Here is a 72,089-nt window from a genome sequence, read left to right as displayed (position 1 = left end):
GACCTACAGCCCATTGAGTATTTGAAGCAATAGAAAGAAAGATATCCGTATGCCAGTTTGGAGACTGCATGAGATAAATATTGAGCAAGCAGATTGGATTTGCCTGATGAATTTCAGTATTCCTCACATACCATGATTCTTTTCTTGGTGGACACAATGATACTGATGTTCTCCAATCAATAGCAGATTCCCAGGGTTATTGTGTACTCCTGAAATGGCATTATCTGGGGCTCCACACACAAAATGCTGGTGGGACGCAGCAGGCCAGGCAGCATCTATAGAAAGAAGCACTGTCGACGTTTCAGGCCGAGACCCTTCGTTAGGATAATCTGGGGCTGCTGGATATGCTCCTGTGCCTTTCTCAATTCCTCTGATAGATAGATGGGGGTGATGTATATTGACACAGAGCAGGCTAAAAGTAATAAGATCATATTTCAAAAGGTCTCAATTTGCAGATAAGGTAGCCCGATTCAGTAAAAGCTGCAGAGAGTTGCAAACTGAGCCTGATTCATCAAGGGAACTAGCCTCCCAGCATAAAGGACATCCTCTAATGGCAATGTCTCAAGAAGGCAGCATCCATGATTAAGGATCCACTCCACCCAGGACACGTTCTCTTCTCATTGCTACCATCAAAAGGGAGGTATAGGAGCCTGAAGATACACACTCAGTATTTTAGGAACATTTTCCCCTCCACCATCAGATTTATGCACATTACCTCACTAATCTGTTCTTTTTGTGCTAATTCTTTTACATAGTACACATATTTCTTATTATAATTTTAAAGTTTTTAAAAAATATTTTGCACTTAACTGTTGCTGCAAAACAATAAATTTCATTATATATCAGTATTATTAAACCTGACTCTAAATTCCAGTGGCAAGTTTTCACATATTGTCTGAACCATTGTGCAGAGCCTGAATTTCACAATGGCAATAGAGGGAATTTAAATTCAGTTAATTAAACAGTAGCAAACATGAAACCACTGGATTATCATAAAACCTTAAGTGTTTCACTAATTACTCCAATTCATCCGGCCAAAATATGAATTCATTCTTGGTATGGTTGACTCTTAACTCCCCTCGACAATGATCCAACAAACCAGAGCTTAAGGAAAATTAGAGAAGCATTAATGGTAGCATGCAAACTGAAAAAAAATCAGCTGTTTTTCCATTGAACTCTTCATAACCCAAGTTTTGATCCAATGTACTTTATAATTGTTCCACATTCCATTCCCACTATGATCAGAGAGAAAGAATTCAAGCACTCAAATACTTAGTGATAAAACATCCACAGGCACTATGGACAGTCTAATTTCAATCATTCTTGGTGCTATGTTATACTTCATTTTTTTTTAAATAACATTGTTATGTACATCACTTGAATGAGGCAACCACTCCTTTTTAGAGTTGTTTGTTTTTAAACCCAGTTGTATCTTGGGTTATCATTTTAAATAACTCAGGACATTTTTTTTTAGAATGTGCTCATTGTTTTTAGTAATTGAATTGCCAGTATGCACTGAACAAGATACCACTGCAATCTCATTGCCCTCAACAATGACAATAAAGCTCTAACAGAATGTCACAGAAATTCAGACAGAAGAAGAAACCGATTAGAAGTAGTTGAGTACAGAGATTGCATACTGCAAAGCAGGTCAGTGCAAGTCTTTTTTCCCCCCAAGTTTAAGAATGAGAAAGTTGTAACTGAGTTTAAACTTTTTAACTAATGATGACCGCCTAACCACACTGTTTCAGGATGAAGGCTTGCTCCACTGGGTAAAAAGGGCCAATGAAGTGATGGGCAGGGTGGGGGGGGGGGGGGGAAATCTGCCACTTCCCATTCGTTGGGAGCACTAGCTTTTTTAGAGTGCAAAGTTGTTAAACCACATTTGAAACTTGATCAATCATTTGTCCAGTGATTTAACCAGTTTGTATGGCACTTCTTCAAGTCTATGACATTTTAAATTTTCTTTCATGGAAATATAGGGTTTATCCTCCATACCCAAGTACAAATTTTAATAACTTTCCTGCCCAAGAATACCAAATCAGTAATTATTTCAAGTGCAGTTGTTATTATGTAGGCATATATCTCCAACACATCTGAATACTATAAACTAAATCAGCTAAAGTTTGTTCTCATGTCCCGAGAAAGAAACTCATTTGTTCAGACTTACAAATTCACTAATTTGATTGCAATAGACTCTTCTGTAAGATTTTATTTTAGTTTACTTTATTATGAAGTGACTGCTTGTAACATTTATGTATGAACATTAATATTGACTGTTGTGAAGGTCCTTGACCTCAACTTCTTTAATAAAAAGCTTAGAATGCAATTTTCCACCAATATTCTGTCTCACATATTTATCAAAATAAATTTGTAGACCCTGAAAAGTAATATTTATCTTGTGTTAGACTATTATTCAGTAACATTGGTGAAATGGATTGAGTACAAAGTACAAGTACTTACTGATCCAAATAAATGCTTGAAGGAATAGTTTATTCAGTAAGAAGACATCAATGTAACAGTGAAAAAAAATCAATATGCAAACAAAACAATAATAATATGCAAACAGCTAAAACAGTTCTCCTGAATCTGCATCATACAACTTTTAGTACAACCAGAACTATACAACATTCCATTTTTATGGAATTTTCTTGATTCAGCTTGTATAGATGGAAATTCTTGTACAATCTTCAGCTTACTCTGACCTTCGCAACCTCTCCAAAGTAATCCACCAATCTTATTTACAAGCCAGTAACCTCCCTGTAAAATACATGAATTCAACATTAAAGGAACTTTTGCAATTAAAAAACTTAATGTACAGCTGAAAGAATAACTTTGCTAAAATCCGCATTATTCAATTAGTTGTAAACAATATAGATAACAATATAGAAAACAATACAAAATGGTCCTACACTCAAAACCATATGGAAAAAAAACCGTTGTAATTGTGGACCCCTCATTAAAATTAAAAACTATGAAAACACATTGTAAAGAAACATTGTTAAAAGAAGCAGCTGCTTAAAATCTGGTAAATTTGAATGATCCATCTTAAAAATGGAGAAAATTGAAGATAATGAATGTAAACTACTGATGGGGCACAAAGTAAAAAGTGAAAAAGAAAGCAGTCTTAATTATATTAACTTACTGAAAACCTGCTTTCTCGGTTCCAAGATTTCTAGCCAGTTGAAACTGGCAGCTCATTGTAAAAATTATATTTAATTTTACATATAAAAATCATGGATGAGAAAAAAAACTACACATGATTTCATGCTAATTCTATAGTTTCATTTCAAACAGAATGTCAATTCTACACTCTGTTGACAATCTACCTCAAATCTACATATGCCAAAATAAAAGTTAAACTTTACTACATTTGTTATTGCTTATATATAAACAAATACCGTTTGAAAAGTTGCAATCACCTGAACATATAAAATCTTTATCAGAAAGTAACAGCAGAAAGGAAAATACTTACCCCACAGGATTCATTCAGTCCGAAGCCACTAACATATCCTTGTTGATTAATCAAAGCCAGTTTGACACAAAGTACAATGCTGCTGTATTCTTGCATTTTCCAACATATTTTCCTTTAACGATTTACTCCTCAGCCAGTAGCATAGCAAACAGAAAATGTTCTCTCCAAGGACAATGGTTTTCAGAAATTGTCAGCTCTTTTCTTATTAATCTGCAATTGGATGAAGTACCAAAACAAAATTTTAAAGCTTGCATTTTACAATCTCATCTCATTGCAAAGGGCCACACTGCATCACAGAAAAATAAACAAAGACAAACAGCAATTGTAAAATTATTAAAGTCTTACTAATGTTTGAGGCAAACAATGACCAGGACAGAAGAATTCTTCAAATAACCCATTATCTCTTAATATATACCCATTAACTAAACAAAAAAAACTGAACAGGTCTTGACTGTTAGTTTAATATATTTAGACACTAACCAACAATTCCAAGCTTTCAGAAACACATAGCTGCAGTGCAGAAAATAGCCATTCTGCCTATAGACATCCAAACAGGCTCTACTTACAAGTAACTGCTAAACCTGGCCCTTTCATAACCATACAAATCACTTATTAAACACAAGATAATGCAAATGCTGGAAATCCAGAGCAACAGACAAAATGCTGAAGCTTTGCAAAATACTTTAAAATGAAAATGACACAGACTTGCTAATTTATGGTTGATGTAATCCAATAATATAGCAAAACCACTCCTTTAGGAATCATAATCTGAATGCTTTTCTGCATTGCTCAGCATTTGTGCAACTTAAAAATACTGATCTGCTAACAACATAGCAGTAGTACATTAAAACAATTTGAATGCAGACCTCCAACAAAAAAAATCAATATTCCAAATCTGCTAAGGCAAAGTAGATGTTTTCCATCCTTCACAAACTCAGTGACTCTGCATATAGCTTTAGATCACCTAGACAACACAAACACCCACATCAGGATACTGTTCATTGACTACAGCTCTGCATTTAACACAATCATTCCAAAGTGCTGATCAATAAGCTATAGAACCTGGGCCCCTGTACCTCCCTCTGCAATTAGACCTTTGACTTCCTAACCAGAAGACCACAATTTGTGCGGATAGATGATATATTTCCTTCCTGCTGACGATCAATACTGGTGCACCACAAGTGTATGTGCTTTGCCCACTGCTCTCCTGCCCCTATACCCATGACTGTGGGGCTAGGTATAGCTCAAATGGCACCTATAAATTTGCTGATGATACAACCACTGTTGGTAGAATCTCAGCTGACGACGAGAGGGCGCACAGGAGCGAGATACACCAGTTTATTGAACTCTTGCACTCGTCGTCAGTGAGACAAAAGAGCCAATTGTTGTCTTCAGGAAGGGCAACACAAGGGAAGAGGAACCAATCCTCAGAGAGATCAGGAGGAGGGAGAGTGAGAGCAATTTCAAGTTTCTGGGTGTCAAAATTTGAGGATCTAACCTGGTCCCAACATATTGATGCAGATGTAAAGACAGCAAGACGGTGGCTATAGTTCATTAGGAGTTTGAAGAGATCTGATTTGTCACCTAAAACACTTGAAAACTTCTATAGGTTGTACCATGGAGAGTATTCTGAGTGGTTGCATCACTGTCTAGTATTGTGGGGGGGCTACAGCACAGGACCAAAAAAGAAACCACTACAGAAAGTTGTAAAATTAGTCAGCTCCATCTTGGGTACAAACCTCTGTAGTATCCAAAACGTTTTCAAGGAGCGATGCCTCAGAAAGGCAGAGTCCATTTTTAAGGACCCCCATCACCCAGGATATGCCTTCCTCTCATTGTTTCCATCAGGAAGGAAGTACAGAAGCCTGAAGGCACACACTCAGCAATTCAGGAACAGTTTCTTCACCTCTGCCATCATTCCTAAATGAACACTACCTCGCTCTTTTTAAAATATATTATTTTTGTTTTGTACTATTTTGAATATTTAATATACGTATACTCTTACTGCGATTGATTTACTGATTTATTTTTTTCTGTATCATCAGCGTACTGCTGCTGCTAAGTTAACAAATTTTGCGACACATGTCATTGATAATAAACCTGATTCTGATTTCACAAGTAGTGGTGTAGACTAAGCCTTCTTGGAACTGCTCCCCAGACAACATAATTCCTTAAACAAGAATATTAATACTGACACTTCGTTTCACCGGTACGCTAGATAAACAAAGCACAACTCCTCATCTTTATATTCAATTCCCCTAGCAATAAACAAATAATATTATTTTATCTTTCCTAATTATTTACAATAAATGCATATTGGTCTTTCGTGAATTATTCCCAACCCCGATCCCAGCACACCTAGACCTTTCTGTATCGTACTATTTAGGTAATAGTTTTATTTTTTTTTTAAACTTGACAGTGCGGGCAATTTTAAGTTTCTCACTTCTCTTTTTTTGTTTGAATAATTCTTTATATATAGAAAAAAAATCTATACCCACTACCAAAGCTGAAGCTGTTTGATAAAGGAAAAAAAGGGGAAAAAAACCTCATCAGATAGTGAAATATGCTATTAATCAGCATCTGTACTTTAAAGGGAATTCAAAGGTTTTAAAAATAATTCAAAAACAGTTCCCACAAATTTTGAAAATCTTGGTTAGATTCAGAAATTGAACAATGGATCTTTTCTAAATTTAAGCACGCCATAACATCCCGTAATCACTGAGCGTGATTAGGCGGAGTAGCATCCTTCCATTTAAGCAAGAGTGCCCTCCTAGCCATAAGAGAGATAAAAGCCAGAATGTGCAGGTCAGATGTCTTCAAAAATGGTATCTTTCCCTCCGACAATACCAAATAAGGCGGTCAAAGGATTAGGCTTAAAATTTACTTTAAAAAAAAATACAGAATAAGTTTGGAATACTTCCTTCCAATATTTTTCAAGACTTGGACATGTCCAAAACATATGAATAAATGAAGCTTCTGCATTGTTACACCTATCACGTAGGGAGATATATCCATATAAAAATGAGATAGCTTTACCTTGGTCATATAAGCCCTATGGACGACTTTAAATTGCAGGAGGGAATGACGGGCACATAAAGATGAAGTATTAACCAGTTTAAAAACTTCGTTCCAAGTTTCTTCAGAAATTGAAGTCTGCAAATCTTGTTCCCAAAGATTTTTGATTTTGTCTAAAGAATCATTTCTCATTCCCATCAACATATCATAAATACTGGATATTGAATCATTATAAAAAGGCTTCAAATTAAGAATTTCATCTAATAAGTTCTTATCAGGACTTTTAGGAGATGTATATAATTGAGATTGCAAAAAGTCTCTAATTTGTAATTATCACAAAAAGTGTTTATTTTTTCACTTTTTACTTCATTTGCCAGCTTTTTGCCTTCTTATGTATACTAACCATGTCCCTTTGTGCTCTCCTTACATCCTTGTCACAAATTATTTTTCTACCTAATTATGGTATTGGCAAATTTAGTAACCAAGTCACTTACACAAATTGTAAAAAGTTGAGGCTGCAGAACAACCTGTGGATATACTGGGCTTACAAAGGGATATGGGTTCCTTTATCACAGAACTGCTGTAAGTTAAAGCAGATTAAATAGCAATGCATTGCTTTAAAAATACTAACATGTTAACTGCAGGATGATTGGCATCAGCTTGAATAACTTCAGGTATGCTTACTTTCTTCATAATATTGTGATTTTGTTACCCTTTAAGCTGCATTCTTAAATTTGAAAGTAAGTACTGTGGCGTAATTTTGTGCAACCAAAACAGTCAGTAGAAATTCAAAAGATGAGCATTTATTAAAAATTTAATCTTATCTTCAAAAATCATCTTGCAGATAGTCAGATGAATTGGACTTAATCTGTTGTCAGCAATACCTGAAGCCATAACTACAATTAGAAATCACACCTGAGCTATTCAATTGTAGGTACAATTTACAGCAACAAATAACTAAATACCCTCAGTATTATTACAAATGTCCTACAGGATACACTTTAATCATCACAACTAACTGCACCATCAGCACTGCTTCACAGCTCAACTAATCCAAAACATTTGACTATGCTCCTATCTTGTATCTTCTGCAAAATCAAACTCATCCAAAGAGTTGGTCAGCTATGCCCAATGGCCCCCTCCGGCAGCTCTTCCATTTTGAACTTCTCCGTCTCAGGGTCAAATCCAACTATTATATCTAAACTTCCTGCAGGCAATATCCATCAATTATTGCCTTCACATAGATATCTACACAATATTATGAATACTCCAGATCTTCACAGGATAAGACATTAATACATGCTCCTTCTTTCAACTCTGATCACCAGCTCCTCTTTATCAATACAAAATTCCAGCAATTTTTCAATTTAATACGAGTATACCTAGGAAGATAAAATTCTGACCAACATCTTCTAGATATGTGCATAGATCTTTAAGTTGCAGATCTTTCATTGGGAACGTGATCAGTAAGATATACTATGTTGGGGTTTATATGAAGGCACAAATTCAAGAACAGCGAGGCTCCATTGAGCATTAATAAGACATTAGCTAGGCCAATTTTTCAGAGTGAGAACATTAATTTAGCCAAGATTCCGGCTTTCAGCTGAAGGTTCAACTGGGAAACGGCTCTTAAGTAAAAGCAGTTAAGAAGACATTTGACAGAAGTGTGCGAGATCATAATGGATTTAGCTATGCCAATGTAAGGAAGCAGATTCCATTAAAAATTGGGGCTGAAAACAGATTCAATATAATGGGTAAAAGATACATAGGGAGTGGAAGGGAATGCAAAGAAAGGCTCTAGAGAAAGGGGAATGGGATTGAATATATGGATGGCACACACACACATATATATATAGAGAGAGAGAGAGATAGATATAGATATAGATATAAAATAGATAGTTAAGCATTTTTAACTCAGGTCTATCAGTCTCCCTCTATGCCATTAAAAATTCTTTGGTTTTTTGCAATTTTATGGACAGAATGCTTTTCCTAAGGCAAGTCTCTCATCACGTTTCACATCAGCCCCCTCTGCTTTAATATGATGTACCATTATATGCAGATATGACTCACTTTCAATCATAGAACACAATAGCACAGAAGCAGATTCTCTGGCCCATCTAGACAATGCTGAACCATTAATCTGCCTAGTCCCATCCACCTGCACCCAGACAATAGCCCTCCCATCCTATCCAAATTTCTCTTAAATGCTGAAATGGTCCCCACATCCATCACTTGCACTGGCAGCTCACTCCACACTCTCATCATTCTCCGAGTGAAGAAGTTCCTCCTCAAGTTCCTCTTAAACATTTCAGCTTTCACCCATAACCTGTGACCTTTAGTTGTCGTTTCTCCCAACCTCAGAGGCAAATAACCCTGCCTGCATTTATCCTATCTCTACTCATCATTTTTAAACCTCTATCAAATCTTCCCCCAACATTCTATTTCCCATGGAAAAAAGTCCTAATCAGATTATCAAGTCCCAGCAATATCCTTGTACATTTGCTGCACTCTTTCAATCTTATTTATACCTTTGCTCTGAGCAGGTGCCCAAAACTCCAAATTAGGCCTCACCAACATCTTATACTATTTCAACATAACATCTCAACTCCCGTACTCAATACATTAACTTATGAAGGTCAATGTGACAAAAGCTTTCTTTATGAACCTACCTACCTGTGAATTATGGATCTATGTTCCCAGATTTCTCGGTCCTACCACATTCCTCAACTGTCCTACTGCTCACCATGCAAAACCTACCCTGGTTGGTCCTCTGGAAGTGGAACGTTAAATTCCATCTGCCATTCTTTAGCTCATTTTCCCAGCAAACTTTGATAGTTTTCCTCATTGTCCACTCGACCTAATCTTCGTGTCATCCACAAATCTGTTGATCCAGTTAAACATGCCGCCATGTGGAACTGGATGGTAAACAACAACAGAGCCAGCACTGATCTCTGTGGCACACCACTAGACACACTTCAAGAACTTGTTAATCAACTTGATAACCTCGCTTGGGTAGAAATTTCATTTCTATTTAGAATATTGAAAGTCTGAGGATAGCCTTAATGAAAATCAGACTAAAACTAGATCATGGAAGTCTAAAATACAAAAAAAAATTCTTAAAATACTTTGGTCAGGCTGCATTTGAGGGAAGAGAAACTTTGTTCACTTAACCTTTAGGGTTGCAGATCCTTTGACAATATACATTTTGATTGAAATAAACTACACAAAGTTCCACAGTACAGGATGTATGTAACAAGCAGTCAGAATTGGTTAACACCTTAAAGACAATGCCTCAGCTGAAAAAAAACAGAAATCCCTCTTTTGATCTCAAATTTGTCATGCACATACCAACAAATGGAAAGCAACCAGACTTGACAGCAACATGTACCCTTCCAAAAAAATGAAATGCCAGTCGCTGTTCCTACTCTGCAATAAATCCGATTAGCAAGCCACAGAGCAAATATAACTAAAGCTAGACATCCAAGTTTTAAAGAAAAAATATGGGACAGAGTACCATGGGGCAGAAAATCTCTCCAAATATAATCTACTTGTATTAAACAATTCAACATTATGGTGTAAGGCTACAGAACTTTATATAGGTAGAAGGTGCAATGATAGATAAGGAAAACTTCCAAACAGACTATAATGTGATGCTAACAAACACCAACTATAGAGCAGTCTGTTTAAAAATTATCACTTGGATGTGTATCTGTTTTTGTACTATATTTGCATAGCTACAATGTACATTACTGTGTATATACAAGTCTTAAGTGCATAAGGTTTTTGCACAATACTGTATTTGTCAGCGTGAAGCAAAAAGCCAGTTCTTAAAGTCTGATGGGAGCAAATGATATTGGGAATGGTGAGGGTGGAGTGCAGTAGGAGGGGCAAGGGATACATGGCAAAGGAGGAGTGCTGGGGCAAGGGGTAGTGTGACTGCAGCCACATCCAGCCATGAAACATCAGGCAAGATCATCTGATTCCAAACAATTGGGTTATTTATCAATACAGAATGTCTTGATATGAAATTTGTTTTTTTCAGCAATACAGTGCAATACATAAAATTACTGTAAAACTCTTAGGTACACTGGACTAGTCTATATATGTATATATATGTGTGTGTGTGTGTGTGTGTGTGTGTGTGTGTGTGTGTGTGTGTGTGTGTGTGTGTGTGTGTGTGTGTGTGTGTGTGTGTGTGTGTGTATATGTGTGTATATATATACATTACATTTGCATTACACATGAGCTTCCAGTGCATTTTCAAAATCATTCCTCTGGTATCCTTAAGGTTGTTATAGCCAGGGAAGGGGTAATAATGGGGATAACCTCCCACTATCTATTAAATGCTCCCAAAAGCGTGCGCCTCAAAGAGCCTCTGCCAATCAAGTCCAGCTCCTGGCTTTCATGTGCGGCTTAACAACCAAGCCCAAAAGAACTATTTCTATTGACAGGAGAAGGGGCAAAGGCAGGTTACTGGCCCCTTAAAACCAGTCACTTCGGGCAGATGAGCTCATCAGCAACTGTTGGTAGCTCATCTAGAAGGAAAATTATAATCTCAAACCGTTACCTTGTGGCTATACCAGCTCATGGGAAACACTGAGTGTAAACACCAGGGGGAAGGGAAATCTGGAGCTGGAGTCCCTAAGGCAGCCCTACATAGAATTCAACATTGATTGGCAACTCCTGCGATGCAGTTGGCACCAATCTTTACCCTTCCTTTGGGTTCATCGGATATGTGGAGAGGGGGGAACTACATGGGCAACAGCTTGGTCTCCGTATTGTACTGCCTTGGGTTGTGTATCTAGATAACTAGGACACAGTATCCATGGTTGACCCTGACCAATGGAGACCTTCTCTGCTATCTCACTGCTTTACTTTTATATACTTGATACAATGGTACAGAAAACTTTAAATAGGAGGTGGCTATAGTTACAGCAATTTTATTGATAAATATAAAGTCATACCACATAGGCATTCATCTTCTGTCACTGGACCATTACCAACATTATTCACTTGAAGTCATCCATTTCATTCTGCAACATGAAAAAAAATCAAATTTGGACATATGGAGTAATTTGGTTAACATATAAACTTTGAGGGTAAGGATACGATTATGTTAACATGGTAATTACAATTTTCAGTAAACCATTTTCTCAAAGTCACTAGCAAATCAAATCCTATTAAAGGAAACGTAACAGCGTAACATTCAATTTCTTAACCCCCCACTCCCTCCCACAAGGGAGCAATATTTTAGATTGCTCCCTTCAATATAGAATATAGTAAGCACTTAATGAATAGAACATCAAGAAATGAAGCATTATAAGGTTTGCTGTGGTGCTCAATTTTAAGAGTTGGATTTTCTAACAACTAATCCAAGAAATAAATGAAAGTTTGCAAGCATATCATTTCAGAATTGTTTTGAATGAACTCAATGTAAACTGCCCATGAGAGTAAAATGAGTTACCTCAAATCTAGGGCTATATCCACATTTGCATTTAGCCATGTACTGTTTTCATCTCAGGTTTCATTGAAGGTGGTACAGCACTTCGTTCTCCAAAGCCATTTCTTTCCAAATGCTAGCAAAGATCCTTAGAAGTTGTGAATTGTTATAAAGATCTTTAATGGACTTGGAACGCCTTCCTGAACAAGATGACTGCACAAAATTTAGATGTGCCCAATTTTTTTATTATTATAGCAGCAGTGTTTTTTTTAAAACTATTATAACATTTATCCCAGCATTTCTGATAACTAATTCTAGACCTTTCAGCTCCTGATACTAGTAGTTTTTTCACTTTATAGATAATAGTTTTAGATAGAAACTTTCCATTTTGGTTTCAATTAGCCCTTGGCTCTCAATGTTGTTTCCAAGCCACCAGCTTTTGAGGAACATAAAATAACAGGTCCTTCAAAAAAAAAGACATTTCTTTCTGAAATATTTGTCATATGGTATTAAAACTGATTTTTATTCCAATTTAGTAACAGCGCACAGGAAGGCTCTACTTCAAAATTTATCCTTTTCCAAAATGCACGTAAGAGTGCAGCACCACAAATCTGCTTAGATGCTTATATGCATTAGAAAAAAAATGGAAGTTCAAGACTAAAAGTTAAGAATAATCATTCACAGTGCCATCCCAAATATAAGCATCAGAATTGGTAATGATCTTGTGCATGCCAGGCATGAGAGGAAGATAAATAATCAGTACTTATTTTATTAGTATTCCTTCAACTTATTGTAAAGAGATTTTAGTGTGGATAAACATTGCACTATTGTATTTTGACAATTTACAGTAAAGGCGAGACTGTGCATCTAAAACAACTTCTTAGGAAATTTATTCATATTTTAATTGTCAAGGTTAAGTGGGATAATGCAGTTAATGTTCATCTACAACTGAACAGTGATACTTTATCTCTACTGCTGACTCTTGGGTCATTTTAACACCCGCCCGTCACCATTCTGTTCTAAAATGGCTCTTCACCCACTGCTTTTCCCCACTACAGAGTGCAGTACAGTTAATCCCTTCCTACACTTCTATTTTATCCCATCCCCCAAAAATCCAACTACAGGAAAGTCAGCATTATGAGTCAGGTATTTCTTTTAATGAGGCTTCGTGAAGCCTGTTTTCAGTACAAAAAAGTCAACTCTAAACCACTTGAACATACAACATAAAAAGCCATTTCCAAATATTTCTCATCCAGTACATGTCCATCTTATAAAGATACAGTGCTCAGAACTTCATTTAATTTTGGAAGAATCTGGAACAAGGCTGATGTTGTTTACAGTGTACAGAACTCTTGAAACTACTGAAAGATGCACAGATGTCCAATTACGTTAAAAACAAAGCCATTTATCTTCAGCAGTTTAAGTGGCAGACAAATATCTTCTGTTTCCATGTTGGTTTCCTACCTTGCTACACTAAAGGAACTTTTCAAATGACAGCTTTTACAAGAATAAGTGGCTATGAAAGCCTTTATTTTTAATTAAAGACCACAGCTTGTTCAGCTTCTATAAAACATCAGTTTGCTTACCATAAAAATAGACTGAGAACACAGTTAACCCCTTTTGCATTTCTTCCCCCAATGAAATTCCAGTCAACTCCACAACTTCAATTCGGAAATAGCTAAACTTCTGGGAAGCATTTGAGTATTGTTAACATAAAATAAAGAAACTGGTCTGAACTTAAAACCTGGGAATACTACTAAAAAATAAGTTTGCCAAGTGCCTGAGAATTCTAGGTTTGTTAGATTGTTTAATTCTAAAATTACTGAGACAACCCTTAGTGTGCATCCTCATGCCAGAAGCTGTCAGGCTGTGATTAACAAGGCCAAACTGAAATTCTACAAGGTATGAGGATACAAGTACACAATACGATTCCACGGAGCTCCGAAAATCTTTATAAATACAGCCATAGGAAGGACGATCTTGAGTCAAGAAGATTTATTTATTCGTTGTGTGTAGCTGAGAACAAGAAGCAGGTACAATTTAAAGACTGCAACAGTAATCATAGCTTCCTTTCCTACTCTTAGATTAGTGGTATGGACTGATGATCATAGTTTAGCACTTTTGTTGTACAGTAGACTTATGAGGCACAACAGAACAATGAAAACATTTGCAATCCCATGTCAGTGTCAATGCAATCACACAGGGGGATTATAAGCAGGGAACTGGTTAAGTTTTTTTGATAAATTTAGTTGGATAATGAACCTGCCCCTTTTCAAAAATTTAGAATACACTGCTGCTTCTTTGATTTTGGTTCAACAGTTGGGCGCCAAATGGAGTGCATAAATCGATGGGCAAATCTTTTTTGCTATCCAAATGACAACTAAAATGAATCACATGCACAACTAGAGGAAAGGTAAATAGCCCAAGATTTAAAATCTGTGATCATTTTGTAAATTGTGCACTGCTGCAGTTTACCTATGGAACTCGGTAGCAAGGATGATATTACTGGCCAAGAAATGGTTCATTCCCCAAGACCTAACAGACCTTCAAGCCCAGAACATATCATCGGTAGATCTTTCTTGCCCTTAGAGATGGACTGTTGACTAGTTTAATAGGAGCTATCAATGATGCAGTGCAGTATTTTTTTTCAAGTATTTAGTAATCAGGTTATAGTTAATAAAACAAAACATTTTAGGGTGATATTCACATGCAGGTTAACTATTTAATGGCTTTTCATGTTACATTTTTCCCCTAAAATTAAGATAACTACATCTAATCAGAACATTATAATGGCAACCCCAGCCTAAAAGTTCATTTCAATTTTTAACAGCACCTACCTTAACTGTCATAACTATCCCTGTAAGAACCACCACCGCCATAGCTCCCTTGGCTCCTGGGAACAAACAAACATTCCTGTAGTGTTTCGCAGATCACTCAATGATAACAACTTTCACAGATCACATCATTGATGAGAAAATTATCTAAACATGAATAGAATATATGCAAATAAATGATAAGCGACTTTACCTATCTCTGTTATAGTAATCTCTCGATCCTGAGTAACCACTTCTTGAATCATAGCGTGCAACATATCCTCTGTCTCCACCACCTGAGTACGAATACAAAGTACAAAGATGTTTTAGCAATTATTGCTTGGGAACAAGAGCTATAGAAGGTGGAAAAACTTTGGTTGTTTACTCTGGAGCACCAAAGACCTGATAGAGGTTTATAAAACTAAGAGAGGCATAGATAGTCAAAATCTTTTTCTAAGGTTAGAAATATTGACCGCTAACAAGCTTTAAGGTGAGAGGGGAAGTTTAAAGGGGATGTGTAGGGTTAAGTTTTTCAGATAGTGATGAGTCCCTAGAATGCACTCTCATTCACAATTGTGGAAGTAGATACAACAGTGGTGTTTAATAGGCTTTCAAATAAACACATGAACTATGCAGGGAATGGAAAAATATGGAAGTGATTTATATTAATTTGACATTGTGGGACAAAGGGCTGAGATGCACATTTGCATGTTCGAGGCAAAAAGAACGCATTAAATCATACCATGCTAGACACTTTCAGTGGTCATTGATTTTTCCGGGTGCAGTCAGTTTAATGGTGTATGTCAGCAGAAATCATTAGTAATCAAAGATAATCAAGTTAACCCTTATTACAACTGGAAACTTAAAGAGGACAATTATTTTCAATCAATAAAGTTACATACCTCTAGAAAATCCACGCGCTCTACGTCCAGACCCACCACGAAAAAATCCACGACTGCTTGAATTTCCACCTCTGTAACCTCGGGAACGGTCACCAGAAGACTTTCCAGCTTGATCGACCCTAACCTGACGCCCATCGATAGACTGGAATCATTGAAGAATCTTATTGTTTGATCAATAGTCTTATTGTTAAATACAAAGAGGAGCTTCAACTTGTATAGTTTTCCTCATAAATTTCCTGTACATTCTGTGAGAGTAGTTGAAAAAAATCAGATTCTACAGCATGTTCCTGTGAATTACGTTATGCCCAATCTTGAACTTCTATTGATATGTGGACTCCATTATAAGTGAAGCAGCTAATTTGAATATAGTTTTCAGTAAAATATTAACTAGAATGTCCCAGTTTAAAGAATGGAGAGAAAATAGAAAACCGAGCAAAAATTTGGGCAAAGATGATAGTAAGGATGGAACTCCAAAACTTGGGTCCCAGTAGATTGAACTGGACCGATGAGTGGGCAAGGCTGTTTCAAGAGGATTGCAAAATTGGAGAAAATAACAAGGGAGAGAGAGAGAAAGAAAGAGACAGAGAGAGAGCAAGTTTCATGGAACAACTGCTCATCAACAAGAGTGCTGATTGGCTGCAAAAGGGAATTCATGAAGTACAGAGTATAGGGAATGTGACCTGAATTAAAACAAATTTGCAGAGAATGGTCAATTAGATTCAGGCCAGGAAACCACGGGAAGTACTGTCTGAAAATAAACAAAGCATTTATTAAGATGACTAATGAGCAAAAAACTGGCAAAAATATCACGAACAAGATTTAGAAACTGTAACAGAAGAAATGAAATTCAAAGAATCCTTCACGTGATTGAACTCCAAATGTACAAGAAGTTTCAACTTGTCCTACACAAATTTCAAACATCAAAAACAATTACATAAATTCTAGGTTAAAGAGGAAAATATTGCCTAAGAAACTGCTTTTATCTCATTCAAATCACCTCAAAGAAAGGTGAAGGGACACAAGGGACCACCAATGCTGGAATCTGGGGCAAAATAAAGGAGGTACTGCAAGAACTCAGTAGGTTTGGCAGTATCCACAAAGAGACAGTCAACATTTCCAATTCACCTACCACATAGTGGAGCAAGACCAGCTAGGTGGAACCAGGTGAAGAGGGGTTGATAGGCAGATGGAGTTAGGTGGAGGATAGAAAGGAGGAGAGAAAGACAGAGACTGGGTGGTGATAGGTGGAGTCAAAGGGCTGCAGATGATGGAATCCAAGAGGAAAGAAAAATCAGAGTACCCAGATAATAGAGGAATGGCATAAATGGAAAGTACAGTACCTCACAGGAATACATGAACAAAACTATTCAGCCATGGTAGATACTAATAAATAAATTTTAAAATATTATACTCATATCAACAAGTGTATAAAGTATACATTTACCTTTCCATTCATGGCTAACATAGCATCCTTTGCATCGTCGGGATTCTCAAAGGTGACGAAACCAAAACCCCTTGATCTCTGTGTCTCCCGATCTTTAATTACAATAACTAAAGCAGATAAGCGAAAAACGATTCAAATTACCAGACGCCGCCTCACGACCAACAAGAAACAAAAAACTTTTATAACCTGTTATAAAACAGAAACATTTAATTGTTTTAAGCTGAAATAGAAAACCTACTCCAGTTTATTTCCCTACAATAATGTTTTATGCAATAAATAAGTAAAATTCAGGACTCCTTCAGGCTATTAATTTCAATGGGTCTAGCTTCTAAATAAGGCTCTCACGATACAATTTTTTAAATACAGCCATCCAAGAAAAATCCATCGCACTAGTTATGTGTAAGAGAATTAAAGTGCTGAATTTCAAAGTCAGGCCGCGAAATACAAAGTATCATGTAACAAAATGTAGTGAATACCGTCATCACTACTCTTAAAACCCACCGCCACAAGTCCACGTCAATAATTCAGCTAGGACAAACAGGTATACTACATAAATGCATTGTTAACGCATACCGATTATATTTAGAGACGACGGCGCATACCAACCTTCAGATATCTGTCCATATTTGGAGAAGACGGATTCCAATGACTGCTCGTTCGTGTCGAAGTTGAGACCACCGATAAAGAGCTTGCCTTCGTCCGACATCCTGCTTCACCTACGGGGGGGTAAGAGTTTGGATGAGTGGTGGCTGAATTTCGGTCGCATGTGAGCTCGGGGAGCGTCCATTCCCCGCCCCCGCCGAGCGCTCGCCGCACTGCGGCAGGATCCGGGTCTCCACCATGGACCGGCACCTGCCCGCCCGGTCCCATCCCAAAAAGAGGGCATCCAGCACTCTCTAGACTTCGATTTATCCCCCTCCCAAACGACATCTCTGGGCCGATTTACAATAAACCACAAGGGCAGATAGGGCCGATTAACGGTAAATGAGTGCAGATCCCGGACCGAAACAAAAGGCAGAGGATTTTCCAGGGGCAGTGCTTGCTTTCAGAAAGGGCCCTGCAAGTCGCGCAGCGCCGAACCTAGTCTCAACCGCCAGATAAAAAGGCCCCATCCTCGGCAGCAGGTTCATCAGTCGTCCCGAACTCAGAGGAAACAAAAACCACTAAAAGGAAACGTGCGCCGAAGAGAACGGCGTGAAAGCGGCAAAGGAAAACGTAGATACGACACAACACCATGGACACTTACAACAAAATGCTCACCACCGTCGCTGGGAAATAGGAGCTACCCCGACTGGTATTTGTAGGCACTCACCCACCCCTCCCCCAGTGCACTGCGCAGGCTCCAATCTCCCTCCCACCCCAAAACGCCATCTCGGGTCGCCAAGCTCGGTCTGCAAACTGGCAGGCATAACATTGGGAATATTTGAATCTAACTAGGACTTATCTAAGCGTGTTGGGTAAAATGCTCCAAATTAACAAGTTTATCCAGATTTGATCTCGAATGCAACGCACGGCTTGATATGGAAGCACCAATACCCGTAAATGGAAGAGCTTACAAAAAGTGGAAAAAGCCTGGTCCATCACAAGGAAAGCTATCCCCACCGTTGCGCACATCTACAAAGAAGCATTGCCACGGGAAAGCAGCAATCATCATCATGACCGCCCCAGCCTACGCTATCTCTTCTCACTGCTGGCATTGGGAGGGAAATATAGGAGCCTTAGGTCCCACACCACCGAATTCAGGAACAAGTATTATCAACAATCAATCTCCTGAAGCGCGTGTATAACTTACCTCACCGATTCTACAATCTATGCACTCACGGAAGGACTTTACAACTTCTGTTCTTACCATAAGATTGGGAGATTTCGGCTATTTGTTCCATCAGATCTGCGGCGCCATTTAATCGTAGCTGATTCATTTCCTTCTCGACTACAATCTCTTGCCTTATCCCCATAACCCTTAATGCCCTAACTAATCAAGAAATGCGTCAACCTCTACCTTGAATACTGTATACCCAATGACTTGGCCTCCACAATCGACTGCAGATTCACCATTCTCTGGCTAATTTCCACTTTTCCGTTCTAAACGGACGTCCCTCTATTCCGAAGCTGCGCCCTCCAATCCTAGACTCCCTCGCCATAGAAAATATCCTCTCGACATCCACTCCATCGAGGTCTTCCCCCACTCACCTCCATTCTTCTGAATTCCGTTGAGTACAAGCCCAGAACCATCCTCATATAGTAATAGTAATCCTTTCATTCAATTCATTATTCATTATCATTAAATTTCTCTGAACACTGTCCACTGTCAGCGCATCCATGAAGAGCCCAAAAACGCTTACAATACTCCCAAGTGAGGCCTTAGCTGTGCCTTATATATTCAATATTACATCCTTGCTTTTATATTATAGGCCTCTCGAAATGAACGTATTGCATTTGCCTCCTTCACCGACTCAACCTGTAAACTAACCTTCAGGGAATCCTGCACAAGGTCTCTAGTATCTCTGCATCTCTGATTTTTGAATTTCTCCACTTAGAAAATAGTATACCCTTTCATTTCTTTTATCGAAGTGCATGGCCATACTTCAGCACACCATTCCATCTGCCATTTTTTTGGCCAATTCTATTGTCTAAACCCTTCTGCAGCCTTCCTGCTTCCTCAACACCACCTATATTCATATCCTCAGACTTGCCCACAAAACCAACAACTCTGTCATCCAAATCACTGACATAGCAAAAATTAGTTTTTCCATTGGAACACAGATAGTCAAGACAGCCAACCAGAAAAGGCTCCATTTCTTCCCACTTTTTTCAGTCAGCCAATGCTCTATCCTTGCTAGCTTCTTTCCTGCAATACCATGGACCGTTAAGCAGCCTCACATACAGCACCTTGTCAAAGGCTTTCTGAAAATCTAAACACATATCCAGAATCTCCTTTGTCTATCCAAGCTTGTTAGTTCCTCAAATTCAAACAGGTTTGTCAGGCAAAAATTTCCTTTAAGGAAACCATGCTATCTTCAGTTTATTTTATCATGTCCCTCCAGGTATCTTTAAACCACATCCTTAATAGACTGCAACACCTTCCAAGCCATAAGGGCAGCCTAGCTGGCCTATGATTTCCTTCTGCCTCTCTCCCTTCTTGAAGGGTGGCATTTTTCAGTCCTCCAGAAGCATACCATAATCTATTGATTCTTACCAAATGCCAGATAATCTAAGATAATTAATGCTTTCACAATCTCTTCAGAACCCTGGAGGTGTAGACCATTTGGTCCAGGTTATTTATCTTCTTTCATATTTTTCAGTTTCCCAAGCACCTTCCATCTTTACTTCTGTTTAAGCTTCCCAATCCTTCAACTTCCCACTATTTTTATTTACTCTTATGCCTTACTGTACAAATTGTTTGCCAGTCTGTGTGCAGTTTCTCATTGAATTGTTTGAAATTTCTATGTAAAATACATCTCAGCATAGTATATAGTGACATGAGCATACTTTGATAATAAATTTACTTTGAATGCAGGGCTTTGAGGAGTATTAATTAAAAGCAAAGGACGGGGAAAATGCTACTAACAGAACCATGGATATAAATGTCAATCACAGCTTCACTTTCATGCCTAATCTTAGTAACAAAGTTGGGATCAAAGTTTTCTAGTTTGAAGCATCATGCGTAATAATCTGGAAGGGGTGTTGCAGCTCTATAAAGTGGGTTAGGTGGCACTCTGGAATATTGGAGGCAATTCTAATCACCAATACAGTAAAGGATGTTGAGCCTTTGGATGCACAACAGACTAACCCAACTAGAGGGCATGAGCTATTTGGAGATTCTCAAAGCTTGGGTTTTCTCTGAAATAGCAGACGCTGAGGGGAAGACCTCACAGGTATAAATGACAGGGTAGAGAGAAACATCCTCTCTTCCACCTCCCAAATAATAAAGAATTCAAGGTGAGAGCTCCAATATGAGAGAACAGAGTTTTAAGTACATAGGGCAAGGGTGGTAGATGCCAGGCAGTTATTATTACATGTAAATGCTGTTTGGCAGAGACACTGGCCAAAAGGGCCTGTTGTTCTGCTGTTTTATTAACCCCCAACTTACTAATATTCTAAAGAACTGTCAATATATTTATACTTGTGCTGTATTAAATATCTCAACACTTTAGGAATCAATACAATTTTAGGTTAAACTCAAAAACAAAGGGACCAGAAGGGTACTGGATCAGATCAAGAAACAAGTCAGGCTTCTGGAACAAGCTGCCAGACAGTGGTAGAGGCAGGTACAATTACAATATTTTAAAAACATTTGGATGGGTACATGAATACAAAATACAGGATATGAGCCAAATGGAACTATCTGTAAGTAAGTAATATTTGCAATGCTTCAGGTCAAGACCCAATATAGATGAGGTCAAGCTCCATTACTACTACCTGGCCTACTGCATTACACCAACATTTTTCCTATGGCCTTTGATTTTCTAATATCTGCAGCCTCACAACATCAAGGATATAGGGATGTCCAAGATAAATTCAAAGATGTGCTCATATTGTACTCAAAGATGCAACATCCCAGTATCACTTGGGAGGGGGTGTGGAAATCAAGTTCCTGCATCAAACACAAGGAAATCTGCAGATGCTGGAAATTCAAACACACACAAAATGCTGGTGGAACACAGCAGGCCAGGCAGCATTGATAAGCAGTCGACGTTTTGGGCCGAGACCCTTCGTCAGGACTAACTGAAAGGAAGGATAGTAAGAGCAGTTATTGGCTGTTTGAAAAACTATACATAGGGAAACCCCATGAAACCTAATGGATGTAAAAAAAAAGCCAACACATCTCCATTCAGACATTGAATCGAAAATGGTATTAAAGAAATTGTACTGCTCAATTAAATTTTTAAAAATTGAATGAAATTGATTTTCACTGAGTGCCGTACAATCACTGAATGCACACCTTGTATTAGCCAGCTTCTTTCAGAAGTTGCTTTAAATAAATGTTTTCCAGCCACTGTCCAATCAATTCAGTGGAGTAAATGGAGTTTTGTGATATTGTAACTAACCTATTCTTTGCATTTTTGAACCTAGTATTGGTAATCAAAAATAAAACCATGCAGGAAACTTTCATGGTCAGTCAGCATCAATGGAAAGAAAAATCCAACTTTTCAGAACTATACTCAAATTGTGAGTATATTTTACATATTCAGGTTATGGGATTTGTAATGGAAAACCAACTGATGTGACAGTTTTGAAAGATAAAATGTGATTCAGAACCCCAGAAAATCAAATCCTAACGCGCGTGCGTGCGTGTGTTCACATGTTCACATTTATAATGAAACAACTATCTCAAAGCCTGAGGACTTAAGTTGCTATTACCAGAAACACAGACATGCAACATTGTTATAATTTAATATGCTTCCATTATAAATAGAAAAATAATTTAAGACTACTCAAACTAGGAATATATATCAATGCATCCTGGTCCAATTATTTCCATGCCTCTAAATCCCATTCACCTACAATGAACAATTAGGCAACTGGTGGGATGACCATGAACACCCCATCCTTAATGGCATTGCTCAGCAGCAAATAAAAATGAGGGAAAAACATCTGCAACGAAACGGTGACCCATGTACTTTGAGGCCCCCTTTACAACAATCTGTGACAATTGCAACAAGTCACATTTTCAACACTATATATGAATGCAATGCAAACGTAAAAACTGAATTGCTGTTCCAGTTTACATTAAGACAAACTACTCCAATACTCAAAGCTGACAATAGTTAATTACCCAAAGAAGGCAATATTAATCCCAACTACATTGGCCATTCTGATTGTGGATGCCAAACATTTAAGTTCTAACCTTGTATGACAAAGTACACAGTTACAGCAACCCGGGTTTAATATAAACTTTGAATGCTGCCTGCGGTATTTGCAAAGTATTCCTGAACAAAGTGTATTTCCCCACAGTTCTGATTTATTTGCACTTTCCAAAGATGCAATAATTGGCTACTAGTGTAGGTGAGTGAGGAGAATCATGAGAATTAACACACACTTAAAATGTAATACTGCAAGGAAATAGGACACATTGGAATAAGATGCAATCGGACCAATGGCCCAAGTCATTAGAAAACAAATGCAATGGGGCTACACTAACACACAAAGGGAGCACAACTTAAAATCAGTAAATTTGTCACAAGGTGACCTTCCCCTACATGAAAAGGAACACACTTCTGAAATTGACTGCTTAAGTAATGCTCCTTTCAGAAAAAGTGTAGTTTTCTGCATTTGGCATATTTATATCTACAGATAGTGTTAATTGAATGCATCAAGGCATTTTGATACACTCATGGTTACCTACCTCAATTGCTAAACTGGCCAAACAGGAACCTAGAAATATTTTTTTCTTGGAAATCTTTCAAATTTAATACCAAAAACTAAGGACATCTTCAAAGAAAAACTTAATTTCAGTAAGTTATAAACAAAAGAATGAGGTTTGGACTAGTTTCCTACAATATTCTGCCATTTTTACATTTAGTCACTCAGATTTCATTCATAAAAGTTTCAATCATTTTAATTGTTAAAAATAAAACCATTTGGTAGAACTAAAACTCAATTGAAATACATTTTAATTTAAAAATCATTTACAGTACATTTTTTTCTTTTCTTGAAGCAATCAGCAATATAGAATTCAAATGAGATTAGGTAATAGTCAAATACAATGAACATTATCCGGAGCGGAACTGAAATAACAGGAGAAAAAAAATTGTAATATCCAAAGTGTACACAAACTTAGTTCATAGGGTATGTAGCAAATTTTCTGTTTTTCTTGCAAACTAGAGAGGACTTCAATTTAATGAATACAATAGTTTTATAATCTCAAGTTGTTTATAATTGGAGGAAAACAAAAACTATACTGAACACAGCTCTTATGAAGTCTTCCGTTACCCAGACATTAACTGCAACTAATTACTTTTTCCAAATTTTCTTCTTTCTTCCCAGCATATGGGCCAGTCTGAAATAAATAAATAGACCATTAAAAGATTGCTCAATCAAATAGACTAATTTAAAGCAAAATTAACACACAGCCAACAGACACATAGAACAGGAAAGATATTCATGTTTTAGAGCCACAGCTTCCATTTTAATTTTTTCTTATTGTTGTCAATTTCTAGATTGACAAGAACTTGACACAGCATATGGAGGTTTGGGCAAGAATATACAGTGGCTTATTAATCTATCGGCCTGCAGTTACTTAGAATGTGGGAGGAAACAAACATCTGGGAGAAGTTCATGAGATTGCAGGGAGAATGTACATACTCCACACAGGTAAGCGACAAGAATGGAAGTCAAGTTGATGGAGAAGAGTCAGCACTTGTCAGTGTGCTGCAACTCTACAGAAAAATTCAAGGAATAATCCTACTTGGTATCTTGGGAAATTATTTGAAAGCAATATCCCTCTCCTGCCCAACATTCCCACAATTATGCTGATGGATTTAATGCAGCCAAACTAAAATTACAATGATGGTTAATACACAATTTTAACATGAAATAAGATGCACAAGGCATTAAAATACAAGTTAAACCCAGTTTTGTAATTATCAAATGAATGATTTTAATTGGGACTGAGAAAATAATAAACTGGGATACTCACTTTCATTTAATATGACTTAAGTCTCTTCCAAAATTAAAACACGATGGCCATCTTTCTTCAGTATTTTTTATTCTAAAAACAGAATAAGTTAGTGTTAAACCTCTTTAATTTCCAATACTATACTAATTTATCTCTTTTATAGAAGCAGAAAAAGCCTAAAATTTTTAAAGACCATCTTTCAAAACACTTTCAAAGATTTACAAGTTCTGATGGATGTGTACATTCTAATATGTTAAATAAAATTTACCTCCAGTTTTTTAAAAATTGCATTTATAAAGTGCATTTCAAACTTGGGATGTCACAAAGCACATTATAGCTCATTGTTTTAAATGAGCGATATTCTCATGTCGGAGATAGCCACACACAGCAGGCTTGCTCAAACAGGATTACAATGATGAATGCTAAGATAATGCTGACCATCTAAAAATGCTCTTCTGAAGCTGCCATGGAGCTTTTCGTCCATTTGAGAGCAAGCAACTTATATTAAACATTCCAGACAAATGCACTCTTAGTTGTGACATTGGAGGTGGACAAGGAGAGAATTTAAGCTTGGAACTGAAAAATCTCCAGATCAACTCATCACAGATGTGGTTTTTTTTTTGGAGTACATGAAAATATTCCACCAAGTGCAACTTTACTAAGTTAACATTGGCAGGCCCAGTAAGTTCTGCACTTGTAGAAGTAGTCAGTATACAATGAGAAGATGCTATAACACAGCAGGCACCACTGCTTTTGGGATGCAGGGTCTTAGATTGAAATCAGAGGGTCTTAATCCAGTCTGGAAACCTGTTGTACAACATTGGCACTAACATGCTACACATAGGAATTGGGATATTTGATGAAATTTTTTCTCCTCATTACTAAACAGAATAGTTGACCTTAACACCCATGTTGCTGAGTTACTCAAGACTACGATGTGTAGAAAAGATCAATTTCATACAAGTCCTGCATTGATCTTCGTTCAACGGGAACAAGTCAACTTGGCCTATGTGCATGCAATAGGGGGAGAATTATTTTTTTGAACTGTTAAGAGTTGCACCCTAAAAAGGACCTAAGAAGCAAATCCACTTCCACTTATTCCAATCTTATCACGATAACATTCAAAACAAATTGGGTTAACAAAATGGGAAATGTGGACATTGCACAAGAGCAAAAGGAGTTACCTCGAGGCTATGATTATATCCATTGCTGCATTAGTCATAACCAGCTGAAGTTTCTTTGCAGGAGGAATACGTCATTCTTCAATGCCACTACTTTCATCAGAGGCAGCAAAAATCTTGATTTTGTAAAGTATGAAAATCTTTGACAGGTAATGTGGATTGATATCTTAATGTAATATTGCACAGGTTTAAAGGTCAACACAAGCAGCAAGTACCTCAGGTAAGTGTACAAGATATTGAGTAAGGGGAGAAGGCTGTGGTAGAATTCAAGTTCCGTATAACTCGGACCATTTAAAAACCTTCAGTATTTCAATGCAAACTAATGTTCTAATTTCTCTCTAAATTGCAAGGTGGATACTCTCCCAGAATAGTGTTGAGAAATTCCTTGCACAGCTGTACAAAGCTAATCTAATTTTAAAGACAATTGTTTAATAATGGATGAATATTTCTTTCACTACAAAATTGGACATTTCACAAATTAAACACTGCTTTTCTAATTAATTAGGTGCAAGTTAAGTGGATCTCCCTTGTTTGATGCTGAATTTAAACTAAAGTACCCTTTCATAAAATAAAATTATGAAAGGAATACAAACTATGCAAGTGGTTTCCATTGATAATTGAAACCAGAACTAAGGGACATAGTCTCAAGATTCTGGGGAATAAATTTCAGAACAGAGGAAAAACTGCTTTACCCAGAGCAGTGAATCTGTGGAATTCTCTGCCTACAGAAGCAGTAAAGGCCACTTCATTGAATACAGCCTAGATAAGATTTTTGCATAGCAGCAAAATTAACCATTATGGGGAAAAGGCAATTATGTGAAGCCAAGTTTGTGGCCAGGGAAGCTATGAGCTTATTGAATGGTGGAGCAGGTTTGACAGGCCAGGTGGCCTACTTCCACACTCCAATTTCTTATGTTCTCTTTCTAGAAGTAATAGAAACATATAATTTATGTATATTCTAAATAAACACAAGACTTACTAGGCTGGAGGGAAGAACAAGGGATCCAGAGAAATAACTAAAATAAACAAGCAAATCATAGCCACTTCCAAAATGGCAGTCTCAAATGTTCTTGCTGCTTACAAATGTAGAAATTCTGATCCTGTTAAATATGAATCTCTACAGTAGTGGTCGCCAACCAGTCTATCATAGTCGACTTTGAGACTTTCCAGTAGATCCTGAAAAAGAAAAATGCGCACTGGGCAGAAAAGACCAGAAGCAAAACCCCACAAGCCCGGAAACAACCTCTCCCCACCAACAGCTCTCCACAGCCGGAGCACCACTATGTCACCATTATCCTAATTGGCATCAACCCATCTTTATAATGCTCACATTACAACACTTCTCCCCTTTTAAATTCCTACATTCCCCAAATGTAAAAAAACTGGTAAACAAAAAAAGTGGCGTCATTAGCTTGTGTACCTCTGAAACGTATACTAGTGTCTCGGTAACAGTTTACCAATACAAAACACCCGAAAAACGTGGCAGATACAACATTGTCTAACAAAGGAAACTGTCCATTCAAATATTCAGTCTGTCAGGAGGTTGACAAGGGTGCTGTGCTACAACAAATGAAAATTATTAAATCTACGTACAGGAGCTGTCTTACTGACAGACACCTCAGACTGTCCGTAGTTATGAGCCAAATTTCAGGGAACTAACAGTAAGTATTCAGCCCCAGTCATCACACTTAGAGTCCAACAGTCAATTTCATTTACTTATTTTTCGTGTTGAAATAAAATTTAATAATGAAACAGAATTAAAGGTGTTATAATGGGAGCATTATAAAAATACCAATTTTGATAATGGTAACATAGCAACACTCCTGCTATGGAGAGCCACCTGCAAAGAGACTTCTTCTGGGTCTGTGGGGCTCCACTTCCGGTCCCTTCTGCCTAGTGCACATGCGGGTGTCTAAACGATTTAGGAGGTCTATCTTGCCTTTCATCAAGTCCAAGGAAGGGGATCTTGGCTTTGAAAGGTTGGTGACCACTACTCTAGTCTACAGGTTACCGAAAAGATTTTTCATTACAAAGGGATCTTTTTCTTTTTTTAAAAAAAACCTCTACACAGATCCCTGTTAAATTGCAATGCATTTAGTAAAAATAAAGTTCACTACACTTAGATTTATAATAAAGGTATTATGTATAAATACTCAGATTTTGTGCATAGCCACTAGTTTTCATCCAGGTTGCACAAATTTCAGCGAAATCAATTCACTGTAACACTTACGGTTGATTAAAGCAACAAGATCGTGGTGCAAGGTTCTTTAATCGGTTTCCAAAAAGCCAAGTTTATACAAAAAAAACTTTCATCCTTGAGCATGAAATACAGCATGAACAAATGGCCAACTTTATCAGTATATAATTTTCCAAAAACAAGCCCATCAGATTTTTTGTAATTTGTTTCTAAACAATCCAAGTGTAAGATCCAGCAGATTCAAACATTCTACTGTAACTTTCAATGACAGGCAGAACGACTGAATGTTGATTTACCATCAGGAAAGTCAAGTGTATAATTTTATTTAGACAATGAAAGACAAAGTCAAATTCTCTGCAGCTGAGACTGATTATAGGCAGCAGAGGGGGAAACATCAAAAATTGAAAGAAAAACTGGTTAGACGGGCAAGAACTGATCAAGATTCCAACAGGAAAATGATGATTAAGTCTGCCTTTACAGCTATAGGCCTAAAAGTGAAAAAAATTGCCATAGATTCAATGGGTCATTGACCTAAAAGTAAATGCACATTCAAGTCAGAAGTTATTACTGTTAATAATTTTGATAAATGTTAAACATATAATTCAGAAGACAACTTTTTTCTGTAGTTCCAAAACTCAAGAGCCAAAAGGATGATGATCTTGATTCAAGGAGATTGATTATTCATTTGTAGCTGGAGGAGGAGAAGCAGGGACAATGTAAAGAATTCATAATACATCTTTTACTTTAATTTAGCTTCTCCATATTCTATCAGATTGTAAAAACAGCAATGGACAGACATCAGTTTTAACATCAGTTTCATCAACTACAGGCTACATTAAGCAGAGCTGAAAAGGGTCCAGTAAGTATATTTAAAATAAATGGGTAGCCAGCATAAGATTCCAACGGAAGTCTTTAAGAGCTTCAGTTAAAATTTTCAGTCTTTAAGGCAGAAAGGGAAAGAGACAAGAATGCAGCTAGCAGATGAAACACATTCAGAAGGTGATACCAAATGACAACAACCACAACAACTTCCTTCAGTCATGATAAAGTTTATGTATGTAAGCAGAAGAGAAAGAAATGCTTAAGTATTATTGCTTAAAGAAAGCCTTTACAAAGCCAATGTCCTTCAGAAGACTTTGTTATTATTGGAAGAAAAACAGCTTGGGAAGAGAATTTCACAACACAACTGTAACACCAAAATAAGTAGAAAATTGTATGTTGGCTTGCGAGATAATTAAGTGGAAATTGTCAAAAAGCTCATTTTTGAAGCTCAACTCTTGGAGCTCTCAGGCCAACAAAATTTCAGTACATTAGCCAATGTAATAGAAGAATACTGCTGATTACCTAGAACATTTTGAACAAAGACCTGTCAGCTACAAGCAGCTGACATAGCCAAAAATAATGGGACAGAAGGAGCTTTTCAAATACAGGATTTTGGATCTTACTTGCCCTCCAGACAAAATAAATTCCTAATGGACACTTTTTTCCAGTCTGAGGACAAAATAATTTCCATTTGTGAATTTTGTGTTGACTGGATATTTCTTATCTGATGGAAATTGGTTTAGAAAAATTCGCAGTAAAGCAGAATCCAGATCAATGCTGGAGAATAACCAATAACTTTTCACCAACATGCATGAAAACTAAGTACTTTTATTCAATTGTTAAAATTGAAGTTTGAAGCAGAACAGTTGCAAACAAAAGTGTAGAATATACTTAATCTGGATTTTGCACTTCAAAGTATAATCATCTTAAAGACTTTCCAAAGAAGAGTATTAAGATCGGGAGATTTTTTGTTTTTACAACACCAGTCTCAATTTTATTTTCACATTACATTATCCGTGTAGCAATCCCAAATTTCAAAAACACTCAATGATCTAGCTATCCATGGGAACCTCTGACTCCAAGTTTAATAACATTATTTCAGCCCTTCAAGTGATACATTTACTCTTTCCTAATTTCCAATTCAGTTTAGAGGAAGGAATAGATAAGAAAACTTCAGTGCCACTGCATGATGAAGCTGAACCACAAATCTAAATAACTGGAAACCTGATCAGTATAGCTGCTGAAAATCCAGTAACTGACAATACCTACAATAAATAGCATGTTATTGCATGGATGCTTGCATGTTAACTCCTTCCAGTAAATGTTGTTACTCAAATATACAGATCAGAAGGATTAAGTTCAGATACAGATGTTACAATAAATTCGCTGCATTTAAAACTCTACGCCAAAGTATGAGAAAAGACTAAAGGACCTTAAAATGACTTGCATTGTCATTTACCCCAGGAAGATGTAACTTGCATCCCCCCCCCCCCCACAAAGTGGAACCTCATTTGTACACAGAATGAACATGTTGGTACATGCATGCTAACAAAGTGCTTGGTTTTTCAAAAACATAACAGCTGTGGAAGAATAATTATGTTCAAGCATATGCCATTATATTTTTCTAATCTTGAATTGTTAAATTCTAATTCTACTGGAATCTCAAGAGTCTAGCTGCCCAGGAGACTAAAAATATTCAATCAAGCATTCAAATGTGAGGCAGATAGTAAAATTAAACCCTTTCAAGCTGTTAATAAATGTACATACCATAACTGTCGTAGTCATCTCGATAAGACCTTCCAGCTGAACTGTTATAGCCATACAAGTTTGAGCTTTGACTCCTAGAATTAAAAGAAAACACTCAGCATATTCAAAACTAAAATGAGGCTCAATGTTCAATAATATAAGAATTTACCTATAATAGTCATTTCCGTAACTGCTTCGTCCACTTCTGTCAGAATCTATTGGAAAATATCAAAATAGTTTGATTTTTGTTGGAGTGATAAATTTATCATGGATTAAATATTTCCTCAACTTACAAAACCAGTATAAGATTAACATGCGTTACACATTGACCCGTTCACAAAGTAACATTCTGATAACCAAATCCACAAACCTCTGTGGTATTCCATAGAGCATAGTGCTCACTACTTGCTATGTAAGGATCCATATTTTATAAAAGCAATATTATTGTTAACTCGCACTGGAAGACCCAACAACAATGAGACAGTGTGGTACCAAACTAAGTTGTATGTAGTCAAGCAAATATGTTGGGGTTTTACAATAACCTTACAGCATTATCATTTCTATATGGTGTAAAGCCAAGCTACAAGATCTACTAAATTCAATTTCAATCTACAATGACAAGGCTAGAAGTCATGCCTCACAAGTTACAGGCTTAATGCCACATACCAGCAGTCTCCACCACATTAAAAATTACCTCTGTAAAATCCACGGTTACTTCTCCCACCACGGAATCCATAACTTCGTGACTGACCACCTTGGTAACTTCGTCCTCTCCCTCCAGAGCCTTTTCCTGCTTGGTCTACGCGAATTTGTCGACCATCAACTGACTGGAAAACGTCAAAAGGAATATATTATCTTCATAATACAGCAGTTTCATTGATACAACGATACAAGAACAAAGTGTTTTCAGACAGCAGAATGCAAAACTGTATTTGTTTACATTATGTTAATAGATGCAAGATGTTGGGCAGAAAATAACTTCAGTGGGGAAACAGGTTAAATGAGTAGATAAGTAGAATACTTATTTCACGTGGTGAACTTCAATCCAGTCAAGCAATCTGGAATATGTCTAACTAGATGGATTGATGTAACAATTTACACACCTTTTTACAATGCCACTGCCTTTCACATCATTTGATGATGTTCAGATCAAATTTTAAAATTTAAGTACCTTGCATCTACCACTTCAGCTAGAAATATATACCTTTCCATTCATGGCCATGGCGTCCCTTGCATCATCAGGATTTTCAAAAGTAATAAAACCAAACCCTCTAGATTTGTGTGTGTCTTTATCTTTGATCACAAGGACTGAATATATACCAGGAGAAAAGAGAACAATATTAGAATTTACCTTTCAATTCATAAATGCATTTAATTTCTGAAGCACCTTAGCATATTTATTGTCAGTGATTTGAGATAACCATAACTAGAAAGTACATACTACAGTTTATGGATTGAGTATTGATGATACACCACCAGACACAATCTCCCATTTGAAAGAAAATAATAACTCAGTAGAATCATAATTTTTGCTTATTAATGCAGCCATTTGTTAAAGGCTGCATTAATACATTACACAGAAACATTTTAATGAACTTGCACTTCAAAGCCATATCACCGAAGATTATCCCTTACATATTCCTATACAGAACATCACGTTATTATATAGACTGCTGTTATATTTCGAGATTGGACCAAGAATCTCTCGAAAAAAAATGAATGTAATCTCCTCATAGCAATCATACATCATTGGCTCTTGAAAACACAAGGTGCCAGCATCACTGCCAGAGGTTGCTGAAGAGGAATGCTTTGGAAATTAACATTCACTTCTATTGATACTTGTACAACCACACCCTAGTTCAAGCCGTCAAGTATGATTCAGCACCAGGGTAACAGCAGGGGAAGACAATAAATATTATGTTACTTGGCCCACATCAACACCATTCATTACACTATCATTTGCTCAATCACTGATATACTTATCTGTCCTACTTACACTTTAAATTTAAGTTGTTAAATCTTTGAGGTTTATCCCAAGCCATCTTATTCTTCTCTCTTCAGCATCTCCATCTTTTACTCATCAACAGATGCTTCAACCTCCTTGGCTGGAATATTGATTTATTACCCAATATTCTCTCATTACTATTATCTAATCCACTCCCTTGTATATTGCTCAACAAGTGCTTCAACTCATTTTATGTATTTGCATCTCCTAGCTTGCATCCATAAATATCCTTATTCAACACCCAAATAAAGCATGAACAGCTGATCATCTTTACCCTACTGCACTCCCTTCCCCCTCCCAGTGGGTCTTACTGAAATTAACAGATCAAGTATCAAGACTTACTATGGATTTTAAACATGCAGAGCAAGAGATCTAGTCTGTACTTCACTATACAGCTTGCGCACAAATGACGGTTTTACATTTAACGATCTGTTAACTGAAAATGGAATTGGATTTCAAACCAAAAATGACTTTAGAAACAAGATCCCATTGGTTTGGAACCTCATTTCGAGTGTAGAGTACAATAGGTACCTAGCTAACAGCTAACCATGTCATCTCAATTTGGTGAATTTCCAAATACCCAATTGAGAAAGATTTCATTTTCCTGGCAGGTAACACAAAATTATACATTAACGTAGCAGAAGCTAGCCACTCCCCTACACTTGCAGGGGAATGGCCACATTAAAGTTGGTCAAAATGAACATAAGACCTTACCATCACGAACTTCACCATACTTGGAAAATAACTGCTCCAGTGATTGTTCATCTGTGTCAAAGCTCAGCCCACCAACAAAAAGCTTTCCTTCATCAGACATGGTTTCTGAAAGGAAAAATATTTCTGGATTAAAACAGGTTTAAAATTCTCAGATTAAAACTGGCCACTACTAATATTAAGCTTCATTCTAAAGCACATCAACTATAGAATATTGATGCTGCTTTAACATCAAGTTTAATTTGTGCAAAAGGATTAAAAAACACGGCATAACACAAATATGCTTGCAGATAAATCCTTAATGAAGGAGTGATAAATGTATTTTCACCTCTGAAGTGGCCACTGAAATATTGAAGCAACTACCTTAATCCATACCAGTTAATAAATGTAATAAAAGTTCAGGAATAGTATCCCAGTTTGAGTTTATCCACAGCAATTGCCCTTTAGAATACAAGAATTTACCCCTTAACTGGATAGAAATAGTCAATAAAACTGAATGCTTGATGAAGGTCATCATTTCCTAAGTATATATTAATAATGTGCAGCTTTTAAAAGATTCAGAAATTCTTTTGGAAAGGATTAACTAAGTAGTAATTTACATGAATATACATTATAGATATGGATGTTTTAAACACATTCAAAATGGCTTGGATAACATTAACTTTGCATAACCATTAAATTAATCCAAGCTGTTCAGCCTTTGCAATCATCCGAATGCATGTTACTTTTAGAATGCAAAAAAAGACCAGGAATGGGCCATCTGGCCCATCAAATCTGCTCCACCATTCAATAAAATCATGATTGTCCTGATCAGACTCTCCACCAACCTGCCCTTTCCCGGAACCCTTAATTTCCCCCATACAAAAATATACCCAACATCGTCTTAAATACGTATTGCGCCAGCCTCCACTGCTTCATTCGGCAGAGAATTCTAGATTTACCACTCTTTGGGAAAAGCAGCTCCTCATTTCTATGTCCCCTAATTCTAGTCTCACCTACCAGTGGAAACAACTTTCCTGCTCTATCCCTTTCATAATTTTATGTTTCTATATCATCTCATTGTTCCAGGCAACTCAATCTCTTATTGTCTAACCCCTTCATCTCTGGAAACAACCTTGTGAACCCCCTCTGCACCGCCTGCATCTCCAGTATATTCTTCAAGGTGATAAGAACTGCAATATTCCAGATGCAGCCTCACCAATACCCCATATAGTTGCACCATAACCTCCCTGCTCTTAAATTCAATCCCTCTAGCAATGAGGACCAACATTCCATTTGCCTTCGTGATAGCCTGCTGCACCTGCAAACCAACCTTTTGCGATTCATGCACAAGCACTTCCAAGACCCTCTGCACAGCAGCATGCTGCAATCTTTTACCATTTAAATAATCTGTTCTTCCATTTTACCTTCCAAAGTGGATGACCGTGCATTCATCAACATTGTACTCCATCTGCCAGAACTTTGACCACTCACAACCTCTCACTCTCTCTACAGACTCTCCATATCCTCTGCACAATTTGGTTTTCCACTCAATTTAGGGTCATCAGTGAACTTAGGGTTCCCTCTACACTCAGTCCCCTCTCCAAGATCATTAATGTATAGCGTGAACAGTTGCAGGCCCAGCACCAACCCCTGCAGCACACCACTCACCACTGAGTGCCAACCAGAAACACCCATGCATCACCAACTCTGCTTTCTATTGGTTAACCAATTCTCTATCCATGCTAGTGCATAACTCTATGCATCCTTATCTTGGCTAAGTCTTAACAAACAGCTTCTGGAAATCAAAGTAAATAACATCCTATCCACTGCACTCATATCCACGAAGAACTCCAGAAAGATTGACAAACAGGACCTGCCTTTGCTGAATGCACACTGCAATGCCGGGTGGATCCATTTCTTTCCAGATGCCCATTTCTTCTTTAATGATAGCTTCATGTATTTTCCCAACTACAGATGTCAAACTGGCCTACAGTTACCTGCCTTTTACCTACATTCCTTTTCAAACAGTGGCATGTCATTAGCTTTCTTCTAATCGACCAGGACCGCAGATTCCAGAGAATTTTGGTAAATTATCACCAAAGCCTCAACTATAACCACTAGCCATTTCTTACAGTACCCTGGGGGACATTCCATCAGGACCAAGGGGCCCATCTTCATGCCCACAAGTTTGCTTAGCACTACCTCCTTAGTGATGGCTATTTTAAGTGACATTTAAACAAATTTAAGTGCAAGGAACTAAGAGTTACTGATAACCTGAATTTCAAGCATTAGTTTAATATGAAGGTCATTTACCATATTATTGTAAATGGTCTCATGGCTGGCAGCTCTGTTAGGAATCATTTAGTGTAAGATTTCCACAGCTGGTTATGCAGTTGCAACAAACATAACAGATGCTGGATTCAGCATGTTTTTGCTGAGCTTCCCAACCACTCATCTTTATACCACAACTGGTATGTGGCTGGATCTCATTCATTTGAAAACTTGGTTACTGGACTTTTCTCACCTGATTTGCACAAATTGGTCGTCCATTAACTGACTGAAAAATGTCAAGGAATGTATTATCGTCATAATACAGTTTCAATGGTACCATCTAAGTATTTTGCTTGGTCTACTTAATCAGCTCCCCATTTCCCTACGAGTCCTTTTCTACCCAACAATCTGTGACACAGCAGTTATCTAATTATTTTTAAGCCTTTAATATGATAAATTTAGATATTTTTCAGATCTAATTGTGTTCAACACAAGACAAGGGCTATCCTTAAGACCTGTAAGAGGTGATCAAGGCCAGCACCCAGACACAAAGAATTATAGAACATTACAGCACAGAAACAGGCCTGTTGGAGGCCCAACTAATCCACGTCAATCTATTGTTCTGCCCAGTCTCACTGACCTGTACCAACAGCTAATACACGGGAGATTTGGAAATTCGCTAGGCCACAAGTTGTAATATTGTACTATCAGAAAGCTATTCACAATGCTTTTCACCTTCCCTGGACATCCCACAACACTTTCAAGCCATAAAATTATTTACTTTTCAACATACTGTAGTGACACAAAAAAAAAACCCCAGAAAGCGCAAACTTTTTTTATTATATTATTTAGTGTTGGTGCGTGGCCTAGTAGATAAGGCATCGGTCTAGTGATCTGAAGGTCACTGGTTCGAGCCTCAGCTGAGGCAGCATATTGTGTCCTCGAGCAAGGCACTTAACACATTGCTCTGTCAAGCTGCTTGGGTCCTAGTGCCCTTCCATATTGGTGGCACGGAGAAGGGAAGGTTTGCAACTTGGGCAACTGCCGGTCCCCCATACAATCCTGGCTAGGCCTGCGGCCTGAACACCTTCCAAGGCACAAATCCGTGGTCTCACGAGACTAACTGATGCCTATACCATTATTAGAGACACTGCCCAGCAATCCCCAATTTAACTGTAGCCTAAATACAGGACAATTTACAATGATTAATTAACCAATCCATCAGTACATCTTTGGACTGTGGGAGGAAACTGGAAACCAAAACCACGTGGTCAGTGGGAGAACAACCATACAAACTCCTTCCAACATGCATTAAGAATAAATTGAAGCACATGCACAAGGAACACAACACATTATTTTTGTCATTTCAAGGGTCTCCATCCAATCAATCTAAATCCAAGCAAATTTAGAGAATATTTGTTCAACGTACCAGGTAATACTTCCAAAATAAAATGCTAAGCACCTGGACGAAACAATTCCACTTACTTGAATTTTAAAACATATTTTAAATATTTTGTACCCACCTCTATCACCTCCTCTTGCAGCTTGTTCTGATATAAAAAGTAGCCCTTCAGGTCATGTTTAAAACTAGCTGTTCTCACCATGAGCCCTCTAGTTCTATACTCCCCCACCCTGGGAAAAATACTGTGACCACACATAATTTTATAAACCCCTATAAAGACACTCTTGAGCCTCCTTCACTCCAGGATAATGTGCTGCAGCCTCTCCTACAACTCATGCCCTCTAGACTTGCTGGAATTGGAGTAACTATCTCCTGCAGGATCTCAGCACCTGCGAGAGCAGGGGAGAAAAGATTTATCGACAGTTCAGAATCAATTTAATTATCATCAGCTACGTCGTGAAATGTTGTCTTTGCAGCACCACAAAGAAATAAAACAGAAATCTTCGGCCCACGATGCTGTGCAAACCGCGTAACTTTCTCTTGAAACTGCTAATAATTTCCAAAAACACAAGTGAAAAGAGTTAATTTAAATAAGCAGGGCAAGAAAAGAGAGTGTCAATGCTCATAGGTTTAATGTCCGTTCAGAAATAAGATGACGGAGCGGAAAACTTGAAAACAGACGCTGACACTAAAGATCCTCCAGCACCTCCCCTCTCTTCTTCCACACCCTCCACACACAAACGCTGCCGAGTCCTACTGCGCCACCTCGGCACTGTTTTGTGCCTATCATCCTTATGCATCTTGGCTGTACCCTTTTCCAGATATTAGGTACATTTCTTTGGGGGGGGGGGGGGAGAGAGAAGAGAAGAGGCGCAGAGGGGACTAAACACAACCATGCTTTGACACGCTTGAGGCCCGGGGGAGGAAGTAGGAGCCGCTTCGGCACCGCCGCCATCTTACCGCCTCGGCGCCATTTTAAGAAGCGCGCACGGATCCCTCAACCCACCAGCAACGGCCATCATTTACCTTTTCCTTTGTAATTGTTGGATTATATCGTGTTCTGCCAGCACAAAACAAATTTCACGCCGTAAGCCACTAATAATAAACCAGATTGGGAAACGGCTAGGCCCTGAGACAAGGAATCGACCTTCAGATGACGCGCCTCGTTCTCCCACACTAAACAACCCCGATTTAAAAATCGGTCTAAATCCTAGACGTTGCTCACGGTAACCTCTGCGGCAAGAACGTTTGGATTTTCAGGTCTAATTTGACGTCACTAAACTCTTAACGCTCTGGATAAACAAACCTTAACCATTAAACACCAGAAAATTCGGTTTAAATCACCGTCTGAATTAATTCCAAACCGCCAGTAACCTAAATCCTTGGACTCACCGTGATTATATATGCTTTTTAGATTAGCAAACGGCTCAGTGCTCGACAACGACACCTCTTCCGCTCCGAAACAACAGAATGAGAACGAAACGAGGAAAAATACTTGTTCCGGTCCTGTTTTGTCAGCACTGCGCAGACGCGGCGACGTAATTCCCTCCATTTTTCCTGCAAGCAGGCACCAACCTTGACAGTACGCAAGCGCAGCGGATGGATTTGCACTTTTAAATTAAACGGTCGCTATCCCGCTGTGCCAGAACTACTTTCCCGCCGCATTCGGAACTGAATAACATGTCGCAGTGCGCAGGCGCGAAGTGGCCTCAATGGGGCATTGTCAATCCCTTCCTGCCTGATGGGATACTGAAATTTCCTTCACAACCACAAACTTTTGACTCCCCTAAAATTTAATTACCTCAGCTATGTATATATTCACTGACACAAAATTGGCTCTCTGAAATAAAGAGTTTTGAAATCTCAGAGCCCTGTTAGAACAAGAAATCCACGTTTTTTTTAACCTTAAATGGATCTCCTCTTATTCTGAAATAATTACACCTTTTTGGAAAACCATTTCGGTTATTATTGTCACATGCACAGAGATACAGTAAAAGTCTTGATTTTGTAACCTAACCATACTGATTTAGTAATGTACAAACTGGACTCTTCACAGGGAGATGTATCAGCAATGATGAAGTAGCAGAGCACACTCGATGGGCTGAATGGCCTAATTGTGCTCCAGCATCTCATGTTCTGTTTATTCTGATCTCAGCGACCTGTACAGGTCCATTGAAGTTCAAGAAATAACACCCTGCAATCTCCATGATTCAATGATGAGTTCAATAGATTTCCATTACAGTCATTGCTTTACTTGACAGCTTGTTCTAAACTCAGCTCTATCTACCTGCCTTTTCCCCATAACCCTTAATTCCCCTACTATGTGAAAATCTATCTACCTATCTTAAATATATTTAGTGAAGAAGCCTCAACTGCTTCCCTGGCCAGAGAATTCCACAGATTCACCAATCTCTGGGAAAAACAGTTTCTCCTCATCTCCATCCTGAATCTTCCCTTCTGAATCTTCAGGCGATGTCCCCTAGTTCTAGTCTCACCTACCAACTTTCCTACTTCTATCTTATCTATCCCTTTGAAATGTTGTATGCTTCTATAAGATCCCCTCTCATTCTTCTGAATTCCACAGAGTATAGTCCCAGGCGACTCAATCTCTCCTCATAAATTGACCCCTTCATCTCTGGAATCAACCTGGTGAACCTCCTTCAAAGCCAGGTTCTATTTTTATTTCTACTTTACCAGTGATTATTGATGTATACTAAATGTTGGATAGGACACCACTCTTTTAGAGTCTAATAATATCATGAGATCGTTAGATCCACCAGGACCTCAGTTTAATTCCTAATCTGAGAAAAAAAAAGAAACACTCTCAGTCCCGCACTGAAATGTCACTCCAGATTTATGTGTTCTCATCTCTGCACGAGTCCAGGACCACATGAGCTGCTCATATGTGAAGTGCTCAGCCCAATACATCACGGGCACATCTCACCCTACACCAAAAATGTCTACATGTCATGCTGCCTCAAGAAGGCAACGTCTGTCATCAGAGACCCTCCACCTTCTGGGCCATTGCATTTCTTTGCCACTACTATCGGGCAGAAACTACAGAAGCCTGAAGTCCACACCACCATGTTTGAAAACAGATATTTCCCTTCAACCATTTGGTTTTTGACCCAATCAGCACCACCCTAATCACTACCACAGTGTAGCAACACCGTAACCACCTTGCATTAGCCTGCTTTTCATTTCTTCTAATTGGTATTGGCTTAGTATTGTCACGGGTACAAAGATACAATGAAAAGCTTCTCTTGCATATCCTTATAATTGTGTTCTTTCATGCATAATTTATGTATAATTTGTGTTTCTCTTGTGCAATTTGTAGTCCTAATGCTAGGTGCTAGTGATGCTATGAAAATAAGTTTCTCATTGTACCTGTGCATACATGTATTTGTACTTATGGCAATAACTCAACATTGACATTGACTGAAAAGGTGGAAGAGTACCATAGTTTCGGTATATATCAGTGAGTTACATTTCAATATAGAGGGTTTAATTAAGAATTTTACAGATGATATAATATTCGGTATTTCACCTATCACCTTCCAGCTAACCCCCTTCCCCTCCCTCTCCACCTTTTTATTCTGGCATCTTCTCCCTTCTTTCTCAGTTCAGAAGAAGGGTCACGGCCTGAAATGTCGACAACCTATTCATTTCCATGGATGCTGCCTGACCTGCTGAGTTCCGGCAGCATTTTGTGTGTGTTGCTTTGGATTTCCAGCATCTGCAGAATCTCTTGCATTCGTAATATTTGGTAAGGTGTTCAACAGCGAGGACAAATGATAGAGACTGCAGGAAAATATGAAGACATATGTAGAAAACTGGCAAATTAAGATCAGTCTGGAGAGGGTAAGGGCAAAGTAACACACAATTACAAAGCAACACACAAAAAATACTGGTGGAATGCAGCAGGCCAGGCCGCATCTATGGGAGGAAGTACAGTCGACATTTCAGGCCGAGACCCTTCGTCAGGACTAACTGAAAAAAGAGATAGTAAGAGATTTGAAGGTGGGAGGGGGAGGGGGAAGACAGGAGGGGGAGGGATGAATCTAAGAGCTGGAAAGTTGGTTAGCAAAAGGGATACACAGCCGGTGAAGGGAGAGGGATCATGGGACGAGAGGCCTAGGGAGAAAGAAAGGGGGAGGGGAGCACCAGAGGGAGATGGAGAGCAGGCAAGGAGTGATTGTGAGAGGGACAGAGAGAGAGAAACATGGAAAAAATAATAATTAAATAAATGAACGAAAGAATGGATAGATCGATAGATAGATAGATAGATAGATAAATAAATAAATGGATGGATGGATGGCTGAATGAATAAATAAATAAATATGTGATGGGATAAGAAGGGGAGGAGGGGCATCAACAAAAGTTAGAGAGATCAATGTTCATGCCATCAGGTTGGAGGCTACCCAGGTGGAATATAAGGTGTTGTTCTTCCAACCTAAGTGTGGCTTCATCTTGACAGTAGAGGAGGCCATGGATAGACATATCAGAATGGGAATGGGACGTGGAATTACAATGTGTGGCCACTGGGAGATCCTGCTTTCTTTGGCAGACAGAGCATAGGTGTTCAGCGAAACGGTCTCCCAGTCTGCATCAGGTCTCACCAATATATAGAAGGCTGCATTGAGAGCATTGGACGCAGTATACCACACCAGCCGACTCACAGGTGAAGTTTCGCCTCACCTGGAAGGACTGTCTTGGGCCCTGAATAGTGGTGATGGAGGAAGTATAAGGGCAGGTGTAGCACTTGTTCCACTGTTACGTACCCCGTAACTGGGTCACTTACCAGCAAAGATAGAGAGGTCCGTTGAAGTCTGATGCTACTATTTTTAACAGTATTTATTGATAAAAATACACAAAATAATATCAATGCAAACATACAGATAATATACGTCGCACCCTTCGGCCCCTCAGAGCTGTGGTACATTCATAACACCGCTTACAAGGATAAGTGCCAGGAGGGAGATCGGTGGGAAGAGGTGGGGGGGGGGATGAATGGACAAGGGAGTAGCATAGGGAGCTATCCCTGCAGAACGAGGGGGGAAGGGATAGATGTGCTTGGTGGTGGGATCCCATTGGAGGTGGCGGAAGTTACGGAGAATTATATGTTGGATCCGGAGGCTGGTTGGGTGGTAGCCATATATCTTTCCTTGTGCCTACACATAATTATAAAGGTTGAGAGATTTTGGACAATATGTTCTTGTATCCTTAAACATAACATGACAGAGATATAGTGGTTAAAAGGGTAAATAGAACACTTTAGTAGCTCAGTTGGGGAATGTAATAGGAAAGAGGTTATACCAAAACTGTTTATCTTAACGAATGTTTACAGAAGCACCATTGAGTGACCTGACCAGCTGCATAAGCGTCTGATACAATTATGCAGGAATTGCAAGGCCACTGACCACATGTTCCTTTGAAGGATTCCAAGGACTGCTGAGAGGATCACTGGGGTCTCTCTTCACTCATTAGAGATATTTCTCAGGAGCACTATGCATGGAGGACCCTTAGCATTGTCAATGATCTTTCCCATCTATGGTTCCTTTGAAATTTTTGGGCTGAGAGGAAATTAAATTGACGGACCTAGACAAGTGTAGATAGGATGAACCTGCTTTATTTAAGCGAGTATCGGTACAATGCGTAGCAGGTCAAGCAGCTGCCATACAAATGCAGTGACCAGGGTTTGATCCTATCTTCCGTGCCGTGTGTGTGAAGTTTGCGTGGTCCTCCTGCAACCAAATAGGTTTCCCTTGGAACTCTGATTTTCTCCCACTTTCGTTTAATGTATTAGTCGGTAGATTCGAGAGTTATTGCAAATGTCCATAGCGTAGGTGGAGGGGGGGGGGGTGTCTGATGGGTACCTGTGAAGAAGGGAGTAGGTTACAGGGAAAACATTGGGCAATGGGATTATTGAGAAGCTCTAAGGTTAATGGTCCTTCTTTTATATTACGGCACTTACAACGTTACAGCACAGCACAGGTCCTTCAGCTCAAGGGGTTGAGCCTGTTATGTTTTCTAACTCCAGAAGCTAATCAACAGGAACACGCAGGACCCTGGGATAACTAGTCTATTTCTTTTGCTTTAGTAAGGTGCTCAGATGTGCTATTCACTTGGTACTTCTTCCGTATAACCCATAATGTCTTATGTAAACAAAGAATGTTTAATCAGACAATATATTTATACTATTGTTTAAATATTACTGAAATGTTAAATATACACTACACTCCTCCCTGCTTAACTATGAACTCCAACTCAATATAGAACACATCTCAACTCAAATATGTAACATATTGCTCTCTATTAATTTTATAATAATAGTAACAATAATAATAATAATAACAATAACAACACATTATTAATCCTTAGTGGGAAATTCTTTTGTTACAGCAGCAACCTAAAGTGTTCTGCAATGAATAGAGGCATCGATTCTAAATGTTCTTACGTTGCTTTCATTACATCGCAAAATTCATTGCAGCTGGTTTAGTTGGAGCAGTTAAACTTCTAAGCAAACTGTGGGCTTTTCCATCTACTGTACTCAGTAATACAGGCAATCGCTTTTCATCAGCTATTTTAATTGTTTCAAAACACTGCTCATTCGGTATTCTTCATCCAGTTATCTGTTGTGCCGTTAAATGCATCTACCTTCCCAGTGTAACCAGCCATTTCTGCTTTTTATTTATTTATTATTATTATCATCTACCAGTACTCATTGTGTATGAACCCATAAATTTAATCAGTTTTCTGCCTTTTTTTCATATCTCTCTTCCCTTGTGAAGAACCATGTGCTGCACTCTTTCTTAAAACTCGAATGGCTTTCTCTTCCCCCTTGTTGAAAAAAAAACAACCTGTGGCACTTCAACAGTGATCTCTGATTAATTCTAAAACTTCTTCATCACCACTGTTATGTTTGTAATTTCAGAAACAAATCAAAAGAAAAACACAGGAACCCAGGATAACTTGCCTACATTGTTTTACGTTTGTACATTAGTAAGGCACTCATATATATCGTAGTTGCATAATGATGTATGCCATTCGCATACTTCGTACATACAGTATAATCAATTGTGACTTATATAAATGAAGAATGTTTAATGAAATAATATATTACTCAAATATTACTGAAATATTAAATGCACTGTAGTGTCAACTTTTAACCTATTCTAAGATCAATCAAACCCTACCTTCCTACATAGCATTCCATTTTTCAATCATCCAAGTGCCTATCTAGGAATTTCTTAAATGACCCTGGGCAGGTTGTTCGCGGACCCACTGCTCTGTGTACAAAACTTACCTCCGATATTCCTCCCTCTACTTTCCTTCGATCGCCTTAAAATTATGCTCCTCATATTAGCCATTTCCACCTTGAGAAAACATCTCTGGCTGTCCACTTGATCTATGCCTCTTATCATTTTGTACACTTCTATCAAGTCAATTCTTATTCCCCATTTCTCCAAAGAGAAAAGTCCTAACTTGATGAACCTATTCTCATAAACCACACTCTGTAATCCAGGCAGTTTCCTGGTCAATCTCCTCTGTGCTTTCTCTACATCCTTCCTATAATGAGGTGACCAGAACTGAACACACTATTCCAAGTGTTGTCTAACAAGGGTTTTATAGATCTGCAACATTACCTCACAGTTCTTGAACTCAAACCTAATTGTAACCCCCTGGGTTGCCTCAGGCTCACTCAGCTCATTCTCGTCTAGGGGGAGCAGCATTCGGCCCCGCCAAACTGGGTAATCAGCTGGTGTGGATGCTGTGTGATGTCCCCACCTCGCCCAGAAACAGACAGTACACCACATGCGATTAAATGAGTACAATTTATAAAGGTTACTATAACTAGGTGATTAATAATGATATATATGAAGAAAAAATAAAGAAAAGGCGCCAAACTTATCAAAGTCTAAACCACTTCGTGCTCAACCGTTGGAGCTCAATTACTGAAGTCTTCTGGCCACCATTCGATCCCCTCCGAACTCCTCAGGACAGCTCCTCCGAACAGCTCAGGACCCTCCGAAGTGGTCAACCAAGCACATCTAGCTTCATCCCCCCTCCTCGGAGTACCTCCTGGCCTCGGACCCCCGCTTGGGGTCCGTTCCTCGCCCAGCTTACAGCATTGCATCCTCTCTCTCAACCCCCTCGTGCCGATCTGCTCAAAAGCCCGTTGACAATCGCTTACAGACTCAGAAGAAAGAACAACATTAATCCCCATTTGGTTTACAAAGGAATACAATTCTCGTTATCAGTAAATTTTAACCCAAACAAGCTTCCAGCACTCTCTCACAACAAAGAAGCATTCCTGCTAGGTAACAAAACAAAGAAGCCCTTTTGATTACATACACAGTAACAAAGAAAAAAGAAGAAACCCCCTTTACATAATGGCTAATGAAGACCATATGCCTTCTTAACCACCTTATCAACTTGCATGGCAACTTTGAGAGGATTTATGGACGTGGACCCTAAGATCCCTCTGTTCCTCCACACTACTAAGAATCATGTCATTAAACATGTAATCTGCCTTCAATTTAACCTTCCAAAGTGAACCACTTCACACTTCTCCAGGTTGAGGAGGGAGGTATGAAACCACTGGGTAAAAAGAAAACATTTCTTTCACCTAGAAGTGTGGTGGGGGTTGAGGGGGGGGAGGTTGGAACCTACTTCTTGAAAAGACAGTGAATGTAATAAACTTACCATATTCACAAACTAATGTAATTTCAAAGGAAAATCTCTCTAATTATGAAACCATTCCTGAGAATATGGTTGAAGTTTCCCAGTGGCAAGGCAAACGGCACATATCATGACCTCAAAAGTGGAATTAGGCAGGGTATCAGTCACTTTGATGGCACAGACATGATGGCTGAATGGCCTTTGTTCCCTTTATAAATTTCTGTCTACGAAGACTGACACTCAAGATGTGTCATCTTACTTGCCTGGCTGTAAAGAGATCTCAGGTAAGGAGATTACTAATACATGTTGCTCTTTACAAATAAAAAAAAGTACTGTGAGCAGTGTAATTTGAAGATTGAAAGAGCTACTGTATTATTTAGCTGGATGGCAAATAAGCTTTGCTTGGAAGGGAAAAATATAGTTTGGAAAATTTCTGCTATATCCCATTAAATGTCTTCACCTGCAAATCTTCTGGAGTCGTCTATTGCGTCTGGTGCTCCTGATGGGGGTATTAGTGAGCTCCCAATCTACCAATATACAAATCTACATTGACGAGACATGTCTTAAATAGGGGGACCACTTGCTCAAGTACCTTTGCATCATCTGCCCCAGGCAGGAATGCCCAGAGGCCAAACATTTTGATTCCGATTCCCATTCCTGTTCTATGGCCTCCTCTTGTGCCAAGATGAGGTCACCCTCAGGGTGGAGGAGTAACACATTATATTCCATCTGATGGCATGAATATTGATTTCTCCTTCTGGTGAACAAATACCTCTCCCATTCCCCACTCTGATTTTTCACTTCTTCTCATCTGCCTATTACTTCGCCCAGGGTCCGGCCCTCCTTCCCTTGCTCCTATTGTCCACTCTCCTCTCGTATCAGATTCTAGTTCTCCAGCCTTGACCTTTCCCACCCTCCTGGCTTCACCCATCACCTTCCAGTCAGCCTCCCCCCACCACCTTTTTATTCTGGCATCTTCCCCCTTCCTTTCCAGTCCTGAAGAAGAGAATCAGCCCGAAACTCCAACTGTTAGCTCTTTTCCACAGATGCTGCCTGACCTGCTGAGTTCCTCCAGCATTTTGTGTGTGTTGCTTTGGATTTCCAGCATCTGCGGATTTTCTCTTGTTTATAATTTCTGCCTTATTTGCATGTAGCAATCACATTGGAAAAAAAAATGAATGCGGCATGCTAGGGTTTTGAAAATGATCTTTCACCATCTCAACACATTTCAACCTGTGTTAAATTTGGTGAAGTGTTGATGACACAGAGATGGAAAAGGAATTCTGCTGTAAAATTAGTGTATTTCTCTTTGACAGTAAACTCTGCAGATGCGGGAAATCCAAGCAATACACACAAAACGCCGGAGGAGCTCAGCAGCTCAGGCAGTGTTTATAGAAAAGAGTAAAACTGCCCATCACCCTCTCCGGTGCTCCTCCCACTTTAATTTCTTCAATGGTTGATTCACCATCAATAACTCACTCTGAGACGTGAAGGCGAGATATCGGCTTTTATTGACTGGAAGAAGGAACAAGCAGTGAGTGACCACCATACTACATCCTGGAGACTGAGAGGCCGGGCTCAGGCCTTGATCGCCTTTATACAGGGGTCTGTGGAAGGAGCCACAGGAGCAGTCAGCAGGGGGCGTGTCCAGACAGGTATATGTAGTTCACCACAATGGTCTACCCTCTCCTATCAGATTTCCCCTTCTCCAGCCCTTTATCTATTTTACCTATCAACTCCCCAGCTCTTTACTTCACCCCTCCCCATCTCCTGGTTTCATTGATCACCAGCCACCTTCTACTTCTTCCTCCCTTTCCCCAACTTTCTTGCTCTAACTTCTCATATTTTTCCCAGTCCTGATGAAGAATCTCAGCCTGAAACGTTGACTGTTTACTCTTTTCCATAGATGCTGCCTGGCCTGCTAAGTTCCTCCGGCATTTTGCGTGTGTTAACATATTTCTCTGCGGCTTTTGCACCTACAAGGAGCAGTGCCACTAGAAAGCAGCATCCGGCATGTGACTACCATTGCAAGGAAGGCTTGGCAGTGCCTCCACTTTCTCAGAAATTTGCAAAGATTCAGCCTGTCAACTAAAACTTTGACATACTTCTATGGATATGCCTAGAGCTCATACTGGCTGGTGGCATCACGGCCTGGTATGGAAACACCAATGCTCCTGAATGGAAAAGCCTTCAAAAAGTAGTAGGTACAGCCCAGCATTGCAGCCCTCCCCACCAATGAGCACATTTGCAAGGAGCGCATTCACCAGAAAGCTGTATCCATCAGCTAGGACACCCACCATCCAGGCTATGATCTCTTCTCAATGCTGTCATCAGTACAAGAGTCTCAAGACCCATGCCACCAGGCTCATGAAGTTACTACCCCTCAACCATCTTAAACCACAGGGGATAACTTCAGTCGCCTCAACACAAAACTGATTCCATTACCAGTTTCAAGCACTCTAGAACACATGCTCTCAGTATAGTTTGTTATTCATTTATGTATTTATTTATTATTTGTTTTTTATATAATTGCATAGTTTGTCTTGTTATGCACATTGGTTGTTTGCCCATCTGTTTGTGTGTAGTTTTTCATTGATTCTATTATGTTTCTTTTTACCTACTCTGAATGCCTGCACAAAAATGAATTTCAGGGTAGTATATGGTGGCATGTATGTACTTTGATAATAAATTTCCTTTGAACTTAATAAAATGATTTTCAGTTTCATAATGCTTAAATTAGTAGATGTATGTAATAGACCTCTTAAATCTACATACTTTGGTTAATTGTCAATAATCTCACAGTCAAGTGCCAAAATTCAGAAGTTTTATTAATGTAAGAACAGCTAGAATTGAAAATCATGCTGGACATCTCAAACAAAAGCATAAAATGCAGGAAAAAAGCTCAGCAACCCTTCATCAGACATCGGCAATAGATGATCTGGGACAGTAGAGAATGGAAAGCAAAACAGAGTTGTGAATCCCTGTTCCTCCAGCAGGGTGCACTGTTTTGCAGTTTACAGCTGTTAATCTCCAAACTTTAAATAGTAGGCCTCCACATTCACCCGTTTGCTTTCACTATATGTGTTATTGAAGATTGTTTAATGTCATTTCCAATAAACAAGTGAAAAGGAGAATGAAATAATTGTTAATCTGAATCTAATGCAGCACAAAACAAAACCTCTGTAAGATAAAAACACAATAATAAAAAAATGAATATTTGGGTATAAATACACAAAACATCTTACATACACAAATTGATTGTATGCCAATAAAATAACGCTAGACACAGCAGCAGGTGTAAATAAGATGACTGACAGGATATAATTAGTGATAGTTGGGGGTGTGGAGGGGTGGGTTAGTGGGTGGAGGTGTTGATCAGTCTTACTGCTTGGGGAAAGTAACTGTTTCTGTGTCTGGTGGTCCTGACGTGTATGCTTCTTAGCATGAATGGAAACTTCATAATGGTACTGGCCCTTTTCCAGCACCTTTCTGTATATAAAGTACAGTTAAGTCAATCATCAAAAAATGGAAAAAAATATGCACTGCTGTAAATCTGCCTAGAGCAGGCCATCCTCAAAAACTGAGTGGCTGTGGAAGAAGGGGGCTAATGTGAGAGGCCACCAAGAGACCTATGACAACTCTGGAGGAGTTACAAGCTTCAGTGGCTGAGACGGGAGATACTGTGCATACAACTGTTGCCCGGGTGCTTCACCAGCCGCAGCTTTATGGGAGAGTGGCAAAGAGAAAGCTACTATCGAAGAACACTCACATGAAATGTCAGCTAGAGTTTCCCAGAAGGCATGTAGAAGTCAGCTGGAACCAAAATTGAGCGTTTTTGGCCATCAGACTAAATGCTATGTTTGGCATAAGCCAAACACCGCACATCATCAAAAACACACCAGCCCTACCATGAAACGTGGTGACTGCATCACACTGTGGGGATGCCTATAAAAAGTATTCACCTACCCCCAGGAAGTTTTTATCTTTTACTGTTTTAGAACTTTGAATCATATTGGATTTAATTTGGCTTATTTGACACTGATCAACAGAAAAATACTCTTTCATGTTAAAGTGAAAACAGATCTCTCCAGTGTGATCTAAATTAACTACAAATATAAAACACAAAATAATTGATTGCATAAGTATCCTCTCCCTTCCAGTCAGTATTTAGTAGATGCACCTTTGGCAGCAATTATAGCATTGAGTCTGTGTGGATAGGTCTCTATCAGCTTTGCACATTTGGACACTGCAATTTTCCCCCCTTCTTCTTTACAAAACTGCTGAAGCTCTGACAGACTGCATGGGGATCATAAGTGAACAGCCCTTTTAAAATACAGCAATGGGCTCAGCACACAGCCCTGGGGGTACTGTGTAGAGGATGATGGGGAGGAAGGAGCGACTGTGCATCCCGACTGAGGTCTGTCCGTTAGAAAGCTGCACAGTGAGGAGAAGAAGTTTGTTCACGAAGATCTGTGGGACAATAGTGTTAAATGCTGAACTGAAATCCAGAAACAGCATTCCAACGTAGGTGTTACAGGAACTTTGTGTTCTGTTATATTTTCAATGTTCAATTCCAATAGCTGCAAATTCCACTTTATTTCAAATCTTGGAAGAAGAGTGGAATTTGCAGCTGTTACTACACAGGATATTTAGCACAAGTGACAGGGGATGAATTTCTTCTCAGAATGCTTTCCTCTTTACACTTCCTGTAAAATCCTCTCAATATTATGGTTTTCTGCATGAACTTATATACAGAAGCTGGACAGAAATACAAACTTTGTAAGTTAATCAGTCCCTCGAACCTGCTGCAACACATAAGATCATATTGATATGTTTGTAACCTCAATCCCAGTAAATTTTACTTACCACCTGCACTCACCTTGTTTGTTGATAATCTATCTAGCTCTGCCTTAAAAATACTCAAGGATTCTGCTTCCAATGCCTTTTGAGGGAGAAAGTTCCAGGCTCATTGCCCTCTATATAAAAAAAAATCATCTCATCTCTTTGTTAATTGCTTGCTATACTTCACTACTAGGCTTTGATGAATCATAAAGTAAGGATTCCAGATCTCTTTGCAGTCTCTCACCATCTATATAATACTTTGTTTTCCACCCTGACAAACTGGGCAATTTTATACAGTAATTTTCTGCTTAATACTCCATTTGCCAGAACATTGCTCAATCAAATAATTCCTCTGTAAGTTGTCACTTCCTTATCTCCCCCTTACTTTCCTACCCACTTCTGTGTCATCCTTAAATTTCGCAACTATCCTCGCCAATCCATCGTCCGTATCATTTCTATAAAATGTAAAAAATTTAGAGGTCCCACTACTGATATCTGGTGCACTGTTCACTTACATCTTGCTCAAAAGGAAGTGATCCATGTAGTGTCTTTAATATTTCAGTAATATTTGAGCAATATTGCAAATACATTGTTTCATTTATGTTTACAGAATTCATTAATAATTATATGTACCAATACATGAATGGCACATGTCATTATGCCACCAGAACTCAAGTGCTCACCTCACTAAAAGTAAACACGGAACTGAGACTCGCAGCTGCGGGCTCCTGTATTTTTCTTTCAATTTGTTTTTGGAGTTACCATACATAATAGTGGCAACGAGGAAGTTTTAAACGAACCCAAGACACCTACTTACCTGTTAAAGCACAGTGAGATGCTAGAGTTAAGAAGAAGTGCTGCGAAAATTTCGGGTTTAAAAAGTCGTAAGTGAGTGACTCACTAAAGAATAGGAAAACAAAACAAAGTACATGAGTATCCTCAGTTCTGTGTTTTTCTTTCAATTAGTACCTAGAGCTACAAAATCTAACAATCCACTTATTGTGCACTGTTTTTACTTGTTAGCCAACATGTCAATATGTTATCACTTACACTAGGGACTTTTATTTTGACAATAACTTTTGATGCTGCATCTTTTTGAATGTCTCTTGGAAACTAAGTATAACACATCTGCCCAATCCACCTTATCCAATAAATAGTGCAAAACTGATTTTCCCTTTGCAAAACAAACATTGAGTTTGTGTGATTACTTACTTACTGCCCATTATGCCACTGGCATTACGGGCAACAATGAAGGTCCTCCATCTCTGTCGGTGTTCAAGACTTCCTTCGTCATGTCAGTGGCTTCCTCTCGGTTTTCACTGCGGTCAGTCATGCAAGTCCAGGGTGGAGACTCAGGAATCCAGTCACACTGATATAGAAGTATTTTTTATTGCTGCTCCCATAACAACTGGGCTTGACCAGTCAGGGTTGTTGGCCCTGAGCTGAACCCCTGAACCTGGAGGACCAGTGGACCACTCTTAGTCTGGCCTCTGCCCTTTGACCTGTTTGGCATGGGTGACCCTAACAAGAGCCAAATCATAAAACCCTGACTCCAGCCAAAATAACTCTCCAGTTCATTGAGGCATGCAAGCCCGCAAACCACGACAAGGTTGCAGCCCTCTTGGAGGCCTTTATCAATTATAGGCCCTTTTATCTTGTTTGAAATCCTCAGCTTTAACTACCAGTTTATTTTTAGAACGGCATTCCTTATTCCTTTATGTCACTGCCCGTTTAGCATTTACCATATTTGCTCCAGCTTTGTCTCTACGCATTAATTTATCACGTTATAGCGTCGGTCCCTTCTCCCTAGAGTTTAGTTTAAAATTCCTACTTCCAGCTTGTGCAGCTGCTCTGTAGACCTCCCCTCTCTTGCCATAATTTTCACCAGAAGCAAATTACTGCTAATACTTTTAAGTGTGAAATTAAACCAGAGCATGTTGGAAACACTTGGCAGGAAAGGCAGCATCTGTGGAGAGAGGAAAGCAGAGAGTGGGTTCTGGAATAAAAAATGATGGAGGTACTAAGCATGAAGGGTCTTTACCCTGAAATTTTATTTCTATTTCTGACCCGATCTCTTGGGTATTTCCAATATTTTCTGTTCATTATATCAGAATCAGCTTTATTATCACTGACATATGCCATGAAATCTGTTGTTTTATGGCAGCAGTACAGTGCAAGACAAAATATAGTGTAAACTACAAGTAATGTTATATTACAGTACTGTACAAAAGTCTAAGGTATATATGTACACACACATACATATAGCTAAGGTGACTAAGACTATTGCATGGTACTGTATTTGTCGACGTGGAGCACAGCGAGTTTGTAAATCTGCCGGGAGCAAAGGATGCTGGGAATGGTGAGGGTGGACTGCAATGGAAGGGGTGCGGGACAGGTGCCAGAGATGGTGTGCCGGGCTGGGGAACGCAGTGGGACCAGGCACCTCCAGCCTTGAGACATCAGGCAAGGTTATTTTGTATAACTCTTTCTTTGATAGAGTTATACAAAATTATGAGGGGTATAGATAGGGTACACGCAAGCAGACTTTTGCCACTGAGGTTGGATGGGACTACAACCAGAGGTCATGAATTAAGGGTGAAAGGTGAAAAGTTTAAGGGGAACATGAGAGGGAAACTATTTTACTCAGAGGGCCGGGAGAGTGTGGAATGAGCTGCCAGCAGAAGTGGTGTGTGCGAGCTTGATTTCGATTTTCAAGATCTGCCTGCAAGTGTGCTATTTGAGCTAATGTCCCAAATAAGCTCAATTCTTTGGTTTATGTCAATCAAGATGAGTGATATACCAATATGCTTTTGATTATTTCCAGACATTAAAGAAAAGAGAGATTATCTTGGTATGACCAAGTAACAATGCTGCTTTTGAAAAAGCAGCCAAGGATTTTAATCTATCAGCAGAGTTCCTAGTACCAGACATTGCCACTGTGATTGGTTGCCAATGAATAGGAATGTGTTTACTGTGTTCACAAGACTACACAGATGTGTAAGTGAGGGAGACTAGGCATGTTAATGGGATGTTTAACTACTCAACACCTTAAGAGGTAGGTGAATTTGGCATGTTTTCATATCCATACCTTGTCACCATTCGACTCAAGTCTTTTGATTTTATATGTGCTAGACAGTAGCCCCTAGAGATAAAGGAGCCTTGAAAGGAAAACCAAGTGAACACTTTGGCAGGATGGTCAGCCAGCTTGGAGTAGCATCAGTCAGACAGCTCTAGCTTTGATTCCATCTCAAAGGAGCTAGATGTCATCCAAGCATCATCAAAGCTGATTAGATAGAGTAGTGAAGCATGCCACATTCTTTGTTTTAAGTCGAGATCTTAAAGCTTTTGTAAATATCACAGAAAGCTGGAGAAGACATAATGATGAAGTGCTAAAATGACAGTGAAGTTCAACTCTACCTTAAGCTCTCAGATGAAAAGCATCTTCTCACAGCTTACTGCAGGTCAAAACCCATGATCAAACAGAACGGGAATGTGCCTTGAACAGGCTCCTGTCAAATTTTTGAGATACAAACGACCATCTGAAAAGTCATACTTTCTGTAAAGCTATTATATGCAGCAACAATTTTCTTTTATCATCAATGAAAGGCAAAGAGCCAAAACAAAGACAGAGCAGGCCGGAAACACTCAGGGGATCAGGTAGTGTCTGGGGTGTTATCTTGAAGTTGTAAAAGGCACTGGTGAGGCCTAATTCAGAGTATTGTGTGCAGATTTTGGTCACCTACCTACAGGAAAGATGTAAATAAGGTTGAAAGAGTACAGAGAAAATTCACCAGCATGTTGCTGCAACTGGAGGATCTGAGTTATAAGGAAAGATTGAATAGGTTAGGACTTTATTCCTTGGAACATAGAAGACTGAGAAGAGATTTGATAGAGTTATACAAAATTATGAGAGATGTAAATTGGGTAAATGCAAGCAGACATTTTCCAGTTAGGTAGGACTGCAACTAGAAGTCAAGTATTAAGAGTGAAAAGTGAAAAGTTTAAGGGGAATGTGAGGGAAAACTTTTTCACTCAGAGGGCCGTGAGGGTGTGGAATGTGCTGCCAGCACGAGTGGTGCCTGCGAGTTTGATGTCAACATTTAAGAAAAGTTTGGATAGGTACATGGATGGTAGTGATATGGGGAACTATGGTAGCTTGATGGGAATAGGCAGTTTAAATGGTTTAACATGGACTAGATGGGCCAAAGGGTCTGCTTCTATGCTGTACTTTTCAATTCTATGACTCTAAAGAGAAACGGAGTTAATGCTTCAGGTATAAGATCTTTTACCAGTGGCTTAATCCATTTAACAGTGGTGGAATTGGATACGATAGGGTCTTTTAAGAGGCTTTTGGATAGGGACATGGAGCTTAGAAAAATAGAGGGCTATAGGTAAGTCTAGCCATTTCTGAGGTAGGGACATTTTCGGCATAATATTGTGGGCCGAAGGACCTGTATTGTGCTGTAGGTTTTCTATATTTCTATGTTTAACATGACAAAATGTTTCCAGGTGTTGAATGGGAACATATTAATCACTATTATTCATTTACTTATCTATTAATATATTTATCTTTCAATTTATCTATCAATCTATGCTCTTAGCACATGTATATTGAAACCTTCAGTGAAATGCATCATTTGTGTTAACAACCAACACAACCCAGGCAAGTGTCTCGACAATTTCCTGCATCAGCATAGCATTCTCAGATTGTTCGGCAGGTCAATATGAGCAATAATCAAAGTCAGAGTTAGTATCACTGGCTTACGTCATGAAATATGTTGTTTTGTGATGGCAGTATATTATAAAAATACAATAAATTACAATAAGAAATATATATAAAAAAAGAAAAAAATAATGGGTTCATCTTCCATTCAGAGATCTGATGGTGGAGGGCAAGAAGTTATTCCTAAAATGTTGTGCTGCTGTACCTCCTCCTTGATGGTAGCAATGAGAAGAGGGCACGTTCTGGGTGATGAGGGTCCTTCATGACAGATGCCACCTTTTTGAGGGAACAGCTTTTAAAGATGTTCCCAATGTTGTGGAGGCTAGTGCCCATAATGGAGCTGGCTGAGTAATAACACATTAACAGCAACAAAACAAAACTACAGGAAAAACAAGCCCCCTTTCTCCCTGCGTAATGCTGTACAAAATTATCTATCAAAATGTAGCAATCTAATTAATTCAATTAATATGAGGGCAAGAAGTATAATCATTAGAAGTATGATTTCAAGAAAAACAGCAGGAAATAACATTATGAAAGATAAAGACATAAAGGTTAGAAGGATTAAGTGCTTTCCCGGTGTATATAATGAATAAATTCTTCTCAGCTTCCACCTGGGTACAGGTATTGACTTTAACCGATGTTTCGATGACAAACTCTGCCATCTTCTTCAGGGATGGTGTTCGGCAAGTCTAGTCTAGTGGTATTTATATCCCTGTATTCTATTCCTCCTGATTGTGGGTCAAAGATGACTTGAGCCTCGAGCTGGCTGGTGTTTACAGGATTGCCTGTGAATGCAAAGCAGCGTATATCAGCCAGATGTGATGCGCAGTGGAAACTGCCTGAGGAGCAGAGGAGATGTATCCGTTTGGGTTATCTGGAGAAATCGGTGCAGCAGAACATTACATTCTCAATGACAGCACCAAACTACCATGCTGTGCCAATTTTTTTTCCAAAAATATTTTATTCAGGAATATTACAAAATAAAGTTATTTACATAGAAAAAAATCATTAATTAAATCTGAATCCTTATACAATAAATAAAGTTATTTACCATGCTGTGCCAATGAATTTTGGGACTACCTGGTAAAAGAAGCTTTTGAAGTAAAACTGGAGGAAAAGAATTTTAACAAAGTTGAAGGTCTCGTTCTAAATAAGAACTGGAATTTGATTGTAAACAAGGTGGGAGAGCAGAAACCTGATTGGATGAGGATTAACCAATCAGGAGGGACAGAATACAGGGTTATAAATATCACTGGACTAGACTTGCCCAGGCATCATCCCTGAAGAAGATGGCAGTTTGTCACCAAGATGTTGATTTAGTCAATACCTACACCCGGCAGGAAGCCCGAGAAGAGCTTAATTGAGATAAAGATAGGCTTTACTTGTCACATGTACCGTAAGGAAGAAGGTACAGGAGCGTCAGGACTCACACTACCAGGTTCAAGAACAGTTATTACCCCTCAACCATCAGGCTCTTGAACCAAAGAGGATAACTTCATTCGGCCTATCACCAAACTGTTCCCATGACCTATGGACTCACTTTTAAGGACTCTGCATCTCATGTTCTTGATATTTATTTATTTCTTCTTCTTCTTCTTCTTCTTTTTAATTTTGTATTTGCACAGTTTGTCTGTCATGTTGGATGTGGCCTTTCACTGATTCTATTAAAGATCTTGGATTTACTGAGTATGCCAGCAAGAGAATGAATCTCAGGGTTGTAAATGGTGACATGTGAACTTTGGTAATAAATTTACTTTGAACTTTGAACGAAGCATACGGTGAAATGCTTCATTTGTGTCAAATCAAATCTGTGAGGACTGTGCTGGGTAGCCCACAAGTGTCGCCACAATTGCAGTGTCATTTAGATCAGGACAAATAGTCAAAACTTACAGCACCATTTCAACTGTGAACATTACAATTGTTTATAATGAAAGTACAGGAATAAGTGCAGCATCATCTCCATCATAGCAATCATAACAAAACCTTTAGACATCACCTCTTATCCAAGAAACACCTCAGGTTTCACTGGTTTTAGAAATACAACAATTAGGAGGTGAGAGAAAATTATGGGGTGATAATTTATGAGGTGATGTTTCAAGATGAGAATAAGGGAAAAAAAGCCATTGGAGTTTGGTGATTGACAGGTAGGCCACATGGTGGAGAAGGCTACCCAAAAAAAAAATCAGTATCAGAAAGCACAGTGAGGGATGGAGGAAGCTGAATATGTTAGACAGGGAAATTCTGCAGATGCTGCAAATGTAAATCTACACATACAAAATGCTGGAGGAATTCAACAGGTCAGGCAGCAAAAAACAGTCAACCTTTTGTGCTGAGACACTTCTTCAATACTGGAAGGAAGGGGAAGATGCCAGATTAAAAAGGTGAAGGAGGTTGGGGAAGGAACACTTTAGAGGTATATGTGCAGGCCTTTCAGTTCTTGAAGCTTTTCTGCTATTTAATTTGACGTCATTCATCTGCCCTTCAGTTCTATCGAGAATAAAATCAGATAATACTGGAAATAATTGGGGTAGTATCTCTGGACAAGAGGCATAAGTAATACTTAAGCTGTGGATGACGAGTTAACTCTGTTTCTCTCTCCATGGAAGCTGTCTGGTCTGCTGAGTGTTTCTATCAGTTTAAATTTCAGGTTTTGTCTGTTGTGTTTTTAATTTAAATATCCATTCACTCCCGACTTTTACTCCAAAACTTGGTGTAAATTTGAGAGTTACACCACCACTTGCAAGGCCTGACTCGAAGTCTGTGTTCTCTTTCTTTGAATCAAGATGCATTCACATTTTACTCAGAGGCCTGGTGACCCTCAGGGGCTTTCTGTCCACCAACACATCATGCGTAAAGTTCTTATTGCAGTGTAAACTTCCGGTAAATTCCTTATCCACTCTAACCTGCTTTCCTGCCCTGCCTGAGAAATCCTATCAGCTGTATTTTAGATATTGTTAAAATCTTTTCATATTAGGGAATCGTTTAATGGTCTTATAATAGCAGGATAGAAGCTGTCCTTGAGCCTGGTTGTTCATGCGTTCAGTCTTTTGTATCTTCTGCCTAATGGGAGAAGGGTGAATAGAGAATGAATGGAGTGGATGGAGCTTTTGATTCTGATGGCTGTTCTACTGAGGCAGTGAGAAGTGTAGAAGGAGTTCATGGAGGGGAGGCTAGTTCCCTTCGTGTTGAGCTGTGTCCAAAAGTTGAGACTCTTGACTTCACAATCTCCAGAACCTTCTTATGATCATGCACCTTATTGTCTATGCGCACATCATCTTCTCTTTAGCCATTACACTTTGTTCTGCATTGTTCTTGTTTTACTGTTCTATCTCAATGCACTGTGTAATGATTTGATTTGTACAAACAGAATCTCATAGAGTCATAGGAAAGTACAGCACAGAAACAGGCCCCTTGGCCCATCTAGTCCACACCGAACCACTTAAACTGCCTACTCCCATCGCCCTGTACCGGGGACCTTAGCTCTCTCTTCACTCTTCCATTTCCAATTCCCATATCCTTCCCCATTATTTAGTATGTCTGATGCAGGAGGATTAGCTTTCACCTAACCAAGACGATCATTGGGCTTTGCCTGGCTTAAACTGTATTTATGGACTTCGGCTCTGGAATTCTTTGACTCAAGAGGGCCTAAAAATAATTACTGCATAATCTGGGAGGCAGAATCTGTGGAGGGATCTTGTTCCACCAGACTCCCACTCCGGAGAATTTACTCCATGATTCTGTTTCCATTTATTTGTGCCAATGCAAAACCCAACGGGCTTTAGTTTTCCTTCTGTTGGAAGTCTGATCTTTTCTTCAGAGCCACATGAGACTGAGGGGTACTGATGCAACAACCTGCTGGAGGAACACAGCCATCGACAATCCCTTTCCCCCAACAGGTGCTGTTCGAACTGCGGACTTCCTCCAGCAGATTGTGTGTGACCCTTTTTTCCCCCTTATGCAGCTAACTTTAATTTGAAGACTGATCTACTTACCCATTAAGGGAAAATAGCAGTTAATGTAAGGTCATTGCAGCCCCAGCTGTTGAAATGAGGGTTCTATTCCCACTGTAATGAGTTAGTACACTCTACCCGGGACCCTGTGGGTTTTCTCTGGGAGCTCTGAGCACATTCCTACAGTTAGGGTTACGGTCAGTGAGATGTGGGCAAGCTATGTTGGCACCAGAAGTGTGGCAGGTTGCCCAGCACACTCCTGATTTGATTTCACATGCACATGTGATGAATAAAGCTGATGTTTAATCTTTAATTCTTTTTGCTCTCATCTCTTTGTTCCTCCAGCCTTCAGTCTCACTGTTCAGGATTCTATACTGTTATGGCCACACAGCAAGAGGCCTTTTGCTGCAGCTGATCCATAGTTGTGCTAATGCTCCACATATCATCATGCGAATGTAACCCATATTCCTGTAAACTGGTGTTCATCATTAAGCATGCACTGATTAGCCCTGTGCAGTTTCATTCATGTGGGTTCTTCAGCCCAGTTTGCCTATGCTGACCAAGGTGTCTACTTGAGCGAGTTGCATTTGCCTGCATTTGACCCATATCCCTCGGAACCTTCCCTATTCATGCACGTGTCTGAAATGCTTTTTTATGTGCTCTGCTCACACCTTTGTCAGCTCAGAATAGAATCAGGTTTAACATCACCGGCATATATCATGAAATACAATGCAATACATGATAAAATAGGAAATAAGTACACACACACACACACACACACACACACACACACACACACACGTCAAATGAAAACAAGCAATAGGCAAAATGATGGAAGAACTCAGCAGGCCAGGCAGCATCTATGGAGAAGAATACTGTCGACGTTTTGGGTCAGGACCCTTCAAAGTGACGTAGTGTTTATGGGTTCAATGTCCATTTAGGAATCAGGTGGCAGAGGGGAAGAAGCTGTTCCTGAATCACTGGGTGTGTGCCTTCAGGCTTCTGTACCTCTTTCCTGATGGTAACAAAGAGGGCATGTCCTGCGCAGCAGGGGTCCTTAATGATAGACGTTACCTTCCTGAAACACCGCTCCTTGAAGATGTTTCAGATACTGTGGAGGCTAGTACCCATGATGGAGCCGACTCATTTCACAACTTTCTGCTAATTTTGATCCTGTGCAGTAGCTGTGCCCCCACCCACACCACCATACCAGATGGTGATGCAGCCAGTTAGTACATCTGTAGACGTTTTCAACATTTATGTATAGTTTTAATAAATTCGATTGTCTTTCTTTATTTTCCTGTAAATGCCTGCAAGAAAATGAATCTCAATATAGTGTGTATATAGTGACATATACATACTTCGATAATAAACTTACTTTGACTTTACTTTGATTTTGACTCTGGTTTTTGGGTGGTTGTAGGAAGGCTGTTGCCAGGGCATTTGAAGTGATTTAAAGTGAACTGCTTCTGCGGGCTCCCTTTATTTTGCCTCTGAGATAGCACCACTAACACAGCACGAATGTTCTGGGAGTTCCCAAAACTCCCAGGACATTCATTAGGAACTCTGGGAGCTCCTCACAACATTCTGATCTCAGTTTCTGGTCAACACTCCACAGCAGCGATGCAAGGGGTATGTAAGAATCTCTTCAATTATTTTGCACATTAGGTACACAAGCATGAATCGTGAACAGAAGTGTTTGGTCAAATTTCCAGAATCGTACAATTTGACCCAGAAATGGATAAAACACATTCCATCTCACCAATTAATAGCTAGCAAACCCATTACCCTGAAAATGATTATGCCATGCATTTGAATTCAAAGAGACATCTTCACCCTGTCAAATTCTTTTATTTACCACCCTGAGATTTTTTTGGGGGGTTAATAGCTCTTCTATAAACTGCTGCTCATACGACTATCCACCACCTGCTCCCATGGCTTACATGACCCTGATTGGGTTTGGTGGTGGGGGGGGGGGGCTAAACAGGTGCTACACCTTGCCCAAGGGCAACTGGCAGGCTAGTGAAGGGAAGGAGTACCTTACACCTCCTTCACCCCACAAACTTATCCATAAGGATCAGCCATGATTGAATGGTGGAGCAGATCAATGGGCCAGATGGCCTAATTCTGCTCCTGTGTCTTAAGATCTTATGTTCTTATATCACAAGTCCTGGTTATGTGACCACTGACGCCTGCCAGACAAATCCAAAGAGTATTGGTAATGGCCAGAGTAACCCATCCTGTAAAGATACTGCCCAGAAAGCAATGGAAAGCCACTTCTGTAGAAAAATTTGCCAAGAACGATCATGGTCACGAAAAGACCATGATCGCCCACGTCATAGGACATGGCACATAACGAACGAATGAAAACCTGCTGATTGTTGAAGGATTAGGATGAGTTCATACTTTCAAAGGATAAAATAATAACACAAATAAAGAAAAGGAAGAACAAGAAGAGAACTTTAAGGCTGAATTGTTCAATGGAATGATGTGAAAAAAGAGTAATGTGGGACTGATGAAAGGGAAATTCATTTAGTGCATTGCCCTCTAGTGAACAAATTGTGAACAGTTATCATATTTATATATTTGTCTATTTTTCTCCTCTTTAGTAATCAACCAGTCAAATCACTGAGTTCGAGTAAGATGGAGAATAGGAGTTTATTGGAAGGCCCAACATTTCAAAAAAAATTAATGTCCAATGTCGTTGTGCAAGTCATAATAGGTTTGGATGAGGAACACTGTCTAATTTGTTCTCTCAGTAAGCTGAAAATTGATAGGAGGCCATGCAGTGAAAAGAATATTTGTAGTCTACAACAGGCTGAGTAAGTGGGTGAAAACCTGGCAGAATGAGTATCATATTGGGAAGTGTGAGATCATGCATTTTGGCAGGAGGAATCAATGAAGCAATTATTATATAAACAGAGGGAGGTAGAAAATTAATCAATGACGGAGCTGGAGATCTGGGTGTTGTGCATGAAACACAAATGATTCACATCCAGGTGCAACAAGTAAAGTTGGCAAGTGATGTGTTAGCCTTCAACATGGGGAGTTGGAGTTTAAAATTAGACCTCAGTAATGCCTTTGACCTTGTCAATCCGGAGGAATAGTTGAATATTCTTCTCAAATTTGTCTACCAGCAAGAATTTGTTTCCAAAACCTTAAGTCTACAACAGGATGCAAGCTGTAACCTCAATCAGATGGTCTAGAACTGTGCAACCTCAGTGCAGACAGGCATCAAACAAAGTTGTATCGTCACCCCAACTCAGTTCTCTTTTTTTTAATTGCTTCGGTATTTATTCTCACCTGCAACGCGTTTCCTGTTGGGGTGAAGGTGATCTCCAGGTCAAAAGGGAGTCTGTTTAGTATCTCCACTCCTGAATCCAGGTCATCCTAGATTCACTCACAGAGTTACAAGTGGTGCATTTGGTGACCAATGTTCCCTCCAATTTGTAATGAACAGTCTGCGCAAAAATCTCGTGCTGCGTAACTTTTTGCCCAGTGACGACGACATTTGCGCACTGAATAATTCTTCAATAAAAACAGTATAAATAAGCCAGTTCTAAAAACTGCAGACAAATCATCACAAACTCCTCATGATCAACACCATCCACATCAGAAACCAGAAAAGGAAATGCGATTGTGTACAATCATGAAATATACTTAACATGTAATGAGGGAGCAGATGACAACTTTTGTGCCCAGCTTAGGTTCCTTTGTTTGCTAGTAGCAAAAGATGTGCGCATGCATACGTGCATGCACCTTAGGGGGAACGCAACTGGTGACTGAGCTTCAAGTTATCATTGGCTGATTTACTGAAACACATGAGAGAATAAACCCAGTACTTAACATCAACGACAGAAAGGTCATCTACCAACTTGCCCCATCATACAGTACATAATGACTCTTTGAAAATCATGGATCAAAACAGTACAGGCCCTTTGATCCACAATGTTGTGCTGGCCTTTTAATCAGAATCAGACTCAGCTGTACTCTCACTGGCATGCAGTAGGTCATAAAATCTGTTGATTTTTGGCAGCAGTACAGAGCAATACATGAAAAAACCATATGAAAATAAGAAACTATATTAAACTACACAAAATGCAGTACTGTGCAAAAGTCTTAAGCACATATGTTACCTAGGCTGCCTAAGAATTTTGCACAGTGCTGTAGTAATTTTAAGTACTGTACTGCTGTCGCACTGGAAACATAATATGCATGAGTGATAATAAACCTGACTGTGATATGAGTCTCTATTGTGGAGTGAGAGTGGGAAACAGGCAGGGAGAGGGGAATGGTGGCTGGTATGATCCCAACCACACCCCTCAATCCTGATCTCTTGTTCTCCTCATGACCACACGTGCTTCCACCCCCATCCTGAAGATGTGTGGGTTGGTAGGTTAATTGGCTGAAGTGTGTTCTAGAATCTGGTAGAATATAGGGGAGAATAGAATTCCTTCAGTGTAAGATTAGTGCTCAGTCATCAGTGTTAACTCTGAGTTGAAGGCCTGTTTTGCTGTTGTGTGGCTAATCTTGACAATATTCACCTCCTGTGTCTTAGGAACCACCTGTCAATGAAGGTAGACTGCAGTAGTACTTTTCACTATTGACGGACCAGCGGCCGGCATTGTAGTGGCATTAGCACTAGACTTTAAGGTGAGTAGGTCCTGGGTTTGACCCGGCCAGCTCCTTGCGCGCTTTCCATTTGTGCTGGGTTGAGTGTCGAGCTACCATCTCAGTCTCATAAAAAGAAAACAGAATGCTAAAGAAACAGCAACAAGAGGAGTAACATAACATTGCTGTGGTGGGGCCCAGGTCCTTGTGTGGGGGTGTTTGTAGGATTTAAACGGCTGTCCAGATGGAATGAATAGGCAGGGTGTCAAGACTGGAGACAAGGGTCCTGTTCTGCTCTGTGACATTTTACTTTGCTCTCCTCGGCACCGAGGCTGAGCCTGTGACATGCTCTGGGCTTAGTGTCTGCAAGCTTTGTGGCAACTTGTCCCACTCTGTGATGAACTGAAACTATGGGCCTGCTCCAGCTGCTCTGGGTTTATGGACTCAATTTCATTCTGAATGCTGATGCTTCCTTTACTGTTTGCATGATTTGTTTTGTTTTCTTTCTCTGCTCATTGGGCATTGGTCTTATTTTTAAAACAGCGTTCTTTCGGGTGTCTTTGTTTTGTGGCTGCCCGTCAGAAGATGAATGTATAACCTATGCATAACCTATACATAATCTGATAATAAGTATACTTTGAATCTTTGAACTTCCAACTCCAGTGCCCCAACACAGCCTTTAGATGTCTGAAGAAATCCTCAAACCTGGCAAAAGGCTGAACGTCCACTGGGCAGTAGTCATCCCTGCCCTTCTATCTCTGAACATGGACTACCCAGAATAGGCATTGCCCCAGCACTGGAGACACTACCACCATCACTATCCCTGATAATCCATTAAACCACTGGATGGATTAGCAAACCAATCACACCATCCGCTACCTGATCAATAGCTCTAGCATTGAGACCCTAATTGCACGGTGATATGCAAACCACAATCTTCCCATTCCCGACACCAGATTCACAAAAGAGGCACCATGTTACATGCTTTATCAGGGCAAGAGATTACAATGTACAAACTTGTAGAAAGAGAAATGGTTGAAGGATTTCCTCATAGCTTTTTTGAAAATGTATTGGTATTTACTTATTATTGTCACATGTTCAATGTTCAAAGTAAATTTTATTATCAAAGTACATATATGTCACCATAAACAGCCCTAAGATTCATTTTCCAAAGTGCATAATTAGCAAATCTATAGAATAGTAGCTACAACAGGATCAATGAAAGATCAACCAGATTGCAGAAGGTAACAAACTGTGCAAATACAAATATAAATAGATAGCAATAAATAACAAGAACATCAGATAATGGGTCATTAAAGTGAGATAGATCATTGGTTGTAGGAACATTTTAAAGATGGGGCAAATGAGTGGAGAGTGTTATCCTCTTTTATTCAAGAGACTGATGTTTGAAGGGTAGTAACTGTTCTTGAACCTGGTGGTACAAGTCCTGAAGCTCTTGTACCTTCTACCTAATGGCAACAGTGAGAAGAGAGCATGGCCTGGATGCTGGGGATCTCTGATGATGGATGCTGCTTTCCCATGACAGCGTCTCATGTAGATGTGCTCAATGTTTGGGAAGTTTTTACCCGTGATGTACTAGGCCAAATCCACTACCTTTAGTAGGGTTTTCTGTTTAAAAGCATTGATGTTTCCATACCAGGCCATGATGCAAATAGTCAATACACTCTCCACTACACATTTATATAAGTTTTAGATGTCATGCCAAATCTCTGAAAGAAATAGAGGTGCTGTTGTGCTTTCCTTGTAATTGCACTTGTGTTTCACAGATTCACTACCCTCTGGCTAATGAAATTTCACCACATCTCTGTTCTAAATGGACGCCCTCTATTCTGAGGCTGTGCCCTCTGGTCCCAGACTCACCCATGACAGGAAACATTCTCTGCACATCCACACTCTGTAGGTCTTTCAACATTTGCAGGTCCTCTGAACAGTACACCAAGGGATTCAAGTTGGCTAACGCTCTCTGGCTCTAATTCTCTGATGAGGACTGGCTTATGGACCTACGGTTTCCCTCTCCTGAAGTCTACAATCAGTTGCTTGCTCTTTCTGACATTGAGTGAGAAGTTGTTGTAATGACACCACTCAGCCAAATTTTCTATCTCCCTCCTGCATGCTGATTCATCACCACCTTTGATTCAGCCCACGACAGTGGCATGCCAAGATACAACGGAAAGCTTGTCTTGCATACTCTTCTTATAGATTAAATCAAAGCTAGAATAAGGTTAAATAATAACAATGCAGAACAAAATGTACAAGCTACTGAAAAAGTGCAATGCAGGTAAATGTCAAAGTTCAAGATCATAATGAGGTTGTGAGATCAGAAGTCCATCTTATGGTACAAGAGGTCCGTTCAAGAGTCTGATAACAGTGGGACAGAAGCTATCCTGAGCCTGTGGCTTCTGCTTTCAGGTCTTTGTATTTTCTCCCTGCTGAGTAAGGGGAGAAGAGAGAATGTCTGAGGTGGGTTGGATCTTCGATTATGTTGGCTGCGTTATCGTGGCAGTGAGAAGTATAGACAGAGTCCATGAATGGGAAGCTGAATCCTGTGACGTGCTGAGCTGTGTCCACAACCCCCTGCAGTTTCTTGCAGTCAAGGTACAACTCCCCCAGTGACTCATGGGTAGCCCTAGCCCATGACCACCCAAAATGGAACAGCAGGTCTCAGAATAGCATTGGAAAGATGGAGTCCACTAGATCATAAGAGCATAAGACATAGAAGCAGAATTAGACTATTCAGCCTGTCAAATCTGCTCCATCATCCATCATGGCTGATTTATTAAAACTCAACCACATTCTCCTCCCTTCTCTGTAACCTTTGACACCCTGACTAATCAAAACCCTGTCAACATCCGCTTTAACTATACTCAATAACTTGGCCTCAGCAGCCATCTGTGGCAGTGAATTCCACAGATTCACTACCCTCTGGCTAATGAAATTTCACCACATCTCTGTTCTAAATGGACGCCCTCTATTCTGAGGCTGTGCCCTCTGGTCCCAGACTCACCCATGACAGGAAACATTCTCTGCACATCCACACTCTGTAGGTCTTTCAACATTTGCAGGTCCTCTGAACAGTACACCAAGGGATTCAAGTTGGCTAACGCTCTCTGGCTCTAATTCTCTGATGAGGACTGGCTTATGGACCTACGGTTTCCCTCTCCTGAAGTCTACAATCAGTTGCTTGCTCTTTCTGACATTGAGTGAGAAGTTGTTGTAATGACACCACTCAGCCAAATTTTCTATCTCCCTCCTGCATGCTGATTCATCACCACCTTTGATTCAGCCCACGACAGTGGCATGCCAAGATACAACGGAAAGCTTGTCTTGCATACTCTTCTTATAGATTAAATCAAAGCTAGAATAAGGTTAAATAATAACAATGCAGAACAAAATGTACAAGCTACTGAAAAAGTGCAATGCAGGTAAATGTCAAAGTTCAAGATCATAATGAGGTTGTGAGATCAGAAGTCCATCTTATGGTACAAGAGGTCCGTTCAAGAGTCTGATAACAGTGGGACAGAAGCTATCCTGAGCCTGTGGCTTCTGCTTTCAGGTCTTTGTATTTTCTCCCTGCTGAGTAAGGGGAGAAGAGAGAATGTCTGAGGTGGGTTGGATCTTCGATTATGTTGGCTGCGTTATCGTGGCAGTGAGAAGTATAGACAGAGTCCATGAATGGGAAGCTGAATCCTGTGACGTGCTGAGCTGTGTCCACAACCCCCTGCAGTTTCTTGCAGTCAAGGTACAACTCCCCCAGTGACTCATGGGTAGCCCTAGCCCATGACCACCCAAAATGGAACAGCAGGTCTCAGAATAGCATTGGAAAGATGGAGTCCACTAGATCATAAGAGCATAAGACATAGAAGCAGAATTAGACTATTCAGCCTGTCAAATCTGCTCCATCATCCATCATGGCTGATTTATTAAAACTCAACCACATTCTCCTCCCTTCTCTGTAACCTTTGACACCCTGACTAATCAAAACCCTGTCAACATCCGCTTTAACTATACTCAATAACTTGGCCTCAGCAGCCATCTGTGGCAGTGAATTCCACAGATTCACTACCCTCTGGCTAATGAAATTTCACCACATCTCTGTTCTAAATGGACGCCCTCTATTCTGAGGCTGTGCCCTCTGGTCCCAGACTCACCCATGACAGGAAACATTCTCTGCACATCCACACTCTGTAGGTCTTTCAACATTTGCAGGTCCTCTGAACAGTACACCAAGGGATTCAAGTTGGCTAACGCTCTCTGGCTCTAATTCTCTGATGAGGACTGGCTTATGGACCTACGGTTTCCCTCTCCTGAAGTCTACAATCAGTTGCTTGCTCTTTCTGACATTGAGTGAGAAGTTGTTGTAATGACACCACTCAGCCAAATTTTCTATCTCCCTCCTGCATGCTGATTCATCACCACCTTTGATTCAGCCCACGACAGTGGCATGCCAAGATACAACGGAAAGCTTGTCTTGCATACTCTTCTTATAGATTAAATCAAAGCTAGAATAAGGTTAAATAATAACAATGCAGAACAAAATGTACAAGCTACTGAAAAAGTGCAATGCAGGTAAATGTCAAAGTTCAAGATCATAATGAGGTTGTGAGATCAGAAGTCCATCTTATGGTACAAGAGGTCCGTTCAAGAGTCTGATAACAGTGGGACAGAAGCTATCCTGAGCCTGTGGCTTCTGCTTTCAGGTCTTTGTATTTTCTCCCTGCTGAGTAAGGGGAGAAGAGAGAATGTCTGAGGTGGGTTGGATCTTCGATTATGTTGGCTGCGTTATCGTGGCAGTGAGAAGTATAGACAGAGTCCATGAATGGGAAGCTGAATCCTGTGACGTGCTGAGCTGTGTCCACAACCCCCTGCAGTTTCTTGCAGTCAAGGTACAACTCCCCCAGTGACTCATGGGTAGCCCTAGCCCATGACCACCCAAAATGGAACAGCAGGTCTCAGAATAGCATTGGAAAGATGGAGTCCACTAGATCATAAGAGCATAAGACATAGAAGCAGAATTAGACTATTCAGCCTGTCAAATCTGCTCCATCATCCATCATGGCTGATTTATTAAAACTCAACCACATTCTCCTCCCTTCTCTGTAACCTTTGACACCCTGACTAATCAAAACCCTGTCAACATCCGCTTTAACTATACTCAATAACTTGGCCTCAGCAGCCATCTGTGGCAGTGAATTCCACAGATTCACTACCCTCTGGCTAATGAAATTTCACCACATCTCTGTTCTAAATGGACGCCCTCTATTCTGAGGCTGTGCCCTCTGGTCCCAGACTCACCCATGACAGGAAACATTCTCTGCACATCCACACTCTGTAGGTCTTTCAACATTTGATAGGTTTCAATGAGGTATCTCAGCCTAACTCTACTAAACGACACACCCGAGCAAGCAAATGCTCCTCATAAGTTAACTCTTTCATTCCCAGAATCATTCTCGTGAACCTCCTCTGGATCCTCTCCAATGCCAGCACGTCTTTTCTTCGATAAAACGCCCAAAACTGCTCACAATACTCCAGGTGCAGTTTGACCAATGCCTTAAAAGCACCAGCATTACATTGTTGCTTTTATATTCTAGTCTTCTTGAAATGAATGCCAGCATTGCTTTTGCCTTTCTTACCACTGACTCAACCTGTCAGCTAACCTTTAGGGAGTCCTGCAAAAGAACTCCCAAGTCCCTTTGTATCCTGATTTTTGAATTGTCATCCCATTTAGAAAAGGCTATGCCTTTATTCCTTCTACCAAAGTGCATGACTATACACTTAGCTACTTTGTATTCCACCTGCCTCTTCTTTGCCCATTCTTCCCATCTGTCTTTCTGCAGACTCCCTGCTTCCTCAACACCACCTGTCACTCCCCCTTTTTGCACATTGTCTGCAAACTTGGCCACAAAGTCATCTATTTTGTCATCCAAATCACTGGCACATAACATAAAAGGGCATCCCAACACCGGCCCCTGCAGACTCTGTTACATTATTATTATTATTTTCTTTCTTTTTATATAATTTGCAGGGTTTGTTGTCATTTGTACACTGGTTATCCATCCTTTGGTGTGGTTTTTCATTGATTCTACTATGGTTATTGGTTAAACTCAGGGATGTACATGGTGACACATACATACTTTGATAATAAATTTACTTTGGACTTTGAACTTTGACTTCCCTCATCAGCCACAATTTTCTCAACCTCCTTTTAGAATACTACTTCATCTTTGGGTTGTATCTATCCTGTGCCTTCTGAATTGCCCTCAGAAACTCCAGTCATTGCTGTTCTGCTGTCATCTCTGCTAATGTCCCCTTCCAAATAACTTTGGCCAACTTCACTCTCATGCCTCTGTAATTCCCTTTTTCTCCACTGTAATACTGATATATCTGACTTTAGCTTTTCCTACCTCAAGTTGCAGGGGAAATCTATCATACTACAATCACTGCAAGCTAAGGGTTCTTCTACCTTAAGCTCCCTAATCAAACCTCATGCATTACGCAGAATTGCTTTTCCTCTAGTGGGCTCAACCACAAGCTGCTCTAAAAAGCCCTCTGGTAGGTATTCTATAAATTCCCTCTCTTGGAATCCAGCACCAACTTGATTTTCCCAGTCTGCCTGCACATTGAAATTGCCCATGACTGTCATAACATTGCCCTTTTTACATGCCTTTTCTATCACCCGTTGTAATTTATATCCCACATCCTGGCTACCGTTCAGCGACTTGTACTGTATATAATTCCCATCAGGGTCTTTTTACTCTTGCAGTTTCTTAACTGTCCCCACAGGGATTCTACATCTTCTGATCCAATGTCACTTCTTTTGAAGAATTTGATTTAATTTTTTTTACCATCAGTGCCACCCCGCCCCCTCTGCTTACATGCGTGTCTCATTGATACAATGTGTTTTCTTGGATGTTAAGCTCCCAACTATGATCTTCTTTCAGCCAAGACTCAGTGATGCCCACAATGTCATACTTGCCAATCTCTAGCTGCGCTACAGGATCATCTACCTTATTCCATATACTGTGTGTATTCAAATATAACACTTTGAGTCCTGTACTCAGCACCCTTTTCGATTTAGCCCCCATGTTCCATTTCCATTCATCCCACTGACTGCAGTTCTGCCCTATCATCTGCCTTTCCTTCCTCAGTCTCACTACACACTGCATTTATTTTCAGCCCCTTCATTCTGGGTCTAAGTCCATGTAGCAGGAGTATATAGAAACCCAGTGTAAATGACAGAAGGAAACCGTCACCTCCCAAACCACCAATCTCTCAACTACTTTCTGGTCCTCCTGCTGTAGAGTCTGCAGATTCTACATTGGCCTTATCAGACACCTCAGATCTGGAGGTGAGTCATCCTCCATCTCAAAGGACACTTAAAAAGAAGGGGAACAAAGAAACCAATTTATGTAAAATGTTGCACTAAGGAAGCTTCTTGAATAAACAAGTTCTCTGTGATTTTAAGATAAGCATTACATAACTTGCTTATTAGTTGGAGGTTCCAAGATGATAAAAACTTTCCCAACTAAATAATTTCAAAAATAATCTCCGCCACGGCTTTGCAATAAGATAAAATATTCGGGAATGCTTATTAGAGGGCCAAATTTACAATATGGTGCAATATGAGAGGGTAAATATCAGAATGTAACCTTTGACTGTTGTAATGGGAAAGTAAGTCTCATTAAAATGATTTGATTTTCATGATGCATCTGCTTCTTTTTAATCCATTGTTTGGCTGACGAACGCCCCCAGTGCCAGTGTAGAATGGTTGTCAAATGCAAAAGGGCCTTTATCACCTTTACAGCTATTGTTGTACTCTCTCGGTGATTGATTGGGCTGTAACTTGTATGTCAACCATTGGTGCATCTCAGTGAAGACTTCTATTACAAAGAAGGAACTTGCAATTATACACACGAGAAAGTCTGCATATGCTGGAAATCCAAAATAAAGCACATAAGATGCTAGAGGAACTCAGCAGGTCAGACAGCATCCGTGGAAATGAATGAACTCTCAATGTTTTGGGTCAAAATCCTTCTTCAGGACTTGCAATTATGTGAGGTCTTTCATGAGCTTGGGTGTACCGACATCCCTAACAGCAACTCATAAAGCTCTAGAGCTCAGTTAATTTCTATTAACGATGGAAATGTTTCAGACTGGGAGTATGCAACAAAATTGCACAAAAAATGTTGTGGAGAAATTCTATTAAGACAGAGGTTCCCAACCTGGGGTCCATATACCC

General features: G+C 39.5%; 2 protein-coding genes across 7 annotated transcripts; both read right to left on the bottom strand.

Moving 5' to 3' along the window:
* Positions 1 to 2,474: 2,474 nt before the first annotated feature.
* On the bottom strand, positions 2,475 to 18,431 carry LOC132406019 (cold-inducible RNA-binding protein B-like). 5 transcript variants are annotated; one of them, XM_059991149.1, is made up of 10 exons: positions 18,336 to 18,431; positions 17,696 to 17,805; positions 17,090 to 17,196; positions 15,646 to 15,787; positions 14,958 to 15,039; positions 14,768 to 14,823; positions 11,955 to 13,946; positions 11,455 to 11,523; positions 3,476 to 3,685; positions 2,475 to 2,760 (listed from the first exon to the last, which is right to left on the bottom strand). In XM_059991149.1, the coding sequence occupies exons 2-6, from the start codon at positions 17,793 to 17,795 to the stop codon at positions 14,769 to 14,771; spliced, it is 486 nt and encodes a 161-aa protein (XP_059847132.1). In that variant the 5' UTR covers positions 17,796 to 17,805; positions 18,336 to 18,431; the 3' UTR covers positions 2,475 to 2,760; positions 3,476 to 3,685; positions 11,455 to 11,523; positions 11,955 to 13,946; position 14,768. The 5 variants fall into 5 exon arrangements, with proteins under 5 accessions (XP_059847132.1, XP_059847131.1, XP_059847135.1 ...); XM_059991148.1 differs by having other exon boundaries at positions 11,455 to 13,946; XM_059991152.1 differs by having other exon boundaries at positions 11,455 to 13,946; positions 14,768 to 14,820.
* Positions 18,432 to 23,632: 5,201 nt separating this feature from the next.
* LOC132406018 (cold-inducible RNA-binding protein B-like) lies at positions 23,633 to 38,605 on the bottom strand. 2 transcript variants are annotated; one of them, XM_059991147.1, is made up of 8 exons: positions 38,417 to 38,605; positions 33,373 to 33,477; positions 31,858 to 31,961; positions 31,348 to 31,480; positions 30,823 to 30,868; positions 30,675 to 30,748; positions 24,729 to 24,800; positions 23,633 to 24,089 (listed from the first exon to the last, which is right to left on the bottom strand). In XM_059991147.1, the coding sequence occupies exons 1-7, from the start codon at positions 38,574 to 38,576 to the stop codon at positions 24,796 to 24,798; spliced, it is 627 nt and encodes a 208-aa protein (XP_059847130.1). In that variant the 5' UTR covers positions 38,577 to 38,605; the 3' UTR covers positions 23,633 to 24,089; positions 24,729 to 24,795. The 2 variants fall into 2 exon arrangements, with proteins under 2 accessions (XP_059847130.1, XP_059847129.1); XM_059991146.1 differs by lacking the exons at positions 23,633 to 24,089; positions 24,729 to 24,800 and adding an exon at positions 28,139 to 28,776.
* Positions 38,606 to 72,089: the final 33,484 nt, after the last annotated feature.

This window comes from Hypanus sabinus, chromosome 16, assembly GCF_030144855.1.
Source record: "Hypanus sabinus isolate sHypSab1 chromosome 16, sHypSab1.hap1, whole genome shotgun sequence".
NCBI lineage: Eukaryota > Metazoa > Chordata > Chondrichthyes > Myliobatiformes > Dasyatidae > Hypanus > Hypanus sabinus.
This window is presented reverse-complemented; position numbering and strand designations above follow the sequence as displayed.

What these genes read in the sequence shown, in the direction of transcription:
- LOC132406019 (XM_059991148.1), bottom strand. Translation starts at nt 17,795, where the DNA reads ATGTCGGACGAAGGCAAGCTCTTTATCGGTGGTCTCAACTTCGACACG. An exon ending in ATATGGACAGATATCTGAAG is followed by an intron (nt 17,197 to 17,695) that starts GTTGGTATGCGC and finishes TATCTGCTTTAG; the next exon opens with TTATTGTAATTAAAGATCGG. An exon ending in AGCGCGTGGATTTTCTAGAG is followed by an intron (nt 15,040 to 15,645) that starts GTATGTAACTTT and finishes ATTCGTACTCAG; the next exon opens with GTGGTGGAGACAGAGGATAT.
- LOC132406018 (XM_059991146.1), bottom strand. Translation starts at nt 38,576, where the DNA reads ATGGAGGGAATTACGTCGCCGCGTCTGCGCAGTGCTGACAAAACAGGA. An exon ending in GTATGGTGAAGTTCGTGATG is followed by an intron (nt 31,962 to 33,372) that starts GTAAGGTCTTAT and finishes GTATATATTCAG; the next exon opens with TCCTTGTGATCAAAGATAAA. An exon ending in TAACCGTGGATTTTACAGAG is followed by an intron (nt 30,869 to 31,347) that starts GTAATTTTTAAT and finishes ATTTTCCAATAG; the next exon opens with ATTCTGACAGAAGTGGACGA.